The 72089-nt window shown below is 46.8% G+C and overlaps 1 protein-coding gene across 2 annotated transcripts; it reads left to right on the forward strand.

The window, feature by feature from the left end:
- The first annotated feature begins 2891 nt into the window (after positions 1-2891).
- LOC142572952 (carbohydrate sulfotransferase 4-like) lies at positions 2892-34679 on the forward strand. 2 transcript variants are annotated; one of them, XM_075682428.1, is made up of 4 exons: positions 2892-3070; positions 30299-30396; positions 30728-31260; positions 33949-34679. In XM_075682428.1, the coding sequence occupies exons 1-4, from the start codon at positions 3051-3053 to the stop codon at positions 34465-34467; spliced, it is 1170 nt and encodes a 389-aa protein (XP_075538543.1). In that variant the 5' UTR covers positions 2892-3050; the 3' UTR covers positions 34468-34679. The 2 variants fall into 2 exon arrangements, with proteins under 2 accessions (XP_075538543.1, XP_075538544.1); XM_075682429.1 differs by lacking the exon at positions 2892-3070 and adding an exon at positions 5066-5305.
- Positions 34680-72089: the final 37410 nt, after the last annotated feature.

The following is a 72089-nucleotide window of genomic DNA, read 5'->3' on the forward strand; positions in this document are numbered from 1 at the left end:
GATGATGACGAATCCACAGACTTTTTAGGAGTAGTTGATGCGGCCACCATCTCTCAACAACAGCAAGAGGACCAGGAGCTCGCGTCACTAATTGATTTCTTAGAAGGCCGCATCACAAACAAGCCCCGATTGTTCTCAAGGTAGCTGCCATCATTCTGCCTACGCAACATTGTTCTTTTTAGGAGGAACTTCACTTCAACAGGGACGAGATATCTACTAGTCGTCCCTAAAACTCTCCGCAGTAAAATTTCGCAGACCTCTCAAGGTGAAGCTACCGCAGGTCACTTAGGCTACACAAGAACATTAGCACGGATCAAAGAGAAGTATTACTGGCTACGGCTCGCAGCACAGGTGAAGCACTACGTTCGAATGTGCCTTGACTGTCAGTGACGAAAAGTGCCACCTACGAAACCTGCCTGACTATTACATCCCGTTCCAGTGCCGGAAACACCGTTTGCACAAATTGGGATGGACCTTTTTGGCCCATTCCCACTATCTGCTGCCGGAAATAAGTGGATCATAGTAGCGACTGATTACCTCACGCGATATGCTGAAACGAAGGCACTGCCTAGCAGCATAGCAGCCGAGGCCCCACAGTTCTTCATCGAAAATGACGTCCTGAGGCACGGTGCTCCAGCGGTCATCGTAACCGACAGGGGAACCGCGTTAACGGCTGACCTTTTGCGAACTGTACTCACCCTTAGTGGCACGGCACACAGAAGGACGACAGCCTATCACCCACAAAGCAATAGACTTAAGGAGCGCCTCAACAGGACTCTCGCAGACATGCTGTGCATGTATGTCGATGTGGAACACAAGAACTGGGACCAAATATTACCCAACGTAACATTTACTTATAATACGGCTCGGCAAGAAACAACAAGGATGATGCAATTCTGTCTCCGCCACGGTCGAGAAGTGACTACAATGCTGGATGCTATGCTTCCTCATGATTCCAGTGATTCCGAGACTGACGCCGCAGATCTTACAGAGCGCGCCGAAGAAGCAAGGCAGCTCGCGCGCATTCGCGTAGCTAGCCAGCCAGACCGTGATGCCCGATGTTACAATCAACACAATCGATGCGTCCTCTACAAGCCCGGCAAAAAGAGTCTGGGTTTTGGCTCCAGTACGCCGCCGAGGCCTCGCGGAGAAACTTATGCGCCGATACTTCGGACCGTACAAGGTTCTACGACGCCTTAGCGACGTCAACTAAGAAGTCATTCCTGACAGCCCCTCCTGCTCGAAGCGCCGTCAGGATCTGCCTGAGACTGTGCACGTGGTGCGCATGAAACCTTATTTTTCTGAGTGACATGGACACACTCTGGTTTGCAGGACACCGGATGCTACCCGCCGAGCATCGGGACGATGCTCCTTCTGGAAGGGGCAAATGCCGCAACGCCATCTGTGCTCAACCACGTTGACGATGAAGACGACGACCTCGTGTGCGCAAGTGAGGGCTACAGAAGAAGAAGCGTGGACTGAGCGCTTGCCCTAATTCTCTCAAATAAATACCGCTCTCAGCTCTTGTTTCCAGTGAGCCGCGACCCGGGACAATATATTAATGATATTGTCAGTGTCGTTAACACCCCAGTTCAGATTCGTCTATTTGCTTATGATTGTGTTTTGTTCAGAGAAGTTACCTGCATTACTGATCAATGTGACCTTAATTCTAACTTCGACAATGTGTTGAAATAGTGTCAACAATGGGGAATGCTTCTTAATGCAACTAAGTGTGTCTATCTCCTCATAACGGGTAAAAAAGTTCCCTCAGACTACGCTTACAATTTAGCTGCAGCACCTTTAATGAAAGCAACCTGCTATAAATATTTAGGCTTAACATTAACGAGTCACTTATCATGGAACTTGCACATAAATACCATCTGCTCTGCCGCTTTCTAGAAACTATGCCTTCTGCGCCAGAAACTCAAGACTGCTACGTCTAGTGTTAAACTACTCTGTTACTTTTCCTCAATTAGGCCAAAACTTGAGCATGCTTCCATAGTTTGGGACCCTCACACAAAAAATTACATTAAGAACCTAGACAGAATGGGAAGAAAAGCAGTACGATTTATTTACAGTAAATTTAAGGCTACTTACTCCCCCACTGCATTACGAACAGATAAAGGTATTGAACTATTACAAATTCTAAGAAAGAAAAGTTGACTAGAGTTTCTTTCAAACTTAATTAGTCATAGGATAGCCTTAGACACCGCGAAATACGTATCCCCCTTGATAAGCAGACCCACTCGACACCAATAACCTCATTCCCTAACACCTATTTTCGCAAGTACTCGCACTTTTCGGTACTTTTTTTTCCACAAACAATAGATGACTGGAATAAACTAACTGAAGCATACCCCCAGCGCCCGTGAGCTGTACATCATTTGTGGAAATTATCTTGTTATTTCGTGTATTAATTATAGTTGTAATCAAGTTAAAATTTCTCTTACTCGTCTACCTTACGACCAAACAATCTATGTGATAAACGTGTTACATACTTGTTTCATCTTGTTCTTCTTTCTATATCATCTTTGTTTTTTGCTCACGCTGCTTGAACGTCTTGTCCGCAGTATTGTATAAATAAACAAACAAATATATAAATAAATAAATAATATATTGCCACTTTTAGTAGACCACCTCATGAACTACAATTGTGTTATCTGCAACAGGCAACCCTTAAGAATTTTTGAAAATGTTGGCTGAAACACCCAATCTACTTGTACATTTCATAGTGTGTGATTTATGACCATATACTTGTAACGGATTGTTTGCGGAGTTGAAAAAACGAACCAAACGCTCCTTCGTGAAGCGTAGCTATGTCGAGAAAGACAATGTAGAGAAAGGAAATACCAAGCTGTTTGCATGCCCCGTGACATTAAGTCAAGCTCAAAGGTATGTGGCGATTCTGTGTGTACGTCAATTCTCTGAAAATTTCGAGCACCTGGAGATCATGATAACACATCGCATTTAGTAGCGCTTGGTACATGTAGGAAGTTTGCCTTCGATGAGACGGGTCTTGCTCGACGAGAGCAAAAAGTCAGCTTTCTCTGATGGAAGTTTTCTACGCTGGGTAAGTCGTTACCTCTTCCACTATGTTAACATTGCTGGAGAGCCATTTAGAACGGAATCTGGGCAAAATAACACTTATGTCGAAGTATTACTTGTCGGAAAACGTAGGTTGCTGGCGTATGGGTTATTACCAAGCCTTCAGGCCATAAAAAACGACATGAGTATATGTTGTTGCCGCGAAACCTCGTATTTACTTCAACCTAAGTGCTAGTAATAAATAATCTTCCCAGAATAAATGGCGAATAGACAACGCTGGCATTCGTTAGACAAATTTATTCCCATGAGCCCAATTGGGTATGATTTGAAGCAACAGATTTCGAGCAATAATTCATGCTCAAAGGGCCACAGTGCGGTTGCCCTATTTCTTAGCTCCCATGCTGGCGCTGCTTGGCGGAGTACTTCCATTTCCTACCGGCACTCCGAAGGGCGGCGGCAACAGCATCGTGCCGAGACACGGCAGGTTTTCGGAGTGCGCAGACGTCTCCAGCCAAGCGACACAAGAGAAGCAGGACCATCGGGTCAAAGTCGCACTCGACGGCACTTTCAAGACCTTGTTGATTTATGCGAGCAAGGCTGACGACATGCACAGCTCGGGGCCAGGATAGTTCGTCCCTAAGAGCAACGCCAGCCGCAAGGTCGACTGCGCGGGAGAGGACGCGACGACACTAACAGCGACGGCGAAATCAAGAGCCAGGTGATGGCTATTTGGATACCGCCGGTCAATTGGGAAGGCACTGTACAGAAAGCGAAGGCAAGAAAACTGAAGAGTTCTACGTACAGAATTTCCGAAGGCTACTCATCATCCACTCGGCCGGCCAGCAAGCAACCATTCGGCTTTGCATGAATACAGGACGAACATTTCAAGCTGTTTCCAGCAAGTTTAGTGTTGGCACATCGACGTACTTGTACGATCACGCTTCTCTTAATGTTCTTCCTAGCCAACCGTACCTACAGGAAATCGCCCGTGCAAAAACCACACTAACTCTGTGCGTTTCCTTTATATCATTATATGGAGGGCTTTCCCGAAACTTGGTTCTTTGGCTAACCTCACTGACACTACAGAGAGCATAATAATTGCACTGACCGAAACGTGGTTACGTCATTTCGTTAAGAACTCTGAAATATTTTCTTGTTTACAAAGATTCGATATTTGCTGGCATGGCCAGCAAATATCGCACGGCCAGCAAAAATACTTAGGTACCTGTAAGCGTTCTCCGAAATTATCCGCCGCTCTGAACACTATGAGACCCTTGGTATCGCATTTGAAGTTAAAGACGTAATAAGGATAATTGAGTATCTGAAACTAAATTGACTGGTATCAAATCCACCAATGTGGAAATACTAAAGAACACCAATGTTAAGAACACCAACTGGAATGTTGGCAAAGCCATTCCTGTGCTGAAATAAAGCCCCACGTCATAGCCCAAAACCTACATCCTTGCGTACATTACCATTGTTTTAGTTCGGAAGTAACGGAAAACATTATTTATTCACCATGTCACGAAGTTTTTACTATTTCCTCGTATATAGCAGTTCTCATTTTTATGTGACTCCCTACTAATCGACAACCATGCATCTCGCAATATTCTGGTTGTCCCAGGCGTGTCCCAAAGCACGGTTATGGGTCCCTTACTTTTTGTAATTTATAGAAATGATCTTCAAGATCACATATTCGTTTCTTCGCCGAGGAATGAAGTTTTACCTAAAGCATCAATACCAACAACGATACCACAGTGGTACAAAAGGATCTTCCTCTCATCGAACACTGGTGTGACAGGTGGTTGAAATTCCGTAACACAAAGGAAACTGCGCTTATTTGTTTTCACCATCGGCCATCTTACTCCGCATCATGCTATACAATTTGCGGTTCACAAATATACTGCTTGCCCTCATATAAATATCTTGGCGTATGCTTGTCTTATGATCGGACGTTGCGGTCACACATACTTAACATTACGAATGATGCTAATTGCACCCTTGCTTATTTGCAGGATAACTTGCGTCACATCCCATCCTCTGTAAAAAATATTTACCAAACGCTGGCACGGGCCAAGGTCTATTACGCCTGCGTGATTTGGAACCCCAACCAGATCAACCTTACAAACATGTTGGAATCAACACAGTATTGCGCTGCATTCCTATTATTAAGGCAAATGTTTTAAGTGGCTCATCCGTTGTCGGGTGTCCGGTGTTATAAAAAAACTGACCGCCTGGCGTTGCGACTCCAAAATTTATGGTAATCGAACCCACGGCCATTCGTGGGAGTGGAACCCACGATCTTTGGTGTTAATTAAGGAAAAGTTAACTAAGGCACTCGAACCCACGACCATTGGTGGGAGTCGAACCCACGAACTTTGGTGATGATTTAGGCAACGTTATTTATGGCAGTTCAACCCACGGCCATTATAACCCACGAATCGAGCACACAACCTGTGGCGGGAGTCTAAGCGAGAACATTTGGTGTTAAGGCGAACCCACGACCTTTGATGGGAGTCGCACCCGCGACCTTCGGTGTTGATTACGGCGAAGTTACCTAAGACACTTGAACCCATGACTATTGGTGGGGCTCGCAGCCGGGACTCTTGGTGTTAAGGCGTTGTTAACTAAGGTACTAGAACACACGACCATTGGTGGGAGTGGGATCCTCGACCTTTAATGCTAATTGAGGCAAAGTTTTTTAAAGCACTCGGACCCACGACCATGGTTGCGCGCGCAACCCATGACATTTGATGTTGGTTGATATGGCTACGGCTGCTCGCCGTTCAAATGGGGCGGACGCGTCTCTCTGGTGCTCTGCAAAAGTTTCATCTTATACGGGTTGACTTGGTGTTGGACCCTCCATTTTTGGCAAGGACATTCCAAACGCTGATCGACACACGTTGATTAGGGCCTCTGAACATTCTCGGGGGATGAAATTGATTTATTCACCACTTTCTGCGTGGCAGAGCTTAGGCCTCGTCGGCGGCTCCGCCACGTCGGCTACAGAACGCGACGCCAAGGCGGCGATGCCAGCTGGGACTAAATTTTAAGGAGAAGAGGTCACGATGGAAGCGACATGTCTGCATTTGCGCCTGAGAACAAGCCAAGACCATTTCATGTGTTTTGTTTTTTATTTAGTAGTATACGCAGCCGGATCAGCGCTGAGCTAACCTAGCACGAGTTCGAGGAAGGCAGCAATAGCGAGGCGACGCTTGGGGGTTATTCGTCATTGCAATGGCCCTGCAAGGGAAGGATAGTCATTCTGGCGTCCAACGGAGAAAAGAGACGATAATGGCATTGTAGAATGGTTTCAGACGGCTTATATGCATGGTCTCGCGACTGGTGCACCGGAAGTCGTCGAAGGGCGTCAACGGCTCCACAAGATAGTTTACCGGAAGCTTATCGTCGACGTTGCCATAAGAGCTCGGTAAAAAGACAGAAGCTTAGTCGAACGACCTGGAACGTAAGGCTAAATTTTGCGAACAAACGAGGGAGCCAGGGGTGCTATGCAGTATGCGCCGGGTTTGGCGAAACTCGGTATCTTCACGAGCTCTGGTGACACCCCAAGATGAAAGCACAAATGGTACCGACAGGCAGTTTATCTTCCGACAAGCTACCATTTTTATTGGTTAATGTGGATTCACTCTGGGTGGCTATCATTCCTTGGGCGTTGCCTTCTGGTGGGTCGACAAACTGGGGCTCATGTGATCATACCGTCGGTGCATGGTCGTGCCGTCTTTCACTTGTTTGTCGCTCCACCGAGTGCGTTACATGCACAAGTAAGTTATCAAACAAATGGATTTAGTACAATATTATTAGTTACTTTAACGTGGTTTAGAAACACTTTAAACTTACAAGATGTACACTGAATGTGTATTAGATTAATTTGTAATTGAGTACACTTCGCATTATACCACGAGGGAACGCTGTGGTGGCGTCATCACATCTATTCACCGGGCGAGCATGGCGGCTCGCCATGCTCGTCCATCGAAGAGGCCCAGTGTAAACAAACTCGTACAACGAGCTTGCAGTGCACGACGTAGTGATCAGGCTCGACGGTGACCACTATTTCTTGGATAGTTCCGTTCCTCCGTGAGCAATCTTTTCGTGCACCCCGAAAGAAACAACTTGTCCGGTACTGCTTATGTGAGCGCGCTGAGTTCCTCCACTCTGCCTGACTGCGAGCGTCTCGAATATTACATAGCGTGTGCAAAAGGAAGACAGCCTATATAGCTACCATGCGACAAGGAGGTGGTGCCGACGATGGATCTCGCAACCAACACAATGAAGGGGCGCCATAACGTAAAACTATTCCAAATTTTTCTGTTCCAATTCTACAATCAACCCTCCGCGATTGGTCAAAAACTATTTTGAACCACCCCCCCTTCACCTGTCTATTTTGCGACGTCACGAAAACCGCGATAGCTCCCCATATCATATGACGTGTACACACTGATTATGCATGAATTGTCCGAAAAAGACAAATTGTTATTTCTCATTCGACGCCTTTTCGTCTTTAGCCCTCGGCTATTGGTGAAGAGTTTTCGGGGTGCACCCACTTCACCTGCTTGTCACACGACGACACAAAATGGCAAAACCTCACGGCGTCAAAGCGACCTGTAGGCGTTAAAGATGCATTAATATGCTGAACAAAACTGAATTTCCTTCTGAATAGCAGCAGGCTGCCCCGTTCCAAAAGGAATAAAAGATGACTGCCGCCGATCGCTCAGGCGCTGGCTACTCGCACCTGCCGGAGAGCATGGGTTTATTTCCCTGTAATAAAATTTTTTTCATGGCCGTGTAACGTTATCGAGCACTTTCTACATGTTTACTACCTCCTTCTGTCAACACGCAAATTTCTGAGGATCCGTTTTTCTTAAGCTTCCGTTGCATACCGCCGCGATTGTCCACGAGCCACCGCAAGCTATGTAAACGAAAGCAGACCAATGGCAGACGCCCGCACCACACTCTTCATTCGATTATCGATTTTCAGTGCACTGGCTCAGCCCTATCGAGTCCCTCTCCACTTGAGCGGGCTCCTCGCCTCTTGTGAGCCAATTAGATAAGACTAGCCGCTCAGTGTAGGCAATGTTATTCGCTTTTCAAGCAAACAAACGTGACATCGTATGAACGAGGAGAGCGTTTGATCGGTCTGTTGAGACAGCCCTGCGGGTGACCGCCCGATGCTTGCGTCGGCGGTTACGCAAATTTGACGTCAGGAGACTGGAATACGAGCATGTTGGAATAGTTTTCCGTTATAGGGCCCAATGAGACATCGACAAACTGCAGATAAGTATATTTCCACTGTGTCATATTTAGCATAATAATTGTGCACGGATTAAGTCACTTTCGTAGTAACGAAGTGAATGTCCAGCAGTTAACAAAATGCATTGAAAACCAATGAGTGCCCGTGCTATTACATGCACGTGGTACCTCGAAATTATGGAAAAGACAAAGGTAACCTTCACTAACTTGGTGAGATAACATAAATTCATGAGTGACGTTCAGCCCGCAGAATCTATGGAAGAGTATCTTTATCCAGGTGAAACATCAATAGCAGGTACTGATATAAAGCAGGAAATTTATACAAAAATTTCATGCATTGAACAGCACCTGGGAGGCATTACCGAACCGTGGTCGCCCCGTTACGGATATCCTTCAAAAACGTTTAGAATCATTGCATTCTACCAGTTATGCCATATGGGACATAAACCTGGAGGTTAACAAAGAAACTTGGGAAGTGGAGGACTGTGCAGAAAGCGAGGTAACAAACATTGTTGGAGATAGCATTAAGGCAGGAAGGCAGTGGCGTAGTACACCGTGGCAACTGATATGCTAGTTGAGATTAAGAAAAAAAAATGGAATCAGCGGGCAGGCCATGCACGTCTTCAATCACTTCTTGCCCATTTACAACAGGTGATTACATAAGCGTGACAGAATGGATGTCAAGGAGAGAGAACTGCAGCCAAGGATGATAGAAAATTGCGTAATAGGACAAAAGATGATGTTTGTAGGCTAGGATGCAATTAGCTCGCATAAGACGGGATTGTAGGGAGAGGCATTTGTTTTGAAGTGAACAAAAATAGGTTTGTGGTGCTGACAGTACACTCGTGAACCTCAGCTGCTGGCGCACTAATCAACATGACAATTGGCTCTGAAAAAGACAACCCCAGTTATGAAAATAAAGCAACATTGTCCCGACTCATTGTTTTATTATGCATACTACACCAAAGGCTTCCACAGTTATTGGCGCTTAGTACCAGCAGTGCAACGAGGATTGTACTTCGTAAATAATGGTTCATATGTGGTTGATCCACTCCAACAATCCACTTTTTTTGCAGCAAAACATGCTGCTGCTGGAGGCGCTCATTCGCCTGGTGGAGGTAGGCGAGTGCCAAGCACGTGCTCTTAATAGTGTGGCAGAGGTACAGAGGGCTGCTCTGCAGCAGTAGTATCGGTGCCCTCACTGCTCTCCAGTCGCGGCCCCAGGAGACACCTTATTACGAACTATCAGTTTATTATTCAAGAGCATGAATAAAATTATTGCAGTAGACACTTTGCTTTGCATATTAGGACACTTGTAACATGCACCTGGTGTCTCTTGAAAATGGCGAAATACGTAAGACAACCTGTACCACTCTTGGACCATGTAAATGAAAAATACACTAGTGCAGCAAATATGTCATTGTGCTGTTTGTTCTTTCTATGTGCCAGAATACAATGTGATGATTAGCCACAAGATGAACGGTGTGTGTAATTCACAATGAAAATTCAGAAAACAGCAGGTGCTTCATAATGCTATCACCTATAGACTGTGCATATGAATGGAACACTCCCCGATTCAAACGTGCATTACATGCATGTTTGATACCACATATCCTTTAACAATGTCATATATTTGCATGTAATAATTTTCACACAGCTTAAGCCCTTGCATAGCTCACTTGTGATATATCCATTTCATATGCCAAATAATTGTACACTTTCTCCCTTTGTGTAGTATGAAAAGCGGCATTCTCTACAGTCGGATACAACTTCAGAAGACAGAAGAGGCCCCGCCCAGGTGACCAAAGCGCAGCAGCCGATTGCCTCCAGGTCTAAAGAAATAGTCCCTCTCCAACGAGCGTGCATACGTGCGTCCGGCAGCACGACGCCAGTCTAGAGTGCGTGCCAATTGGTGCAGGCCTGCGTTCACCTGCCGTTGAAGTGCAGATTCCGCGGCCTCCTAAAGTTGTATCCGACTATAGAATCACGTAATGCCTTGTACCAGTCGCATAGACTTTAGCAACTTGATAGCACACAATGATCAGGAACAGAAATCTATAAAGGCATCCAAGCAAAGCTGGCTGGCGACATTTCCATCATGAGGGGCTGTAAGAATGTCTCACCAAATATTCCCTTGACGTCCTCGAAAAAGAGGCGGTGTCTGACACTTCCTTAGAATAAAAAAGAAGATTACATTGAATGTTGTGCACCATGTCAAAACAAACTGAGCTTGGTTATCTGCACAGCATGTAATGAAAGCTTGTGCTTCACATAGGAAACAAACTGTTATGTACAGTACAATTGTTGAATCCGCCGTGGCACCTATTTTGTCAACAGTGTCGATATACAAATTACGCTTTTCAAAGGCCATTCATTTCCCCATTATTTTTGTATGACATTTCTTTAAATCAGTGCTTGTATTACATGAGCAGGTAGATTTGAAACCAAAGTTTTGTTTGCAAACCTTCAGACTTCCGTAATTGCGTGGCAAGACACTAGCATGGTGTCGAATAACTCACACTTCCTCGGTCCTGCACCAAAGAAGCCCAATGCTCTATTCCAAGTTGGGTCGCGCAACGATTCGACGGCACACAAGCAAGAGTTACACACACAGCAGAGCGTTCTGCTGCGTGTATTTCTCTTCTTTGTGTCCCGTCGAATCGCTGTGTAATTCAACTTCAAGCTTCTATAGCAATACACCCAGGATTCAAGCTCCCCAATGCTCTAGTTATTAGGCCACAATGGGCCGACATCTTTGAAATGTCCCAGCACAAATTAGTTTTCTAAAAAATCACCACAAGTGTTAGATTTCGTAGCACAGGTGTATGGACATGCCATATTCTTTACCACTAAACTCACAGGAATGAAAGGGGCAAGAATTAACCAGCCTTACTGCTGCCGTTACCATCATCATCATGACACCAATGGAAAGACAGTGCCACGTTTCAGTAAAGGGAGTGCCGGAGGGAAAGGCGTGACAGCGAGGCTTACAATAAAAATAGCAGTTACAAGACATGTTCAATGCCGAAATACGCTGCATGTTGGTCATCCTACTTTAGCATTGCGGCAAGCTTTTACAAGTTTGAGCATATGACATTTTGTGTAATCATTGCTCTAAAGCTCTACAAAAGGTCTTTTAGCTATAATTCTTTTTTTATCATGGCGGGTTAAAGACCCACTTTTCCTTGGCATCTGCACCACATTTCTCCCGATATGTAATTTTGTCTTGGTGGTTCATGCCATCTTCACGCACACCGAGTTCTGCAGAGCACTGGATCTGCATTGCTTTACTGCTTGAGAATTAGAGCCCCATTATGAGACGAAATTATGTGATGTGTCCATCCAGAATAATGCTGCCCCCCAAAAAACGAAACACACTGAAGCTCTGGCACATGCATCAACAGTGAACAGAGCAAACACTCTGAAGTATTTTCTTCTTGCAAGCCAGCACACTAAGATTCTCAATGCATTTTCATTTCGCCACAAATGCATAGGTACAACCGGCTTGGCGCCACGTCCGCATCTCGCACTGCAGCGAATTGTACAATGCCTTGCTGTTTCGTAGTGCGGCCGATAGATGACACATGACCAAAATTCAGCATTATGCATACTTAGTAACTTCACCAATAAAGAACCCCAAGTTCTTTACGAGATTAGCATTCAGATGGTACTTCACACAATTTGTGATATGCATTTATCTATTTATACTTAATTAAACTCTTTCTCAAGAAAGCGACCCATTTGGAAGGCACCCTGACAGACAAGTAGAACAATCGGCAAAAATTCAGCAACCAGCGAAAAAGTCAGTATCCCAGGTAGTCCCATGTGGGATGTCGCTAACACAAAATTTAAGTCGGCTACACAAAAGTGACCAATTTGGCAATATCGCGTGTCTAGACATTGCTTCAATGCTAATTACAGTAACCCTGACATTGAAGGCGCCTTAATTCCTACGTACGTTCAGTCGACACACCCGCCTACGTTCGTAATGTTCCCGCGAAGTAGGAATTATTCTTTTATATATGCCCGCTCAGTCGCAGTCTTCGGGAAAGACAGCCACCGCTTACGCACTGCCGCATCGATAAGCGCGTCAGACACATCTCTGACACAGGGGCTCACAGTAGTTTGATGGCGTCCAACGTAACGATCGGCGCCGACGCTTCCCTGAAAACTCCTAGTCTCGTAGAAACGGAGGGAACAGAGGACTCGCTCTTTGACGGTAAGCGAATGAAGCCCACCATGCTGTCTCCACAGACGAGTCTTCGCCTAGCTCGTCACACCGCGAGCGCATTGACGTCTTCGACAGGCGAAAATGACGCTGAAACTCCACGTCGGTAATGTACGTGAACGGGTCCAGACGGTAATACTGACGCTTGCTGCCGCTGGATGCAATGACACAGGCTGCTGCTTCCACCACCATGTTCCCGAGTAGAACTCGGAGGGGGTTTTGCGATGTACGAGTTTAGCACGAAGTCGCCTGTCAATCAAAACCAGAGGTGACGCCCCGCGCGAGGCATGTAACTCTTGTGCGCTCACCCACCACGGTTGGGCCACGCCCAACTTATTTTTCGGCAACAGCGACGTTGTGCCGTGCTGAGAGGCATCAACAATCTTGACCGCCGACATAAAACACGCACAAGGCACTGTCATCGGGGATGTACTGAGCACCACTACCAAAAACAAAGCGTTGACTGTCGCTGGCTTATACATATATCTTCTCGAACTGAGATGGCCCCACAACACGGTTTCATTGTCTGCATTGTGGCGACAGAGCGCACAGTAAATAATTATCGGCACGTCACTGTAGCTGCTTGCAAGGCGTCGATGCGCCGAGGGGGCCGACGATGCTGAGTAGTGCGTATCGCAGCAGTCGTTTAAGAAGGCTGCTCTGTCACCGGTGATGTATCGGAGCCACAGCGTCGCAAACACGATCAGCGTCCGAAAATCGCTCGCTTTTCTAGACACAGTGCAATGGCATTTCTTCATTACAAGCACTGCGCACTCAACAGTTCCAACACCTTCCTCCGTTCGAAGTGTCAGTTCTTAACTGCACACAAGAACCCTCACCTGCCAAAATGCGATTGCTGCGGTGTTGTTACGATATCCATCTACGATCGCTGCTCGCTCCAGCAGAGGTAATCCGCAAGCAACTTGGAGTGCACAACACACTCAAATACTGCGTACATGCGCTCAGAAGCACCTCCACCGGGCAAGCGAGGACAAGCGATGAATTGTGTCGCTGGGAAGCACGCACTTCTTCGCAATGCATCGCAGAGGCTTCGCGCACAAAAATAAACTGGCACATTTTCACTGAACTGCGTCACTACGGACCCTACAATAACGTACGGCCACTTTGCAGCGACAGCCGTAGGTGCGACTGTTTTCACAACAAATCCATGCAGGGGCGGAGCCTCGCCTCGATGACGCATCACCATTTTCTTTTTTTTTTCCTCTGCTTGGCGGCGCCGTCGGTGTGCGGCGCTTCAGTTCGCATCAGCTCACTCCACGTGAGCGAAATGTCGGCGCGCGTACTATATTCCCGGCACGCGTTTTGTTTCGCTTGTGAATGCGCGGAATGCAATGATGAGCGAGGCTCTCTCCCATGGCTACCTGAAGTCAGACGATGCGCTTTTTGAGAGGTCCTTGGCTGCCGTCAATGAGCGGTATACTGTGCGGACATCAGGAGACCTGAACAAGCCGTCTAAATGTAAGGATGTATTGACTGCTTCGTAATGTTTCGCTCAGCGTATATATTTATCATTGTAAAACGCAGTAGTAATTGTAACCAGGGGCTCAAACTGGCAGAGCGACTTGTTTTCATTTGCGGTTAGTGCGCAACACTAGACAATTGATTCATCTTGATTAGCTTTTCTGAAGATCGGGTTATATATTGTTCTGGTTAGCGGTTCAGAGTTCCCCTAGCACCGATTTAATTCGGTTTGAGCGGAGTATTGTTCTGCTTACCGCGACATTACCTGATCTTCAGAAATTCTGATAAATGTAAAAATAACTGAACTCTTATTTTTCGGTTCCAGTCATGATTACAACCGCGCATGCAAGGTAACCATGACTACAAAAAAAAAATGCAAAAATCTGCCCCTGTGCTCTTTACATATTTACTTTTAATTCAAGACAGAGCTGCGCTTGGGCGTTTGTTTGGTATGTATCTGTGCTTTTTTTAATACTGAGAAAGCAATCGTGTGCAAAACGATACACGAATTTCGGTGGGGCTGTACTATGGTGGCTAGAACGGCCACCATAGCTGTACTCCATGTCGTGACACGGCTGTCTGTGCCATCCGTGGTCCTGCTAAAAGGCACAGGCCTGATATTGAACTCTGTATATGAGAAGCTGAATCGTCAGCGTCGAGCTTTTTTGTCGTGTTATATTAAAATCCCAAGGCCCAACCAAACTGTAACATGTTGGTTTTTTGGCGCTGCTTGCAAGTTGTTACTTAAATCCATACAAGAAAGTCTGGGTAATTAATAATATTAATTATTATTATTATGGCGGAGGAGAGCCAGAATTTCTAGCCAGAGGCATGCAGATCTAAAAGTTTATTTGCTGCCCATAAACAAAAACTAACGCCAGATTATATTGCTTCTGCCATGCATAAAACTAGGCGCCGTCATTAAATCGTCTTAATTGTTTATTTTCAGCCAATGTCGGCTTCTCCACAATCCGCTGCGGATGTCATATCTCTCTGGGGAATGTGCCATTTCGAGGAAACAGTCAGTCTGCAAGTTCGGAATGGAATACGACAAGAAGACTCAGGGAGAAAAAGACCAAGTATGTTACATAGATCCACTTGCAAACACTTCAATCTCATGCAGATATCCAGCAGCCTTCCAACTCAAAGATTGTGTGCAAGCAGTGTAAAGAGGATACTTCGTGACAGCTGTTTTTAACTTATTTTCCCTTACACAATGGCCCTTTCAGGGCCCTGAGGTTGTTCCTAGTAAATGAATAGATTTAGGAAATGACCATTATGGCTGTGTACCAGGCACATAGCCGGTGGTTGGAGTGGCCCAGTTCCCCAAGAAATCTTCAGCTTTGCTGGGACGTCCTTTACCACCTCTCCCACCTGAGGCGTTCCCCCCCCCCCTCGTTCAGTAGTTGAGAGCCAAACAAAATCATGGCTTCAGGCCTGGTGTGAACTATGGGAACATGTCACTTTGGTTGTTTGTACTTACCAAAGCCGCATGATGTTACACTTGACCTGTGTGTATTTAACATGCATGTAAAAATACCAAAAATAAATATACTTTAGTTCATTTACAGGATTCACTGACCACTGACTGGCCGAAGGAGGTGTACGAGAAAAAGTGAATGAACATCCAAGGCACAAAAAAGAGGGTTTATGAGACTTTTCCCCTTTCCGTGGAATGGCTATGTAGTACGCACCATACGAACGACTAATGCACCATACATCAGGTCGCATGTTTTGGTTACATGATGGGCAAAAACTAGACAGCTCAACATTGACTGTTTCGAGTTCCACGATACTAAAGTACATGTTGAGACTAATTAAAAAATACTAGCTGATAAATGCTAAGTTTAGACGATTGCCTATTTTCTTGTGCGTTCCTATTTTCTTGTATATCCCGATTCCCATAGGGTGCCATTGAAAAAAGTTTTAAGTCTGGATAATAAAACAGCTTCCTCAAGTCACTAGTATCAGTATGTATACCTAAAACATTTCGCTGAAAGGGTAGTTCTCATAATTGCCCTTGAAAATGGTCAGTTTGCCCAGCCTCTAATACCAGTCACAACTGTTGAAGTACTCTTGGCGAAATTGCTCTACTGTGTAGGTAACCATACTTCACATTTTCAAAATAAACTCTTGGTGCACATTAAGCATTCTCTCAAATGTGCTTTATTTACAGTCGATGCATATTACAAGCGTGCTACTAAATATTTCTTGAAGTAACCACCAGACAAAAATGTAATAATATGTTCTCATATGCAATAGCTGCTGTATTAAAATCTTAAAAGGAAACTATAAAAGCAAGCACTTTCATGGAAGTACAGACGGGATGCAACTTTACCAACAGTTTTATACAGACATTGAAAGCACAAGCCTAAAAACATATTTTTATAGAATCAATAAATTGAGTCACCGACACGAAACATTAAGGCAGTATTTCTAAATATACACAGCCGTTGCCAATGTTGCAATTACATGACTATAATGGAGTCTAGTATAAAACATAGCATATTAATCTTAAAAGTTCTAAACATTCTAAAAATATTTACACATATTTACAGCTGTCCAAACACTCTGCTTAAGCCCAAGTTATGCATGGTAAAAATTGAGTTTTGTAGAGTTCGCAATTCCTTAAAAAATGAAAAAAAAAACACTGAGTAGCAATCTCTAAAGTTTTTGCCTGATCCTCTCCTAGCATCCCGAGCCAAAACTCCTGTGAAGAATCAACGAATCAATGGCAGAGTGACAGCACACTATAGGCGCCTTCTCTTTGGAAGAGGCTTCAGGGACGAGCATCCCTTTGTCGGTGAGCCCCGAATGTGAAGGCCAGAACTCTGTGACACAGATTCAGCCAACTTACGGAAGGTGACTTGCAATAAGCCCCTAGCCTCCAACAGTGTTTGAACGTCGTGGCAGCAGTAAAGGAGGGAACTGCACTTTTCAAGTTCCTCGGTTATACACTTGTGCAACTCCGAGACTGAGGGGGCTGCTGTCCCAGGAACCATAGCAGCCACAGGTTGTAAAGTCAATTGACATAAGCTTGGCTCATTGGCGAAGGGAATGTCCGGCTCTGATACTGCTGTACCAAGAGCCTGTGAAGACACTTCAGAAGGGCTGGGCTCATTGACAAGGGGAATCTCAGAAAGTGTTTCTGATTCTAGACAGCTTCCAAGTGTAAATTGCGGTCGACTGAGGTAACTCTGCCGTAGAGAGGGAAAGCGCCGCCTGTCGCTGTACTTAAAAACAACACAAAAGTGTTTGCAAGGGTACTTGGGGCTTCTAAAGTCACGGCAGGTACACGATGGCTTGGTGAAGTCGACTGTGTACACAGCATCATCACTTCTTTCAGAATGAACCGAGAACATGCCTTCAGTGGGCAGCCCTTTCATGCCTGTGTGGGTGTATTCCTCTGCGTTAACGAGCCGTCTCAGCATATGTTTAACAATCCCGTGAGGCCGGTTGTGCAGGTATGCAGGAATATTTTCGCTGTACTGTCTGTACACTGATGACTTCCTCCTTGCTGCTTCATGGAATTTCACTTCTTTGTCGGGAAGGTAGCCATGGACGACAGCTGTGATTAGGGACGTTAACGACCATTTCCAACTGGCACTTTTCACATACTGTGCCTTCAGCACCCTGTTTTGGGCCTCAATGCCGTTATTCGTGGTCAAGACAACATCACACTCAGTAAGACATGACCAATAGCTCCTTTAGAGAGAGCCACACTGATTCAAAGTACGGAATTTTTCAGTTTTCTAATACTCTGAGGCGACAAGAACTTCAAATGCCTTGTCAAACTCATCCTGATTTGAAGCACTGGCTAAGCGTTTCATGAGTCTCAGGGCCTCATCCGGACCGGATATGCTGTTTCCCTTTTTGCGCAGCCACCTTTGCCATGCTTGTAATCTATGGAACTCACAGATGGAGATTTGACTCTCTGGGAACACTTGCTTAATGACACTTATTTCTGCCTTGGTGTAATCTACCATCCAGTACTGTGGGGACCAGTTATCACACCACTGCTTGAAAACGTCTAAAGCGTCAGCGATGCAGTGGGTCATCTCAAACTGTACGGTAAATACACCAGCTGGTGTGTATACCGACGGTGTCTTCACACCAAGCACGAAAAGTGGTAAGGCATAGTCACTAGTCTTGTGTGGTGCGTCCAGGCAAACTACTGAGCCTCCATACTTTTTAAGCATGTTTCTCATTAATGTTTTCTGGAAGAACAACAACAACGTGTCCTCACACTCGCTGGCAATGCTCTCTTCCACGTTGTTCGAGTCGTTGCTACCCACGCAGCTGCCTGCAGCATACGGCCGATAGAAAATGGAGAATTTGCGTTGCTCGCCCCTGATTTTTTCAATAAGGATGCCAGCATTCTCTTGATCAGCTGTGCTGAAGCGGTCTTTCTTAAGAACAGCTTGGATGTGGTTGCTCATATCACGATGTGTTGGGAAAAAATGCCTTGCAGCTGTTATCAGGCTTTTCCTTGTTTCCAAGAAGCACGTCGTGCACGTAATAGTGAAGGCACTTTTTCACATCTGATACAGATGTAATTCCTTCCCTTGCCAACATTTGAATTCGCTCAGCAATGTTCCTGTCCATGTTTTGGCTGAAAGCTTCGATGTCCTCGAACCCACGGTTACTATGGGAACCGCAGTTGGCAATTTTAATATATATCCGCGTCTCTTTGGCCACAGTCTGCTGCTCTGCGTCAAGTGCCTCCTGCAGCTGCTTGGCCTTGTCTGCTTTCAGCCGACCCTCTTTTGTCTGGCCGCATGGCTGGGAAAGGTCCACCTAGAAAGTAGGCTTTGTTACGTATATTGAGCATACTTTATGGTTTAAAACAGTGCGACAAGATGAGAAGAAAGTGAATACGACACAGAAGACAGCGCTGAACTAACAACTGGAAATTTATTTCCACTTGTCCATTATATATATACACGTGGGAAATACCAAAATAAGCAGAGTACGAAAGATAAAAAGAGTACAACACATACAGTCTCGGCTTGGATGCCGAGACTGTATGAGTTGTACTCTTTATCTTTCGCGCTGCTCCTTTTTTTTTTGCTATTTCCCACGTGTACTAGTATATATACTGGAAATAGTGAAAATAAACTTTCTTTTGTTAGTTCAGTGCCGTCTTCTCTCTCGTCTTCACTTTGCCCTCATATTGGCACGCTGTTTTAAACCATAATGATCGTTGCTGTTTGAGCTAGTTGGTTAACTACCTCAAACAAACCTTTCATTGAGCATACGTCAACCAAGTCTAATGTGCCCCATCTTATGCCATGACAATACATTTGTCTGCACTGCGCACCAAAGGCAACAGAAAAAGCCGATGTTAGCCAGTTTTACCAGACCGTTCTTTAGCCCCGATAACGATACCATAACGATGCACAACGCGTGTTCAAGGCTGTCAGAGGGGAGAGGAGGCAGCCTTATCGGATCCCTCTACTAAAACTCCTTACTATCACCAGAAGTAGAAGCAATGATAGTGGACATTAGCTACAAATTTCTCACGAGCCACTGCTAGGGCAATGTAATGATTTTGAAAACTGCTTGTTTCGTGTCTGCTTGCAGACCTAGATGCCATGATAAAGGTGCCCAAAAAATAACCCGCAAACATTTTTTACTTGTGGTTGCATATTACGTACCTGGAACTGTGGGCACAATTCAATCCAATTCAAATTCATTGTTGCTGCACACCCTTTCTTCTTTGTGCCTTGGAGGTTCATTCGCTTCTTCTCGTATACCTCCTTCGGCCAGTCAGTGGTGAATGAAATCAAGAATATTTATTTCTGGTGTAAACCTAAAGTAACCTAACCTAAACTAAGATAAAGTAAATCATCTTTACACTGCCTGTACATAATCTTTAAATTTGAAACGCTGTGGATATCTGCATGAGACTGAAACGTTCGCAAGTGCATCACCATGTAACATACTTGGTCTTTGTTTTTCTCTCGAGTCTTTTTGTAGTATTCCGTTCCAAATATGCAGACTTTGACGGTTTCTTTGACAACCACAAATGCTACATTGTCTAGCGAGATTCTGCACCCGGAGTAGATCATGAAGAAGACGACATTGGCGGAAAACAAACAATAAAGACGATTTCATGAAGGTGCCTAGATTTATGCATGGCACAGGGCAATACCAAATCTAGTTTTGGTTTGTGTAATGTAATGGCAGCAAAGAAACTAAGATGGCTGCCGCTAGCAAGAAAATCTGGCTCTCCTTAAACGAGAATAATAATTATCACTATTATTATTAATTACCCATACTTTTTGTATGGTTTTAAAAGGTGACAACCTAAAAGCAGCACCAACATGCTACAGTTTGGTTGGGCCTTGGGATTTTAATATAATACGACAAAATGCTCGATGCTGCAGCTTCAGCTCATATACAGAGTTCAACATCAGGCCTATGCCTTGCTCTAGGCGTCCAATTCACACTTCTAGCGGGACCACGGATGGCACACACGGCCGTGTCACGACATGGAGTGCAGCCCCACCGCAAATAGTGTCTCATGTTGCCCGCGATTGCTTTTTCAATGTTCAAAAAAAGGTGCAGATGCATACAAAGCAAACGCCCAAGCGCAGCTCTGTCTTGAATTCAAAGCAAATATGTAAAAAGCACAGGGGCAGACCTTTCCTTTTTCGTATCCGTGGTTACCTTGCGTGCACGGTTGTAATCATGACTGAAAACTGAAAAATAACAGTCTTTATTTTTACGTGTATCAGAATTTCTGAAGATCGGGTCATGTCGCGGTAACCAGAACAATACTCCACTCAAACCGAATTAAATCAGTGCTAGGGGAACTCTGAACCAGTAACCAGAACAATATATAACCCGATCTTCAGAAAATCTAATAAAAATGAATCAATTGTCTAGTGTTGCGCACTAACTGCAACTGAAAACAAGTCGTTCTGCCAGGTTGACTCCCTGGTTAAAATTACTACTGCGTTTTACAATGATAAATCTACGCGCAGAGTGAAACATTAAGAAGCAGTCGATACTACTTACATTTAGACGGCTTGTTCAGATCTCTTAATGTCCGCACAGCATACCTCTCGTTGACGGCAGCCAAGGACCTCTCAAAAAGCTTAAGCTCATCGTCTGACTTCAGGTAGCCATGGGAGTACACGTCTTAATGGTGATGTAACCCTTGGAGGTACTTTTCGATCACCTTCTGTCGGTCAGGAGGCTCGCTCATAGTTGCATTCCGTGTGAAACAAAACAGTGCACGCCGCAAATATGATACGCTTGCCAACTTCTCGCTCACGTGGAGTGAGCTGATCCGAACTGAAGCGCCGCACACCGACCGCGCCGCCAAACAGAGGGGAAAAAACAGAAAATGGTGATACGTCATCGAGGCGAGGCTCCGCCCCTGCACGGATTTGTTGTGAAAACAGTCGCACCCTACAACCGTTGCTCCCGTATCTATGGCTAGTGTGTCGTTTTTAGTTGGTAAAGCGGGGGCCTTAATAGTCTCGTGAGACGCCTGCGATGAACAGCCGTGCCACCGCGCTGCGATTCCATTCCCCTAATAGACAAAGAGTGGTCATGATTGTCTTTATTGAGCATTTCACTGCAGCGCCACTAGCCGACTTATCCCCGTATGAACGCCCTCGTGCGTGCGACTCTCTTCAATGTATCGGATTCTAAGCTTTCACCTCACTGTCGCCACTCGCGGCAAGAAGTGCGAAACCTAATAATTTGCTCGATCTCAGTTTGTCACCAGAAGTTTCTAACATTTAAAATGAAAAACAGATACTTAAAGAAATAAAAACGTTTGTTCTTTTATTTTTTGTATCTTAACATATTCGTTTGAGCGCAAGTGTAGGTGCAAGAATGCGCCGCATGTGGCCTGTTCGCAATCGATGGAGGACAGAAAGATGGGGGGTGCCTCGCGCAAGCGGAGGCACGCCGTTGGCACGCCCGGGAAAGGCGTGGCAAGCGGCTCACGGCAAGTGTGCAAACAGATAGCGAGACAATCACGGTATTGTTAAGTTGCGATAATCCGTTGATAAAAATAAGTGGTGCTACCGCGTTTCGTTGTGCAGCCTTCTGCGCTTGAAACGTAGAAGCAGCGAGCCGCGCAGGGTGCGCTGATGTAGTCATACGCGGCTTTTTGTCTAGATATTTTTTGACAGTAGCTTTTGCACGTTCCACGCTATCTCCGTCCACTGACTGCAGCCGAGCGAACTCGGGTAAAACTCGGGTGAACGAGAAACTCAGCGCATCCTGCATAGCGCCCCAATAGGGAATTTTGTAATTCTCTAGCTCTCCTTAAATCAGTACCGCTGGTGAGCTTGGCCTTGAGGGTCTATGCCAATGCGATGTAAAATATGTGAAGGGCAAGGTAGTGTTCTTAGCGCGCAGAACTGGCGTCAGGGAGGCAAATTGTGTTGAAGGCATGGGTTACAAACGCGGGTGTACTTGCGATCGCAGCTGTACACGCCGCGTTAGTAAATGTTATGACGTAACTTTGCGCAGGTAATTCCTCATCACAGCTGCGTGGTCGCTCCATGGCACTCCATGAGAAGCAGCGCACATGTGATAGCGCATGTGATGAGTTATTGCGAAAAACCACTTGCGATCACTGCAATCACTGCAATCGGGCATAAGATAAAGAGGAAATATCCACGGATCCCTCCGCAGCTGTGAATGCATAGATCATATTTTGAACGCTTTGCACGCGGCCTACAGGTTAGAGAGACACAGATTCAGGTGAGAGAGCAGAGCGAGAACGTCATCTGCGTGAGAATGCTTGCATCGAGATCTGTACTCGACTTAGATGCCCTACTTTTGCACACGACTTTCTTAGCACCCAAGGCTGCCCGAGGAGTTTTTCATTGACGGCAACGAGTAAGGAGTGTCGTGGTCCGTGACGACGTGAAACGACGGTAACGGGATGACCATAAAGGTAGGCTGAGAACTTCACAAATGGCCAGACAATCATCAAGTAGTATTTCTTGATTTTTCAATTGTCCTTCTGGTCCATTGTGAGGGTCTGAATTTCTTAGGTGACACCATACATGTCATGGCCCAATTTTCACAGCGAAAGCACAGCGTCAAAGCCTACGCCACTGGCGTTCATGCATATCTGTAGGTGCCCTCGTATCCTATTTCCGGTTTACTTGAGATGTCGGAAGCGGGCATAGCCTCTGGAATGCGTAATTACATTACACTCAGGAAACTAGGCGGGTATTTCGGTGGCCGTAGTGAAAAACTCCGACAAAGGCGTAATAGTGGCTGCGGACTTGTCGGCAGAGCAACGAAAATAGCGTCAAAGATAATGAAACTCGAGACGAGTCTCAGTGATATTATTTTAAGGAATTCATCGACAGATTCAAGTAGGGTAGGTTGGGGAATACACCGTCTCTGGACACAACTTTGCACATCTCAGGAACGCTTCGACAATCTCCGTGATTACGCTGCATTAAAACAACAGTTGCCAAAGAACGTCATAAATTGTGAACCGTTGGATCACTTCTTTTGATATAATCACGAGTAACAAATACGATGGTTGCCAGTTTTTAGAATGTGTGTCTTGTCTAACTTAATACAATTTTGAACATCCTTCTGGCCAGGAAAATCAAAACCTTAAGGGGTGTATTGTAGGTGACAAGCCTGACTACATGGCAATCCGTGGTTTTGAAATACATAGTCACTTTCTGTGGCTGGCAGGTTGAAAGTTCTATAATCTCCACCGGAGTTATAACGCCCTATGCATACAATTAGTGCTCCCTTAATGTACAAACCTCACTAGTAACGCGATGGTTCACATCGTTCTGCATCAAATTTGTAGTGATCTATGCATCAGGAGTAGCAATATGGTTGGTTTCTGCATATGTGTTTCAGCTGTATTTCGCTGTTCCTCCTTAGTTTCTACCGCCAACGCGAATATTGCCTCTCTGGCGCTAAATATGCTTTCAATTTACCAACACGCCCAACAAATGGCAATGCTCTCTTCTCCGCCAGAATTTGTCTGTTTAGGCCGCAGCCAGAGTTTGCTGCAAAGCCTCTTCCTAAAAGAAATACATTTATTGTGGCCTCGGCAAATTGCTAGCTATTCGTCCCCCTCCTGTACTCACTCTCCTCTTTCTTGTCGTACTTGCAGTGATTTTTTATCGAGAGGAGTTTCGTTTTTTATAAACCTTCTTTGCTGCCCCCATAAAGAACAACATATTTGTTCCCTGTGGACTCCCCAAATGTTGATGCCATAAGCATTGCAGAAGATTCCTGAGCAACTGCGACTTAGTCTGCGAGTTACTGCGAGCAACTGCGACTTAGCAACTGCGACTTACTCCGGCGTTCGTGCTGGCTTTCTCTTCTCGTCCGTGTTCAATTGTGCGCTGGAACGATGTTTCATAATGCGACTTAGTCGTTGTAGTCGTCAATATCTCTTGCAGCGGCGTGGACAAACTAGTTTTAACGTGGCGCGTTTCCTACAGTTAAGGTCTGCTTCCACTACCACCAGATCGCGTACTTTTTATAAGAAATTGGAAAGGACTTCGGGGGGGGGGGGGGTGGACACCTCCTGAACATATGGTTTCGCCTTTTCTTCTAGAAAACATCCTTCAAAATTATTTTTTTTTCTATGAGCGTAATCGGAAGTGCTTGTTTATTTGACACATATTATTGCACAACTGTTTTTCTTTTGTTTTAGATTATGCTGTCATTCCTTCAACTCTCAAGCTAAATTTAACTTTAGCGCTGATAACAACTGCTTCGTAGTTCACGGTACTGCACCTTTCCGCGTGTGACAACTCCAGCTCAATCACGTTTTCCATTTCAATGTGAGGTCTTAGTATAATGCCTATGTTTTAGAGCAATTCCCTCTGTCAGCCAAACAGCTTGCCGAGAGGTTGACTTCTAAAACTTGTCACAGATGTCAGATATATGCTTGGTCGCTTTGTTACGAAGTAAGCTCTGTCTCTGCGACAGCTTAAAAGACTGAATATTGTGTCCATTAATTTGTTAAAAGTCTCCGAGTCACACAAATGACGAAGTACGATTTGTGCTGAATTGAAGATCCCTTCTTCAAACCAGGGACCGCAGAGTAATTATGTCACACACAACAATTAACTTGTCGGTGCTTGTGCGTCCACTCAGGAAAACCTCCTGTTCTTATTGAACTACGTTCTTTGGCTCCCAGTCAACGGAAGATTATTGCGGCGGACGGAGAAGTAAGGTCCGCTCAGTTTTTTCACTTCGCAATCCATTTTTCCTAATTGGTGGTAATCTATTGGCACGCAAATTGTTTATATTTACAACTTATTACTATGTACAAGGTTAGAACAGCCCCATACAGCGCCTAGGAATGCAAGTCACTCACAGGCCTCTGGCAACTTCGTCGCTGTTGTTGTCGTCTGACCGACAGTAGCAGCCCCTTCACTGTGTCGCGGCACTACCCCCTCCCTCCGGGCGAGAGAGCCGACCCGGCTCTTGTTAGGACAGACCAGAGAGGCCCGTAGACAGCCGCGTAGACGGCGCTGTCTCGACGAATGGCTCAATTTTCTATGTAACCTTGGTGATTTGAGGTAACACGCTGCAAGCATGGTCGTATCGGGATCATAACTGTTCGGAGAGACAGACATGGCGGAACGGAGACAACAGTAGCACGAGGGAACCTGGGGAGTAACAAACGCCTGTGTGAAGATGGTCATACACGTCTTCTTGGGAAGCCTGGGACACTGCGAGTCTTTCATGACCGATCTGGCGAGCTGCATCGGCGCACACTATGGCATTGCGAACGTACGCAGTGGATGCGCTTAGAGAAGCGGGAAGTAAAATATTGAGAGGCAGAGGGGGTTTGCGTCGACAGAGGATATAAAATGGTGAGTAGCCAGTACTACCATGCTTAGACAATTTGTAGGCGAAAGTAACGTGCCGCAAATTAACGTCCGAATCACGGTCGTCAGCGGAAGCGTACATTTAAAGCATATCGGTGATAGTTTTGTTCAGGCGCTCTGTGAGTCCACTCGTTTGGGTGTGATAACCGGTTGTGAGCTTGTGGCAGGCAGAGCATGAACGAAGGATGCCCTCGATGACGCGAGGCACAAAGTATCAGCTTTGATCGGTCAGGAGCTGTCGAGGAGCACCATGATGTAAGAATGAAGTCATAAAGAAGAATGTCGACAACATCCGTAGCGCAGCTTGTTGGCAAGAAACGGGTAATGGCCTATCGCGCAGCGTACTCGGTCGCGACGTTGACGCAGTACTTCCGCGATGTCGAATTTGCAAGAAGGATGTCTGCAGATGTCATTCTTTTTTTTCAAAATCATCACCTAGCGGCGCAACGGCTGTGGGAGAGCCTGAACCACTCCGAGGGCCGTCGAAATCTAACACCGAAATATCGCATTCCTCCATCAACGACACGGTGACAACCGTGATACCGGAAGGTAACGCATGGGTACACAGTCCAGAGTTGAAAAGAGACACGCAGGCTTTGTTTCCGCGTACGGTGACCATAGTGCGCGGGAAGACGGCAGAGTACGTCAGGACCAGATCGAGAACAGGGGAAACAGCGTATTCACCATCGCGTACCGGAGGAGAGGGACTTAACGGGACGTACGTTGCGGCTTGTGGTGGCAGACTGAGGAACTCTACCGAACATAAGCGGTTGGGAGTGTAGGATATTTCGTGGGCGTCAAAATGGAGTTCCAGTTAAATAACACCTTTCTAGAAGTATATAAGGGCTGATGGCGTCTAGAGAAAATCTAGGCCAATGACAACGTCATGAGGACACTGCGCAGTACGGCAAACAAAAGAGTGGTCTGATGGCTAGCAATATATACTCGGGTGGTAGGAATCCACGGTCTTGTAGGACCGTGAAGGAGTAAACCTGCAGTGTGGTATGGAGGCATCGGAAGCCTGTGGATCAGATCAAGGAGAAAAGCGTCGAATGTGGCCTTTAGAACGGCGTCAAGATACAGCGTTCTAGTTTGAAGGCAACGACCAGCGACTGTGGCATTGACGTGCAATGTGTTCAACACGAGAAGTGTTAAAACATATGGGTAGGTGGCTTGCCATCCTCCAGTCAGCTACGTTTTGCAGCGTGGAAAGTGGACCTGGTTGTAAGTGGCATTGGCAGAAGTACCATCGGCTGCACGGTTAGACCAGGCTGCAGATTGTAAACCCAGGTTTGTAAACTCGTTGCAGACGACTACTTGTATGAGAGACACGGTGGGCAGGTTCGCTGATTGAACGTCTGGAAGAACAGCCATAGGAACTATTGCTTCTTGTTAGCGGCGAGCAATGCGAGTTACATCTTCCGACGTTGTTGTAGACAGCGTAGAGAATGGCTTGTTCTCCCATGATGATGTGACGACGGTGTAAGCAGCCGAAGGAAATGGCGGGTGATGCGGCGACTCTTCGCTTGTTCGAAGCGCTGGCACTCCTTAACTATGGCGTCCATCCTCGCACATTCCTTGAGGTGCAGTAGATGAAACGCATCATCGGCTATTCCTTTCAAACTGCGCGAAAGCTGGTAAGATTCATACATATACATGACGGCTCCATCCTGTCGAAGAGTACTACTGCAGCTGTCGTCTTTCCATCGAAAGGTACCGCTATCAAGTTGAAAACATCTCACCCGACAACGTTGACGGCAGCATAACTAGCAGCGCTCCAGGCCTCACTTCACTTTATTGATGATGAACCAAGACACAAATAGTCCGATTTTCTGCGACTCGAAGACGGCACAACATGGTTTATGATCAGCGTTAGGACGCGGTCCGCATGACGAGTTGGCATTTGAAATCGCATAGGCCATACACCCCCTAAGAAACTACGTCAAATAATTTTTCAGTGGCTACCAATTCACTGTGGCATATTTAGCAATGAACGTGCCAATCAAACTGCTCGTTCAGATATTGTAGGAGACAACGGCTTATCTTTCCCGCTGTCTAAGACAGATGCTCCTAGGATGATCCGCCTACTTGCACAACAAAGCACTAGATCAGAGTAGAATGAACCACATTTTATGCACGTCTGTTTATACATCCGGGATTCGCACTTAAGAATTTGTGGCCAGCGGGAAAAACGGGGCAGGGGACATACGAAAGACGAGGACAATTGCTTACTGCCAACTGAAATTGTATGCCTTATACAATGTTTTATGTAGAAAACACAGAGCAAAAGCGACATAAAACATACATATGCAAAATAATGAAACAAAGAATAAAGATAAAAAATAAATAAATATTATGCTATCACCGGTGAGCGGGTTGGTGTACGTGTAGTGTTTCCGGCCCCACACAAGCTTTGTTCGGTATCAAAAAGAGGCACCCCTATCAAGAAACAAAAACCCAGTGTGAAGTCAAGCACTGCAACCGTTACATGGATTGTGTGCAGGGGGACAGAGTCCCCTTGAAGCGTGCCGCCTGCTACGCAGGTCACGCAGGCAGGTATCTGAACGATCGTCTGCGTGAGCATGCGAATAATATTATGAATAGAAGGGAAGGTTTTTAGCCCTGCATTACAGCGCATGCGGATGTACCCCTCTGTTTGGAAAAACAAAAAAACCTTCACAGACAGGGTCGACCGAAAGTGCATCATCGTTGAGTCGGCTAGCATTGCACGTGAAGTATTCCCATACATAAATAGGCCATCCCTGGCCTTATTAAGAAGCTAGTTGGCATTCTTAGGCGATGGCAAAGCGAACAGTGAGAGTGATGGTACCTTTAGAATGTTTTTTCTATTTTTATTTCTTTATTGTTTGTTTTTTATTTTACATATATTATGCTTATGTCGTTTTCCCTTTGTTTTTTCTATGTAACACCTTGTATCAGACAATACAGCTTCACTTGGCAGTAAGCGCTCGCCCTCGTTTTTCCTCTGTCTCCTGGACTACATTGCGCTGCGCCGCACAGTCTAAATTGGAAAACCAACTAGCCCAAACCATCACCCTTCCAAACTTGAGCCTCCGACTTCCACCAAACTTCCCGAAAGCGATGCGACCCTTTTGTGTAGGCCATGGTTGGGCGTCGCATTTACCAATGCCTATGCTTTGCGCATAGGGGTGGCCGACACTGGAGCGTGTGTTCATTGTCAGTTCCCGCTGTACAGGTCTCAGAGAGAATCGCTTTCCGTCATGCTGAACAAGTTGTACGACCCGCCTCTGTCCCAAGAAAGAATTTTGAAACATCAACGCGACTTGACATCACAAGGACGTGCAAGCAGCACTGGGCTTCTCGAGATGGACATGGCTCTGAGAACGGATGTGATTGGAACGCCTTTTCTCTTGCCTGTATTTCTATTCTTCTTCCTTCTTTTTCTTTCTTGCTCCCTTCTTTTTCTTCTCGCTTTTTGTCCTCTTTACAACTCCTATATCCCCCACTCCAGTGCAGGGCAGCGAAGCGAAAACGCGCGTCTGGTTAACCTCCCTGCCTTTCCTTTCTCTCTCTCTCTCTTATAGGATTCGGTTACTTTTGAGTCAAATTTTCGAAAAAGGCCCAGCACGACCTATATGTGGGAAACGTACGGTTCAGTGGCCGTCTGCACGCGGGATCCCAACTACTTTTTAGCGGCCTGCTGACGACCAAATGGTCTGGCGAACAACTCAGGCAGCTTCGCCTTGCAAGCGTCCATGCTTGTAAGATCTTCTTCATGCGTGTGGGGCCAAATGCGTGCCCTTCTTTTAAGGCAGAATATCACGTTGACTAACGTGAGCGTGGGGTCCCAGCTGCAGTGGTCGCTTCCGCGCTCGTGTGTGCAGATCCAGTCTTCTACATCTAAACCGTCCGTGCCAGAGAAGGTTCCCGTGTCTCGTTTTTCAAAATGTATCACTTGAGCCTGTGGCTGCTGCGCCGCCGTCAGTACGTAGTTTATCGCAGAGCGACGAACAGGGAGCGTGCACGCAGGTGAAGGCATACACCTTACTTCTACCAAAAATGTTGTTACGAACAGAGCGTGTATTCACAAATTACTCCTATATGCAAGGTTACAACATCCACAAGGGGCAGCGACGAAAGCAAAACTCTCGCATGCCTCTGGCCACGTCGCCGCTGTCGCCGTCCTTGGACTGACGGTAGTAGCCCCTTCGCTGTGTCGTGGAAATTTAAAATGAAAAATCTGGGTCTTCTTGCAACGTAAGGATGACTAATGGTGATGACACTTGCCGGTTCGGACCATGTGTGCCTTGTCTACTTCAATACAGTTTTCGAAACAGGACGCTAGCGACAACTTCAGAAGTCCAAGCACACGATGGTCAATGTGAGCTCAGTGGTCAGTGCCTGATAAATCACTCTGTTTTTTTTTTCCTTGCAGAGCCTCAATGCGAAAAAAAATATGTTTCGCTTTACTATTAGCCAGCTTATTCCTCCTGAGCTGCAGCGTATTATATTCATGGAGAGCTTTGCAGCTACGTAAGTAATACGAGAACTCGGTATATTATCACTTTATGGCGAAAACACAGCCCGATGAGTGTGCTCTCATGATTACAGTCGAAAACCACTGTACCGACCTACAATTGAATCGACTTCTGAAGCCATATGTCCTATCGACTCTTTGCTAACTCACGCCTATCATAGAATCATAGAAACAATAATGCGGTGAAATGAGCCAAAGCTATGGTAAGCGCAATGTCTAGAAAAACATGTAGTTGAGAATGAAAACGTCATATATATCAGGTCAATGCGCTCGCATCTTCCTGTTGCTTTGCGTGAGAATGTAAGACTTCCTTTCTTCTTTTGGCAGATTTCCCACGAAGAAGTTTCCTCACGGAAGGTGTACGTACAACAGAATCTCCCGTCGTGGTCAACGAACATACAAGGTTGTCAGCGGATACCAGTGATTCTTCTTTAGAAAGACTTCTCCCCGCTGCGTTTAGAGCGGCGCTCGAAAGATATCCCGTGGTCGCTGCAGTGGATCTGAAAATAAAGGTGATCGTCGCCTATTACCGGTCTGGGTCATCCTTTGTTGGCGAATTGCTGTCTTCAGCGCCACGGACATTTTTCCACTTTGAGCCTCTTATGCCGTTCACTGTGAGCGGCAGCATACGACCAGGAAGACAGAGCCACGCTTTCCGTCTGATAGACGACCTTGTCAGGTGCCGCTTCGAGCCGCTCTACACAGTGTGGCTGGAGAACACCCCTTACTACAAGTTCAACCACTTCCTGGCCGACCTCTGCGAAGGTGGAGAGTCTTGCTCCTCCCCGAGTCACCTCTCTGCTCTCTGTTCAAGAGCCGAAACGCAAGTTTTCAAGTTCACCAGACTGCGCGTCAGTCAGGTCAGAGTTTTCACATCCCAGATATTTATTTATTTATTTATTTGCTTATTTATTTATACAGTAATACCAGCCTTCGTCAGGCCTAGGCAGAATGGGCAATACGGGTGAAATAATTCAATCAAAACATTTAGCACACGAACGCAAGAACAATCATGATGTCATTGTTTATTATAATCGGCCACCTATTCGTGTCAACTGCAGTACTAAGAGCTCTCCTAGGGATCCACAATTACCCTAGTCTTGCGATAGCTAATTCCAAGTTATGCCAACAAATTTTCTAATTTCATCACTCCACCTGGTTATGTAACTCTAATACACCAACGTAAATCTAATAGGCAACTTTACCTTTAGTAGACCTGCTCTAGCGATACTTGTGCTTCCGAGCTTCGTTTTTGCTCTTAATGTCAGTTAAGAGAGGGAGATCGCTTAAAACTCTTAAAGAAGATCGAAGCAATCTCTGAAGGAGCAGTCGTAGCTTTTTGCAGCAAGAACACGAGCTCGTGTCTCGAGCCAAAATGATGGCAGTGCCCGCAGATACCCACCATCTCTTGTACTACAATTCTTCGGCGGCTAAAATGACCCATTCTGGTGACTTAAGGTAATGCCATAATGAGAGGATCATGACAGCCCTTTTGACGGCTGATGTGAACCGTCTCGCAGTCACGACAGCGTTTGCCCGAAGTTGAGGTCACCGGTTAGACCACATAGTTCACGGGCGCTGTAAGCTCAATGAATCGCTACGGAGCCAGATATTTCGGAGGAGGCTCTGGAGCGAGTTCTGAAGAGTGGAATGGCAGCCGAAGCGAGAAAGTAGAATCAATGGCGAACGTCTCTGCAGGCTGAGCGTAGTCGCGACGATCTTTTTGGATGCCTTCGGTATGGGTCGTGAATGAGGGAGCTAGTTGACGGCACTATTCTGCATGTTGAGAATTATCTGAACGGCGTAAATTTACGGACGTCGTGCTGATACCGAACAATGGTGGCCAAAGTAGAGGATGTTTCTCGTCCTTCGAAAAAAATAAATACGTGAGAAACACGTGGTGTTTTGAGTGGCGGTGTTATGCGCGTACGCGAGAAAACGGAAGATTTCTTCCCAATTGAAATATTCGGATGCGTCGTATAGTGTGAGCAAGCCACCGAGAATGCCCTTCAACCGCTCCGTTAGACCACATTTCTATGGGTGATACACCGCTAATGATGCAGTCAATGGAGCCGCACGCTGCCAGTCGCTCATTAATAACGTCAGAGAGGAGGTCAACGCCTAACTCTGGGAGAGGTTCTCGCGGTGGGCCGTATAGTTCCATGAAAGGCCGTAGGTTGAATGCGGTGACTTGCGAGCAGCGGTGCCATGATGTGCAGCAGTTTCAGTGTATTTTTCAGGTACTTTACTGTGAAAAGGGTGGCTTGCTGCGAAAAGCAGTGTAGTATTCACATTGACATTGTTATGGGGCTTTATTCTAGCTTCGCCTGCATGCTGCCAGATTTACGTTCGGGACCCCAAAACATTCATAGCGACGCGTGTCAAAATTTAATACCGTTACTTTCTCCCGTAGTAAACTGTACATATATATTCTCGGTGTGTCGAAAGATAAAAATACGCTTCATGTCTCCACCATATGTGTATATATTTCTTTTGCATAAAGGAGTGGAGCTTGTTCGTCGAAAAACACTTCGAAAGCCTACCAAGACCGGTACTAGCTGGAGGGTCCTGAGTATTTGCTTTGCAAGTCTTAGTTTTTCCGTTAAAGGCTAAATGTTCCTGGAAGTTCCACAGAGCTAAAACGGAAGTGTTTTGAAAACTGCTTGTTTAAACAAGAAATGTGCGTATACCCCGGCTTCGCGCAGCCACTGGAAATTAAAGAAAGGTGACGCAGTGATTCTGTCACATCAAATTGGGTGCGTTAGGTTACCACGCACCTAACTCCAAAGTTACGCACTCGAGTGCGCTCGGGGAGTGCGCTGTGGAGCGTAGCTTCACGACGATTTTAAAAGACTGCGCCCGGGAACACCAACGCGTCACATGACCAATGTTATGTCGCTTGCGTATCCGCTATTGCGTTTCTCGTGCTTCCTGAAGATGACACCGCTTGCAACCTGCCACAATTCTTGATCGACGATGTCGATCTCGAGGAATTTTACGTGGGGCGACAGAGGCAGCAACAGCGGTTGAGGTTTGTGATGCAATGCGTTCGCACTGCTACCAGAGGTACCGCACTACGCGAATTGTTTCTGCTCCGCGGTATGTAGACTGTAGGAATTCATTGCACATTGTAGTGGGACAGAAATTATAATGATTAGATGCGCTCAGAATTACGTACTAAACGAAATGTGTGGCCAACCAGTCACGAAGAAAAACTACTAGAATGCGCGTCAACGAGTACGACCGGAGATCACACAGGCATTTGCACGAAGCACCACTGCGAATGAGAAACCAAAGAGCGCGTGGAACGCGACAACTGCGCATTGAAGGGGTGAAAGTGCGAGGTCGGCGAAAATATGTCACCATGCCGGAAGCCGTAGCACGCGCGAGCTCGCGCACACCGGAAGTCGCTTTCGGCGGTTAAGTATGTTAAGTTTACTTGGAGTGCGGTCTGCCGACGAGAGCGCACTCGAGCTCTTTAACTTGAGGCGCCCATTGTAAAAGCAACGTTTGTTCACGTATAGCTTACGTAGCTTTATTTGTCGCAGGTGGGATCTTGGATTGAGCGAAACCCGGACATTGCGCAGTCTGTTCGCGTGATCCACCTGGTGCGAGACCCGCGGGCCATCTACTCTTCTAGAAGAGGTCTTCGCTGGTGCACAGACTACAAGCCCTGCGACAGCGCGGCCGCCTTGTGCGACCAGATGCGATCAGACTTGGATGCATTCGGGGAGCTGACCCGTCGACTACAGATAAACAGAACCTACCAGATACGTTTCGAAGACCTCGCCGCGGACCCCCTAAACGAGACGATGCGCGTGTTCGGGAGCTTAGGTCTAAACTATGCACCATCCGTTTCGAAATACATTGAAGCCCACACGGCAGCAGCTGCAGCGGAAATGAGGAACGCTCACTCGACGAAGAGAAACTCGAAAGCGGTTGTGCACATGTGGAAGCAGAAGTTGTCAATGCGGAAGATACGGGAAATAGAAACGACGTGCGCTGGTGTTCTTCAAAGGCTTGGCTACGCGAGCGGGCCGACAAGCGAGAAAGGTGCAAAAGCCTAACGAAACAGGGCTGATTTCGCCACCCCAAACTTTCGACACATTCGCCAAACTTTGCTGTCAATACTATCGAAAGTGTATTCTGATATTTAAACCACAATGTGCGAGCCCAAACTGCCACTACGTCCTCTGGCCAGTGGTAATGGCGTCAGTGCAAGAGAGTGGCCAAAGTGCTACGCGCGCAATGTCTCTTCGCAATGTAATAAAGGTCTAAGAAGCTATGCTTTGATCTGTAACGCGTTCGATATACACTGCAGGGACGGTCGCAGAAATACACATTAAGCATGTGCAATACGGGCAGTGATGCGCCAACGACGCACTAAGGTAAGCATTGTACGAGCGCAAATAAACCAGGTGTTTCTTTTGATACAAACTATTAAAAAAAGCTCACATCCAGGCACTTGTTTTCGCTCACAGGCTACGCGGTTTAGTGGACACTAGCAGCAAAAGATCTCAGCAATAATTTTGATAATTGACTAAAATATGCTACTTAAATTAGGGCACCTGCTCTAATTAAAAGTAGACGCCGAGGAGAATTAATGTATTGTCTGCTGAGCACAAATCTTTAGGCTAACACTACTTTCCAGATATGCGACTTTTAAATTCCTTGCTATAACACCGGCGTCCCATTTCAGTGTTTCCCAAAAGTGTGCCTCTAATATTTCGGGAGGGCCGTAGCTGATACTTCGAATCAGTTTTGAGGCGATTTCGGAAACGAATATCCCGAAAGTCCTCGTATTTCTGTTGAGACCATGTGGACTTTATTATTCACTCCTTCTCGGTTTCAATTTCGCACTTACATGTGCCCGGAGGTTAGTTAATAGAAGTTGTATGATTAGCACACTGAGTCATGAGACAAAATTGCCGTCAAGGTACTTCTTACTGCTAATGACCCTTAGCCACGTAGTCTTTCTGCAAAAATAGCAGGGGCCTATATATGCATGGTAATTTTTTAGTAGAAAATGTTCCGCATAAAAAGAAACACCTGACGTAAGCGGCATGCGTGACGCAGGGCTGGGAGAATGTTCGGCACCTGTAGCCACAGCGGCACCAACTTTTAGTTTGCGGGAGAGCGGGGAGCTCAGTATTTCTTGGTATAAGTTTGCACATTGTAATAAACAGTGGTGTGTGTGTGTGTGTGTGTGTGTGTGTGTGTGTGTGTGTGTGTGTGTGTGTGTGTGTGTGTGTGTGTGTGTGTGTGTGTGTGTGTGTGTGTGTGTGTGTGTGTGTGTGTGTGTGTGTGTGTGTGTGTGTGTGTGTGTGTGCTTTGAGCTTTCGTTCTCGTTACTTAGCTGGCTCTGGTCTTGCAAACTATCGCATTACAAACCGTGTGGACGTGCAAACAATATCGGTTAGCTTGGGTGCGAGCAGAGGAATAGCCTTGAAGGGGCAAGAAATTCTAAATAAAATATATATTTTGATGCAAACTTTACAATACTGCATTGAAGAATTGTGTGTAATTGCGAAATAATGGGGACTCGATAAGCCAGAAGACGAAGTAAACTTGAGAATTAAGTGGAAGAGGTACATTGGAAGCGGTGAACGGAGTTGTTGCTGAGGAAACTCGGGCTGACCACTATTTGTCATCTCTGGCTTCGGGAAATGACAATAAATAGGCAGCTGCATTTCATTTGAAAAGGTGCGAAATTCATTATGGAAATAATCAGTGTATACGCCTTGAAGGGTGTGAAATTGCGAAATAATAGTGACTCGATAAGCCAGAAGACGAAGTAAACTTGAGAATTAAGTGGAAGAGGTACATTGGAAGCGGTGAACGGAGTTGTTGCTGAGGAAACTCGGGCTGACCACTTTTTGTCATCTCTGGCTTCGGGAAATGACACTAAATAGGCAGCTGCATTTCATTTGAAACGGTGCGAAATTCATTATGGAAATAATCAGTGCATACGCCTTGAACGGGACTCCCTCCACTAGCTTTTGAAAAAATCTGAGACGATTTCTAAGGTTTTGTAAGTTCCCAGTTATTATTCTTGCGTAGGCCTGTCCATTTTCTTTTGCATCTATCATTCCATCTATATAAATTCTTAAGCTTAGTTCTTGCTTTTTTCTACAAGCGAGGCTTTTGTACTTGCGTTAGCTAAACTTGTATAAGCTGGAATAATTGATAGCGCATTTTTTCCTCCGCTGCTCCCCTCGGTATTGTTTGATATTGGGGGTATGATACATAAATACGAAAAAAATGGCAACGTTGCCTAGCTCGCGTGGTCATCTCTGCATTGTTTTGACATTGGCTGCACACCACGATGCGGAGCAATGTAGGCACTCAGCGGAATATATCTTATTATCAATTTACCTGAGGGTAGGAGCGATATGCCCTGCCATTTCACCGGCAATTAAAATCCACAATGCTCCTCACTATACCTCATTCGCGGCCTTCCGCGGGAGTGCGGGCTCACTAAGCGAGGTAACGAGAACTTGTCGATAGTTTTAAGCGAGCAATGTGTCGCGTCGATTAGTGCTCGCCGCCGGTGCCATTCCACCTACCCCAATAAGCTTTGTCTCTGTGCTAGTCAGGGTTGAGGCAATTACATTCTGTGCTCACTGCGAGCCTTGCAGTGGCCGCATCTATTGGCAAAGTCAGGCCGCAACGCCAGCAATTTCGCCCTGCGGCGCACCGAGCATGGCCTGTGGTAGAGAGGTGATCAGCGGTGCGCAAAATGTCTCGGCAACCGAGCGTGTTTTCGCTTGACGCAGGTGCAAGATCACCGCTCTCTGTCACTCTGCAGTGGAGAATGTCGGTTGGAGATAGTCCCTTGTCTAACGTGCCGCTGCTGCCGAAGGCCATAGAAAAGAGAAAAAAAAAGAACGATAGTAGGGAGTGGGCACATCCTGAAGCCTAGTTTTGAAAATTTGTGCGCGCGAAACGCGCTTCTCGAAACCTAGGGAAACCGATGCGTTAGCGAATAGGGCAGATTAATGTTACGCAGCTGAAAGCGACGCGCATAACTTTGTTTGTGTTGATTATATACAACGCCTAACATCGTGCAACGCCTCAGTTAATGCGTTCGCAGCTCTCTTCTCATTGAGAACGTTTGTTTATGCAATTTACTGTTTAAAACCTCTGACGAAATGCAAAACCATGCAGCGACGCGCACCGCGAGAATGGGCGTAAGCGAAGCTTCGGTGAGTCGACAAAACTTGTGTGGCGTGTCTTTGTAAAATACACGGCGCTTGTAGTAAAGGCTTCGCTTCTTAAGCAAGACAGCAGACTCGTGCGACCTTCTGAAATCACAATCCAATTTGTAGGAAAACTAGCCGTTTCTTTCGAGAATCTGCATTACCACTTTCGACTACCAGAAGTGAAATCAAAAACTTTATATGAGTGGGTTCTTTGAAGCCTTGCCCGCACATAAAACTCTCGAGCCCTTGAGAAGTACTAGTTCATCAAAGCCATTTACTTCACGAACACATTCGCCATATTTACCCCCCCTGCTCTCATATATTTCTACTACTGCCATGTTTTATTGATGTTGAAGAAAACAGTATAGCAAAACTGTCAATCAAAAACCAGCTTTCTTTTGGCCAATCTGTGTCCACAAAAGCAAGTGCACACATAGTAAAATAATATCGGCGAGCACAGTCGCCGATCGTCAAAATCTCACCGCCGAGCCAAACGCGTCATCTTTTATACATGACAGTAAAGTTTCGTTCGTTCTCTGTCCTCGCTTCACCGTTGGAACTTGAAGCTTCTCGGACGATGATCGGCAGTTGTTGATCAAACGCAGGCAGGAAGCGATGATATCAGATGTACAAGAAATATTTATACGTAAACTTTTCTATATAGATGGCAGGCAAAACAAATACATTACATATTTGAATAATTGAGAAACAAAGTCTCACTCTTCGACTGTCTCAATGACTGTTAGAGCCCAGACTCGTTTTAACGTACATAGCACGGAGGCTCACTGATCTAACAGCAATCCTGATCTCCCCCAAGTCTAACGTACATGGTACGGAGCCTCACTGATCTATCAGTAATCCTGATTTCAGCCAAGTCTAAGGGACAGTACGTCGTCCCGATTTTTATAGCCCAAATATGCAAAGGAAACAAGGCGGTAGGGCCGTTGGCCCGTCCCACAAGTTCAGTTGCCAGTCAGAGTCAACCGTTTGTTAAGCCACAACCCCCAGGGATGGGCTTACTCTATAAAAATAAACATATTGGAAAACAAAGCTCTTTTCCTTCTTCCCTAAAACTCCGTTGCCCTCTCATTTCTCCGTAGTTAGTGACGGGCTCAGCAAAACACGCTTGGCCCGAACAAGTTATCGCTAGGCCGCCTCAAATCCCAAGGGCGTCTCTAGGCCGCAAATGTCTCGGAAGCAGGGGCATCGATACTACTTAGTGCGGCCGAACTCAAAGTTTGTCCGTGTGGGAGACTGATGGCCCTCCGTGTCCTTCAAACTTATTGTCTGCAAGACAAAGTTCTCCGAGTGCGTGTTTCCAAGACGCCGCCGTCCGAATGCACTCTTCACGTATGCACCGCATCCGTACAGCGTGCACTGTAAGCTGGCCTTCGACACCACACAGGCAGTCGCACCCAACAACAAGGCTGGCGATTGCGTTCCGGACGCGTAGAAGAATAGGTCCCTGCTCAGTACATGCGGCACGGGGTTAGAAGAATAGGTCCCTGCTCAGTTCATGCGGCCCGGGGTTAGAAGAATAGGTCCCTGCTCTGTACATGCGGCACGGGGTAAAAGTTGCTAAGCCCTTCTTAACATCGGCGGCGCCTCCAATTATTCAGGTACTCGGGAGCCAGACCCACAATACAGTGTACAGCGGTCCCTTTCAAGGCTGGTCTGTGTGGACTCGTGTGACCGTCGGCGGACTGCCAACACCGTGCGCACAATACCGACTTCCCGGAATCGGCACTCGCCCTCCTGGCGCCTGCCGCGACGCGTCACCCAACACCGCGCGGTGCTTGTGACCCCACATAACACAGCAACTGTTGCCCCGCTGACATGGGGGGAAGTGAACCCCGTCTCTATACACAAAGCACGGGGCCGATTCATGATACTTAAGAACACGAACAATCAGAGCGACCTTACACGTCCCTTCTATAGAGCATACTGGGCTCACAATGTGCCCAGTTATACTACAAGAGCCAAAGGGCGCTGTATCCTAGAATTTAGGCTCTGAAGGTTCCGTCAAATAAAATTGACATACGCTGCCCAACACGGGTGCTGCGGAGCCACGTAAGGAACAGGAAAATGAACTGAAAGGACCGCGAAAAAAAAACTATTTTCTCACAGCGGTAAAAAAAAGGGCGCAAGCTCAACACATTCATGGCAGTGGGCATGCAAAAGAAATACTCATGTATGTACAGGAACACCTTCCAACGCACTGCACGGCACAACAGCAGAAAAGTGACATATGCAGGTTATATACATAGTATGTCCACAGTCTTATAACCCTCACACACATGGACGACAACAATCACAGAAAGTTCCATCAAGGCTGAACTGTCCCACGCACACGTCCTTCGGGTGAACGGGAACATTCGCGCCTGTCCCAGCTGGCATTGCTGTTTCTGTCTATCCTTTCTTTTCTGCTCTTTACTCGATTGGCTCCCATGAACGATTCGAGAGCCTTGATAATGCATCAGCATTGGCGTTACATGTTCCTTTCCGGTGACGCACCGTTACATTGTAGCGCTGTAGTGAAAGCGCCCATCTTGCTAACTTGGCCCCCTGTGGGGTGCTGGTTGTCAAATATGACAATGGGTTATGATCAGAGACAACATTCACCACTGCTCCGAAAAGCCAGTAGTCAAATTTCTTGAGTGCCCAAATAATAGCAAAGGCTTCTCTCTCTATAGTCGACCAGCGCGCCTGTGTCTGGTTAAAGCGATGGCTAGCAAAAGCGATCGGCTTTTCTGTTCCGTCCGCTGACATTTGAGCTAAACAGGCACCAGCCGCCGTCGCCGACGCATCAGTGAATAGCCAGAACGGCTGATGAGGCTGAGGAGTGTTCATGGCGACAGCCTGACAGAGAGCTAATTTCAGACATTCGAACGCGCACTGCGCTTCTTCCGACCATGGAATTGAATTAGGAACCCCTCTGCTTGTCAAAACTGTAAGCGGGCTAGCCACGTCGGCGTAGTTTGAGACATAGTCCCGATAATATCCGCAAAGCCCCAACAGACTTCGCAACTCCTTCTTTGTGTGAGGTGGCACAAGGTCTTCTATGGCAGCTATCTTTTTTGCCCGATCTGTGTCAAAGAGGAGTACTTGGTCCCCGACATTAAATTCTTTAGTCCGTGCCCTCCTATTGTAAACTTCAGCATATTTGCTCTGGCACTCGGTGCTTGTCAACTCAGCTACACTCGCGGCTAGTTCTAGTTGCTCCCGCTGCTGCTGCAAATACTTGGCAGGTTTCTCTCTCAGAGTTGAGGGCACCGCGATTTCACCCGTCCAAGTTTGCTGCAATATTGATAGGGGCCCATTTGGGTTTCTACCGTACAATATCCTGAACGGCGCCACCCCGGTGGAAATCATACGGCACTTCGTGATACGCCCACAGAACAAATGGGATCAGCTTGTCCCACTTTCTTCGGTCCCGTTCCCTTGCATGATACAACTTATTTTTGAGGACTGTGTTCCATCTCTCAACCGCTCCGTTGCTCTCAGGGTGTTCCGCAGTGGAGAACCTAGGTGGACAGCCAAGTTTTTCTAACATTAACTATGTCAGTTGAGATTTAAAGTTAGTACCTTGGTCTGAACAGATCGTTTCCGGCACTCCAGTACGACTGAAAATTTCCAGTAAAGCCTCGCATGTGGCCCTCGCTGTCAGGGATCGGAGCGGCACTACCTCATTGCGCGTTTCTTTTGGTAGGACCAGTTGTCTGACTTTGCCTCCCGCTAAGGAATCCCAATGGTACAAAAGTCCGTCTGACACGAGCATGCCAGCTTTGCCGTTTCTCGCATCATACCAGGCCTTTTTCAGGCTTTCATCGGCAAGCTGAGCAGCTCGAAATTCCTCCCGCTGATTGGGCACCCCAGTGACATCTTGTATCAAACTATTCTCTTGCAATACAGGGATTTTGTCTGTCGTTTCTTCACAACTTATACCACAGTCTGGCTCAGTGTTATCGACTATTTCGACTGATCGAACTCCAACGGAATTGGCTACCCGCGGTATACTTTCTCGTCCAACCTCGCCTTTTTCCTAAGCCTGTAGTAGTTCCCAATCTTCCTTTGACAACAGGCAGTCAACCCCCTTTGCAAGTTCGTCTGTAACCGCGCACACCAGATCGATCCTCTGCGGTTGTATCACAGCCCCCGGGCGATGCATGCCTACGGGCAGCGTAGCTAGGTTAGCTCGAATGGTCTTTCCGAATGCCGACTCGAGTCTTACTGTTCTCGATGGCTCCTGTACACCGACGGGCAACATACTTTTACGGACGACCGTTATCTCACTACCTGTGTGCAACACAGTTTCGGTTGCTATATCCCCGCACATGATAGGGATAAGGTCCAGCTTTAACCTCCCTGAACTAACATTTTGAGCTACGACTTGTACTCTAGCGCTTAGCACCCTTTCTTGCTCTGGTGGAGGTTCTTCACTTACAACAACAACCTTTTGTACCCTTTGTTTTTGCACAGTCGGCGCCTTCCCCTGCTGTTCTTTATTTGAAGCTTTTGGGCAGTCTCTGGCTAGGTGACCCTGTGCATGACACACGTGGCATTTTAAATTTGTCCTCTGCGGGCTAGCTAGTTTTGCGTGCTGCAGCAGTGAGGCTGTTGCGGCTGGCTTAGTTGTTCGTCCTTTCCCTTTAGCTTGCTCGAAAGTCTCGAGCACTTTCGCCACCTCCACTGGCTTAAACCAATCTTCGCCCTCCCGCAAAAGAACATATTCAAGGGCTTCTGAGCTTAGACTGGCTTTCATACGGTCAGCGACCATAAGCTCCGTCATAGCTTCTTTGGTGTTTGCATTTCGAGATTGAAGGTAATAGGCCAAATAAGTTCTCGCGCGGGACGCGAACTGAGCCCAAGATTCCTCCTTTCGTTTAGATGCCTTTTCAAACCTCTCCAAGTATTTAGCTGGCGTGAGCTTAAGTTCATCTAATACCGCCTTCTTTACAGTCTCATAATCTGTACATTCCTCGTCATTGAGGCCACGCAACAGATAACGAACCTGCTCGGCCAGCGCAGGCATGATCAAATGTACACGGCTGTGTTCTGGTACTTGAAAAGGTGAAAATAACTTTTCAACCTCATCAAACCATATCGGAACGTCAGCGTCACACGGCAACCGGTATGCCTTAAGCACTTTAGCACATTGCGCTATTCCATCCCTGCTGGCACGGCGGAGATCGCTTCCTTCCGACACCGAAGGCGGCCTGCCCGACTGCTCAAGCTCCACTCTCCGTAGAGCAATGCGCTCGTACTCTAGCTGTAGGCGCACCTTTTCCAGCTCCAGCTCCAGGCGTCTCCCCGCTATGGCCACTGGATCTGTCGTGCTCGGAGCCTGCGAAGCGCCTTGCGTCTCACTATCCATTTCAGTATCCGACGTCTCGGACTCGGTCTCTCCGACGCGTTGCAATTCCTGCCGTCTCTGACCCTCTCTTTGTTCAGCTGCCGTATCAATGTTGACGTTAGCCTCAATCGAATTTGCTGTTCTGCGCGTGAACACCATTAACCTCACTGAACAACAGCCATGCCAACCTAGACAAAATGCAAGGAATCCCGCTCACCCTTTGCTGCTGGGGGCGCCGCCTGACGTCCTCGTCCAGATGAATTGCAACCCTTGCGGAATTGGCTGGTGGCCCTCTGATGCCTTGCGCCTGGCTCGCTGCTCGTTGCTCGTTGTGGGGCTTGCCGATCCTGTCGGCTGCGCCAGCAAAGCTTCGTTCGTTCTCTGTCCTCGCTTCACCGTTGGAACTTGAAGCTTCTCGGACGATGATCGGCAGTTGTTGATCAAACGCAGGCAGGAAGCGATGATATCAGATGTACAAGAAATATTTATACGTAAACTTTTCTATATACAGGGCAGGCAAAAGAAATACATTACAAATTTGAACAATTGAGAAACAAAGTCTCACTCTTCGACTGTCTCAATGCCTGTTAGAGCCCAGACTCGTTTTAACGTACATAGCACGGAGGCTCACTGATCTATCAGTAATCCTGATTTCAGCCAAGTCTAAGGGACAGTACGTCGTCCCAATTTTTATAGCCCAAATATGCAAAGGAAACAAGGCGGTAGGGCCGTTGGCCCGTCCCACAAGTTCAGTTGCCAATCAGAGTCAACCGTTTGTTAAGCCACAACCCCCAGGGATGGGCTTACTCTATAAAAATAAACATATTGGAAAACAAAGCTATTTTCCTTCTTCCCTAAAACTCCGTTGCCCTCTCATTTCTCCGTAGTTAGTGACGGGCTCAGCAAAACACGCCTGGCCCGAACAAGTTATCGCTAGGCCGCTTCAAATACCAAGGGCGTCTCTAGGCCGCAAATGTCTCGGAAGCAGGGGCATCGATACCACGTAGTGCGGCCGTACTCAAAGTTTGTCCGTGTGGGAGACTGATGGCCCTCCTTGTCCTTCAAACTTATTGTCTTCAAGACAAAGTTCTCCGAGTGCGTGTTTCCAAGACGCCTCCGTCCGAATGCCCTCTTCACGTGTGCACCGCATCCTTACAGCATGCACTGTAAGCTGGCTTTCGACACCACACAGGCCGTCGCACCCAACAACAAGGCTGGCGATTGCGTTCCGGATGCGTAGAATAATAGGTCCCTGCTCAGTTCATGCGGCACGGGGTTAGAAGAATAGGTCCCTGCTCACTTCATGCGGCCCGGGGTTAGAAGAATAGGTCCCTGCTCAGTACATGCGGCACGGGGTCAAAGTTGCTAAGCCCTTCTTAACCTCGGCGGCGCCTCCGATTAGTCAGGTACTCGGGAGCCAGACCCACAATACCGTGTACAGCGGTCCCTTTCAAGGCTGGTCTGTGTGGACTCGTGTGACCGTCGGCGGACTGCCAACACCGTGCGCACCATACCGACTTCCCGGAATCGGCACTCGCCCTCCTGGCGCCTGCCGCGACGCGTCACCCAGCACCGCGCGGTGCCTGTGACCCCACATAACACAGAAACTGTTGCCCCGCTGATATGGGGAGAAGTGAACCCCCTCTCTATACACAAAGCACGTGGCCGATTCGTGACACTTAAGAACACGAACAATCAGAGCGACCTAACAATGACCCTTCTTCAAAGGTTCTAGCATAAACGCTGGTGCCTGCGTGCCTTCCGCAAAGTACTGCACAATTCGTGTTTCGTATACAATGTGATCATCATCAATACAATTATGAACAGCAGGTTGCCATTATCCCTCAAGAAAAAACTCTATAACATCTGTGTCTTACCAGTACTCACCTACGGGTCAGAAATCTGGAAGCTTACGAAAAGAGTTCTACTTAAATTGAGGATAACGGAACCAACTATGGAAAGAAGAATGATGGGTGTAACGATAAGGGATAAGAAAAGAGCACGTTGGGTGAGGGAATAAACGCGAGTTAATTGCATCTTAGTGTAAATCAAGAAAAAGAAATGGGCATGGACAGGATATGTAATGAGCAGGCAAGATCACCGATGGTCATTAAGGGTTATGGACTGGATTCCAAGGGAAGGGAAGCGTAGCAGGGGCAAGTTAGGTGGGCGGATGAGATTAAGAAGATTGCAGGGACAACATGGCCACAATTAGGACATGACCGGGGTAGTTGGAGAAGTATGGGAGAGGCCTTTGCCCTGCAGTGGGCGTAACCAGGCTGATGATGATGATGATAATGATGATGATGATGATGATGATGATACACTCTGATTACACAAGGTGTGATGAGAACGTACACTACAGATAGAATGAACGATAACATTCGAGTAAGTCCCCAATAATGTAACCACGTCTTGTGGTAAGCGATAACTTTAAGTTGTCAGCGGGTGAAATGCTGTCACCGAGAAAACGATAAATAAGTACACGTGCCACTATATATTTCTGGGCAACAGAATAAATTCTGCATTGTTCTTAACAGCCACTTATAACGCTCCCCATTGCATTATTAAGTGGTTTTCTGCTAAGGATGTAATTCGAGCTTCACTGATGCGTTATCCACACTCTTGCCGTCATTTTCACGAATTTAAACAAGTTGTCAAGTTTAGATTACTGAGCACACCGAGGAAAGCTACTACGAATCACGCATAATGCATAAATAACAAAACGAACAAGATTTTTCTAATTTTTTGCCACGCTTCTAAGGAGGCAAGTAATATTCAAGTTTGGACAAACATTAAACATAACATGATCCCAATTTCGGCCTCCTATGATATTTTTGTAGCCTAGACTTCTCTCGGGACACCGGAAAACAGTTAACAGCCATGTGATATTTTCTAACATATGTTTAAGGACTTTTTAACAAGTGCTTTATTTCATCAAAACACATTTAATTTCGCAGACAGATTAACTGTGTAGTTCGCTTCACTGCTGATAAAATATATCTCAGTGGCGTTTGGCAGTTCTGCCAGGCCAGCGGGCTAAATATTGCGCCACTCGTAAAACCCAGGCACAATGCTATGGAGCACTTGCTATCGTAATTTATTGCAAAGGTTGAAAAAAAAAACACGCAACATAAGCTTTCCCCGCGCGTCCCCTATAACCTGGCCCTTATTCTCATTAAACATAAACAAGGTGCCTAATGGAGTCCATCGAAGGCGCCAGGGTAACTTACTACAAGACTTCTACACAGCATAAGTATGCCGCGATAACGTGGCTTCGCCAATTACTTGCAAAGCTTCAAATTAGGCAAAGAATATTAAAATTTTGCTACAGTTAATGCTCATGATGCCCATATTTGCAACAAACCTAAACTTGGTGTAAAACAGTGCTACGGGGATGTTGGGACAATAAGACTGTATTTACAATGTATATACAAGCAGAGTCAATGGGGTTGGAATGGCTGACTAGTAACAGCACGCAGCAGCCAGTGTCTCGCGACGTTCTTTTCTCGCTCTCTTCTTCAATCCTTCCGCAACAGAACCCCGGGTGATGAGCGATGAAGAGCGTGTAAAGTACGGATTCAGTCGCGAAATGTGCAGGACGTCAACAGGCGGTGGACTTGAGGATGGATGAAACTGTAACGGCGCGATCTCGTAATTGACGTAGTTAACTTGAAGTAGGACTTCATAACGCCATGTGTAGCGAGAGAGAAGCTTCTGCCTGCGAGAGCCCGACGACATGGCGAACAAAGCAGCAACCAAGCACCTTGCGCCAACTTAACGTCGCGATGGCACCGGTCGTAACGCTCTTTTTGCAGATGCTGCGAATCGAATACGTGAGATAGGGGGACTTGACGCGCCATGTGAGCGCGATCGATGACTTCCCGAGCGTACTCAGTGGCAAAGCAGGGCACAGAAGGTAGGATGGTGTCAAAGGGCAAAGTGGGGTCGCGACCATACAAAAGATAAAAGGGTGAATAACCTGCGGTGTCATGTCGGAACGACTTATACGCGAATGTCACGTAGGCCAGCGTGGCGTCCCAGTGGCTGCGATCATTGGAAACGTACATCGACAGCATCTCTGTCAGTGTTCGGTTGAGATGCTCCGTAGGATCGTTCGTTTGTGGGCGGTAGGCGGTGGACAGCTTGTGCTCAGCGGCACAAGAGCGGAGGAGGTCTTCCACAACACGAGGCAAGAACGAGGGGCCGCGGTCTGTAAGTAACTGTCGAAGTGCACCGTGCTTGAAAATGACGTCGTGAAGGAGAAAATTGGCTAGGTCAGTTGCGAAACTAGTCGGCAACGTCTTTGTTTTCGCGTAGTGTGTCGCGTAATCAGTGGCGACATCGATCCTCTTATTCCCTCTAGTCGTTGTCGGAAAAGGGCCAAGCAGGTCAAGGGTACGCGAAATAATGGCTCGAAGGGAACTACAATTGGATTGAGCCAGCTGACAGGTGGCAGGGGAGGGTTCTTCCGACGCTGACCGAATTCACAAGTTGCGACATAACGACGCACATAGTGGTACACTCCAAAGTGTCCCGCCTCCAAACTCCAATGTATCCCGCCGTCAGTGCATCGTTAACTTGTTGGACAACTCGCAAATGACGAGGAGGAACAAGGAGCAACCCAGGGCCGTCAGTGTTGATATTGAGGCGGTAGAGAATGCCGTCATGCAAGCACGAACATGCGGCACGTGCCGTCGATGCTGCCAGATTGCACTCCGCCGATGATGGGCTGTAAAGATGCGTTGCGTCGTTGTTCAACGCGCATGTCGGTCATGTGAGTCAAAGCGATCACGCTGGTCACAAGATCATGCGCAACAGGATCGGGCGGATCCACGGAGTGAGACGAGAGGCAGTCAGCGTCCTTGTGGAGACGTCCAGACTTATCATCATCATCAGCCTGGTTACGCGCACCCCAGGGCAAAGGCCTCTCCCACACCTCTCCAACTACCCCGGTCATTTACTAACAGTGGCCATATTGTCCCTGCAAACAACTTAATCTCATCCGCCCACCTATTTTTCTGCCGCACCTGCTACGCTTCTCTACCTTTGGAATCCAGTCCGTAACCCTTAAAGACCATCGGTTATCTTCCCTCCTCAATACATGTCCTGAGCATGCCCATTTCTTTTTCTTGATTTCAACTATAGTTGTTGTCAACTTATCATCATCATCATCATCATCAGCCTAGTTACGCCCACTGCAGGGCAAAGGCCTCTCCCACACTTCTGCAACTACCCCGGTCATGTACTAATTGTGGCCATGTTGTCCCTGCAAACATCTTAACGTCATCCGCCCACCTAACTTTCTGCCGCGCCCTGCTACGCTTCTCTTCCCTTGGAATCCAGTCCGTAACCCTTAATGACCATCGGTTATCTTCCCTCCTCATTACATGTCCGGCCCATGCCCATTTCTTTTTCTTGATTTCAACTAAGATGTCATTTACCCGCATTTGTTGCCTCACCCAATCTGCTTTTTTCTTATCCCTTAAAATTACACCCATCATTCTTCTTTCCATAGCTCGTTGCGTCGTCCTCAATTTCAGCAGAACCCTTTTCGTAAGCCTCCAGGTTTCTGCCCCATATGTGAGTACTGGTAACACACAGCTGTTATACACTTTCCTTTTGAGGGATAATGGCAACCTGCTGTTCATGATTTGAGAATGCCTGCCAAACGCACCCCCAGCCCATTCTTATTCTTCTGGTTATTTCAGTCGCATGATCCGGACCCGTGGTCACTACCTGCCCTAAGTAGATGTATTCCCTTACCACTTCCAGTGTGTCGCTACCTATCGTAAACTGCTGTTCTATTCCGAGACTGTTAAACATTACTTTAGTTTTCTGCAGAATAATTTTCTGATCCACCCTTCTGCTTTGCCTCTCCAGGTCAGTGAGCATGCATTGCAATTGGTCCCCTGAGTTATTAAGCAAGGCAATATCATCAGCGAATCGCAAGTTGCTAAGGTATTCTCCATCAAATTTAATCCCCAATTCTTCCCACTCCAGGTCGCTGAACACCTCCTGTAAACATGCTGTCAATAGCATTGGAGAGATCGTATCTCCTTGACTGGCACCTTTCTTTATTGGGATTTTGTTGCTTTCTTTGTGGAGGACTACGGTGGCTGTGGGGCCGCTATAGATATCTTCCAGTATTTTAACATATGGCTCATCTAGACCCTGATTCCGTAATGCCTCCATGACTGCTGAGGTTTCGACTGAATCAAACGCTTTCTCGTAATCAATGAAAGCTATATATAAGGGTTGGTTATATTCTGCACATTTCTCTATCACTTGATTGATAGTGTGAATATGGTCTATTGTTGAGTAGCCTTTACGGAATCCTGCCTGGTCCTTTGGTTGACAGAAGTCTAAGGTGTTCCTGATCCTATTTGCGATTACCTTAGTAAATACTTTGTAGGCAACGGACAGTAAGCTGATCGGTCTATAATTTTTCAAGTCTTTGCTGTCCCATTTCTTATGGATTAGGATTATGTTAGCGTTCTTCCAAGATTCCGGTACGCTCGAGGTTATGAGGCATTGCGTATACAGGGTGGCCAGTTTCTCTAGAACAATCTGACCACCATCCTTCGACAAATCTGCTGTTACCTGATCCTCCCCAGCTGCCTTCCCCCTTTGCATAGCTCCTAAGGCTTTCTTTACTTCTTCTGGCGTTACCTGTGGGATTTCGAATTCCTCTAGGCTATTCTCTCTTCCCCTATCGTCGTTGGTGCCACTGGTACTGTATAAATATCTATAGAACTCCTCAGCCACTTGAACTATCTCATCCATATTAGTAACGATATTGCCGGCTTTGTCTCTCAACACACACATCTGATTCTTGCCTATTCCTAGTTTCTTCTTCACTGTTTTTAGGCTTACTCCGTTCCTGAGAGTCTGTTCAATTCTATCCATATTATACTTCCTGATGTCCGCTGTCTTACGCTTGTTGATTACCTTGGAAAGTTCTGCCAGTTCTACTCTAGCTGTAGGGTTATAGGCTTTCATACATTGGCGTTTCTTGATCGGATCTTTCGTCTCCTGCGATAGCTTACTGGTTTCCTGTCTAACGGCGTTACCACCGACTTCTATTGGGCACTCATTAATGATCCCATGAGATTGTCGTTCATTGCTTCAACACTAAGGTCCTCTTCCTGAGTTAAAGCCGTATACCTGTTCTGTAGCTTGATCCGGAATTCCTCTAGTTTCCCTCTTACCGCTAACTCATTGATTGGCTTCATGTGTACCAGTTTCTTCCGCTCCCTCCTCAAGTCTAGGCTAATTCGAGTTCTTACCATCCTATGGTCACTGCAGCGTACCTTGCCGAGCAGGTCTACATCTTGTATGATGCCAGGGTTCGCGCAGAGTATGAAGTCGATTTCATTTCTAGTCTCACCATTCGGGCTCCTCCACGTCCACTTTCGGCTAACCCGCTTGCGGAAAAAGGTATTCATTATCCGCATAATATTCTGTTCTGCAAACTCTACGAATAACTCTTCTCTGCTATTCCTAGAGCCTATGCCATATTCCCCCACTGACTTGTCTCCAGCCTGCTTCTTGCCTACCCTGGCATTGAAGTCGCCCATCAGTATAGTGTATTTTGATTTGACTTTACCCATCGCCGATTCCACGCCTTCATAAAAGCTTTCGACCTCCTGGTCATCATGACTGCATGTAGGGGCATAGACTTGTACCACCTTAAATTTGTACCTCTTATTAAGTTTCACAACAAGACCTGCCACCCTCTCGTTAATGTTATAGAATTCCTGTATGTTACCAGCTATTTCCTTATTAATAAGGAATCCGACTCCTAGTTCTCGTCTCTCCGCTAAGCCCCAGTAGCACAGTACGTGCCCGCTTTTTAGCACTGTATATGCTTCTTTTGTCCTCCTAACCTCGCTGAGCCCTATTATATCCCATTTACTGCCCTCTAATTCCTCCAATAACACTGCTAGACTCGCCTCACTAGATAACGTCCTAACGTTAAACGTTTCCAGGTTCAGATTCCAATGGCGGCCTGTCCGGAGCCAGGTATTCTTAGCACCCTCTGCCGCCGTGGTCAGTTGCTTCGCAGCTACTGGGGACTGAGGGCCGGGGTTTAGTTGACAAGAAATGAAAATTCGTGCAGCTGCAAAGCCCAGCGACTGAGCCGTCCTGTCAGGTCCCGGAAGGAAGACAGCCAGTAGAGGGCGTGGTGGTCTGTAACGACCAAAAAAGTGTGGCCGTAAAAATATGGCCGGAACTTGGCGACAGCCCAAACTAAAGTCAGGCACTCTCGTTCGCTGATGGAGTAATTTCTCTCAACAGGTGACAGCAGGCGTCTGGCGTAAGCTGTCACGCATTCGGTACCATTCTGCTGTTGGGCGAAAACAGCACCGCTGCCGTTGCCGCTTCCGTCAGTGTGGACTTCGATCGGTGCAGATGGATCAAAGTGGGCAAGTATGGGAGGGTTGGTCACAAACCCGATGAGAGTGGCGAACGCGTGAGCTTTCTCAGGGTGTGTTCTTCTTTATAAGATCTGTCAAAGACCGAGAAACATGGGCGAAGTTTTTTATGAAACGGCGAAAGTAAGAACACAGGCCGACGAAGCAGCCCACGTCAGGAGCAGAACGTGGCACAGGGAAACTGTGTACGGCGCGAAACATTGCTGATATGGTTGGACACCGGATGCGCCAACGAGGTGTCGCAACACGGTAATCTGACGGCGCCCGAAATGACAGTTCGTGGAGCTCAGTCGGAGGCCGGCTTTTCGGAAGACCACAAGAATGGCAGCGAGTCGGGTAAGGTGACTTCCGACCATGGGAGCAAAATAATAACGTCGTCAAGATTACAGAGACAGGTGGTCCATTGGGTCCATTTGTAGCCTCGCAGAAGAGAGTCCATCATACGTGTAGGCGAGTCGGGGTCAGGCAATGAACAACTTTATTGGAAGAATGAAGGGGATATATATACAAAGTAGCATCGCAGTGGGTCTTGTTCAGTTCATGCATATAAGCGTTACGTTGCACTTATTCAGCCTTGCTACATCTTCCTTTTGCATGGAAACTAAGACATGGTTACCCTGTGCGTTGTTGAGGGTACCGACAGGGCTCGCGTCGAAGTCTGGTGCTTCTCCGTAGTTCTTGAGGGGGCTCTGTGGAAGATATGTCTTCGGGCACGAGGCTCGCTTCCGGTTGTGGGTCCATCAGGCGGAGGTGCTCTCGTGTGCGCCGAAGTTCCCAACCGTCTTCAGTCTTGACGATCGTCGAGCAGTGTTCATCGGCTGGTCGGAGAAAGACGGTGGGAGACCAGGTCCGCTGGTTTGTATCGTACACTGTGACCTGCTGACCTGGAATCACAGGCGGCAAATTCCTGGTGTCAGGATTGTAGTAGGTCCTCTGTCGTTGGCGTATTTCTTGAAGGCGGCCATGGACCACGTCAGGTGGAATTGTCCGTGGTTCCAAGTTTCTTGTAGGTATTGGTAGAAGCGTCCTAGTCTGGCGTCCCATCATCCTCTGCACGGGGGACTGGAGCACATCATCACGTGCGGTATTGCGCCATTCATGTAATGCCATTTGAAACACGGGCATTTTGAAGGAACACTTTAAAAACCTTCTTTGCTTCCTGAACCGCTCTCTCCGTCATGTCGTTGGAAGGCGGATGATAGGGGCTTGAAGTGATGTGATCAACACCCAAGGTATTGAGAAAGTCCTTAAAGTCACGGCTGTTAAAAGGCGAATCATTGTCAGTGTACCATTTCCTGGGCAAGCCATGGACCGAGAAAATTTGAGAACACCACGTGTTAAGAGAGCTTGCAGTTGTTGTACTAAACTCTCGAATTTCAAAGAAAGAGGACTAAAATTCGACAGTAAGGGCGAACTCGTGGCCTTCAAAGGAGAACAAGTCCATGCCGCCAACTTCCCATGGTAGTGACCGTACATCATGACTCTGGAGTGCCAATTTAGGGTTCTGATGCTGATGCTTTTGGCACACTTTACAGGCTTTGCAGAACTGCTCGATGTTGCTCGAAATATTGGGCCAGAACATCACGTTCCTTGCTATCGCCTTCATTTTATCCACTCCCACGTGCGCCGCGTGAAGAAGACTCATCATTTCCCATATCTTTGATTGCGGTCCAATGGCCTTGTTGCTTCAATACACGAGGCCGTCCTGTGCATACATATCGTCCCGGTACGCCCAGTATGACCTAAGTGGCTCCGGGACTTCTTGCTTGTGAAGCGCCCACGTTGTATTCGCGTACTCCCGTAGCTTTGCGAGGGTGTCGTCATCATTAGTTGCTGCTAGTAAATCTTGCACGGAGAGTTGAGAGAATGAAACACATTGAAGAACTTTGACTTGAAACTGCTCGTTTTCTTCCAGGAATCTTTTACTAGGAAACCTTGATAAGGCGTCAGCGAGGAACAGCTCTTTGCCAGGCTGGTACGTCACATTGATAGGAGAACGCTGTAGAGTTAGGCGCATGCGTTGCAGACGTAGCGGGCACTGGTATAGCGGCTTTCTGAATACCGCCACTAAGGGGCGGTGGTCAGTTTCAACAGTTACTGCATGCTGTCCAAATATGTAGTCATGAAATTTGGTGCATCCATGAACAATAGCTAAAGTTTCTTTTTCGATTTGAGCGTATCAGGTCTGTGCCTCTTTGAGTTTCCGTGAGGAAAAGGCAACGGGCTGCGCATCCTGTATAAGCACAGCGCCTACCCCTAGCTAGCTTGCATCAACTGATAGCGTTACGGGTTGGCTTGGGTCAAAATAGCGGAGCACAGGTGCTTGAATCAGGGCCTCGCGCAATCTGCGAAAGCTTTCTTGCTGTTTTTCCGTCCGAACCCATGCAATGTCTTTTCGCAACAAAGTTCGTAGTGGTGCTGTTACTACACACATGTTAGGGATAAAGCGCTGTACAAAATTCATAGTGCCCAAAAACACTTGAAGTTCCTTACAGTTTCTTGGTGTTGGCATTTCCAGAATGTCTTGAACACGTTGGGCGTCCACACGCAGGCCTTCGGCCCTGAGCACGTGTCCCAGGTAGCTCACCTCTCGCTGCAAAAAGAAGCATTTATTCAAATTTAGTCGAAGATTCTGTTCACGGGAGCACGTTAGAAAAAGCTGTAGATTGTGATCGTGCTCTTGCTTAGTCTAGCCCCAGAGAAGAATGTCATCCATTACTACTGCGACATTTGGCAGACCTTCTAGGACGCGGTGCATCGCTGCCTGAAATATCTCCGGAGCAGAGGCAATGCCAAAAGGCATGCGCAAGAACCGGTAGCGTCCGTATGGTGTACTCATTGTACAATGTTTGGAACTTGAGTAGTCTAGCTTTATCTGCCAATACCCTGATGCTGCGTCAAGGTTTAAAAAACGGACGCGCCAGCAGGCATTGGCACAACGTCTTCTAGAGTAGGCATAGGATAGTTTTCCCGTAACAACGCCTTGTTCAGCGTTATAGGGTCTTGGCAGATCCGCACTTTATATTTCTTAATGACTGTGACCATGTAAGTCGACCGTCCCGTCGGGCCCTTTACCTTTGCTATCACGCCTTGTTCTTCCATTCATTGACTTTGTGTTGAAGGGCCACTGGAACTCTCCTGGCTGGCACGACGACTCCTATGGCTCCTGGCTTTAGCTTCATTGTATACTCCACGCCTTTCAGCTGTCCCAGTCCACTGAAAACTTCTGCAAAAATTTGTGCTACCAGATATAACTCTTCGACGTTTTGCACTCAACAACGCAACGACGTTTTGCACGCAACAAAGAAACCCGAGGCGTTCCGCAACTGATCCGCTCAGAGTCACGGGCACGTTTTGTTCGTCTACGAAAAACGACTATTCGTGCACTCTGCTGTTTGCTGATAGTCGCAGCCGAATTTTTCCTCTCGCAGTAGTGTTATGGCCGAAAAAAACCGGTCAATGTAGCGTGGCAGATTTGCTGGGGCGTTTTCGGCAGCAGTTTAGCATCCTTGCTTGAAATTACGCAGCAGTTAGCACCTGTGACTAGCTTGCTCGTGAACTTGCTGCCTTCAATGTCAACTGCTGCATTCCAATGATCTGCCGCTTCGACTACACTAATAGTCAGGGCTTGCAAAAAGAAATCGTCTTCTTCCACTTTGTGCTTCGAGGAGGCGTTTTTAACGCCTGTGGTTTGTCGTCGCACCGACAATCTACATGCTTAGCAAAGTAATTACGCGCACCACACTTTTTGCATGTTTTTCCTTCAGCCGGGCATATTTTGCCACGGTGAGTGGTATGGCCACAATTACAGCACAGTTTCGTTTCTGTGGTGACTGCTTGAATTACTGCGGCACGTACTGCTTCTGCGCCTTCACTGATTTCTTTAAATTGCTCTTTTCCCAGTTCCTGGGCCCGGCAAATTTCAATGTTCTGAATGTATTACGGGTTCTCGGAAATAAGCCTTCTTGTAAGCTTTTGTTTCGCAGTCCCAGAATGATTCGGCTACGGAGCAAACGCTCTTCTAGGTCCCCGAACTCGTAGTTGAAACACTCCCCTTGCTTTTGGTCTCTTGATCCGAAACGAAATTCATTAAACGTCAAATTTGTCACTGGTTTGTCGAATTCTTCAAATTTCTGAAGCAAAATGTCGATGTTCCTATCCGCTTCATTTTCGAATTTGAAGGCGCTGTAAGCGTTCCTGCCCTCCTCTCAAACTGTTACAAGTAACGTTGCTGCTTGGACTTCCTTGGGCTGCTTGCTTAGCTGGATAGCCATGGAGAACAATGTGCAAGTTTCCAGTTTTACAATTTTCCAATTTCCAAGTTTTCCGTCCAAGTCATGCGGCTGATGACGGGTCCAGTTGTTTCGGCGGGGTAAGCAGCGTTGATGGGGCCGACATAGCGATTGTGAACCGCTGCCACCATGTGGACGAGTTGGGTAGGGCAATAAACAACTTTATTGGAAGAATGAACGGGATGTGTATACAAAGTAGTACCGCAGTGGGTCATGCGCAGTTCATACATATAAGCGTGACGTCGCACTAATTAAGCCTTGTTACAATACGCTCAAATGTCGCAGGAGCATTGCATAGGCGAAATGCCATGACTTTGAACTGATATAAAGCATCCGGCGTGATGAAGGCCGTCTTCTCGAGGTCCATTTCATCAACAAAAATCTGCCAGTAGCCGGATCGAAGATCGATGGACGAGAAGTATTTAGTTCCGTGCAAACAATGCAAGGCGTCATCGATGCGTTGTAGTGGGTAGTCGTCTTCTCGGGGGAAGTTGTTTAAATGGCAATAGTCGACGCAAAAACGCCACGTACCATCTTTTCTTTTTTCACAAAGACGACAGACGAAACCCAAGGGCTGGCTGATGGCTCGATGAACCCTTTGCGGAGCATTTTGTCCGCTACTGATTGGATGGGTCGGCGTTCAGCATGCGATACACGATAAGGGCCGCGACGAATAAGATTTGTGTCTCCAGTGTTGATACGGCGGTGAACAACAGATGTTTGTCCTAAAGGCTTGTCGCCGAGGACAGGTGCAATAACCTTCGCCAAGTCATCCTTTAGGTAACCAGAGCTGTGAGCTGCAATTGGTGCTAAGAAACCGCTCTCCACAATCAGACTTTCAATGTCAAATTTGGAAGTATTAGAAACGCTTGCCAAGAAAATGCCAGCTGGAAACACTTGAGGGCATAGGCTGACGTTCAGAAGCGGAAGAACGACGCTGTCATTAGTAATCGTCACCAGCTCATGCGGAAGAGCAATGTTCCAGTTTAAAAGCACGTCGATGATGAGGCAAAGGACATATTCACCGTCAGGAATCTGTGGCTGTGCGGTCAAAGCGACATAAGTTACTGGCTCAGGTGACAGACGCACATCTTGAAGCGAACACAAGTGCGGTGGAGCGGTGCTCGGAGCATCGGCGACTTGAGGCAGTTCCAACTTATGAACGCCGGTTGTGCAGTCGATGAGAGCGGAATGATGGGATAAAAAGTCCAATCCAAAAATTATGTCGTGAGGGCAGTTGTCGACCATAGCAAAGAGAACAGAACTAGGGCGGCTGGCTACACTTATACGCGCAGTACAGATTCCAAATACAACCTGCACGCCGCCGTCGGCCACACGAAGCACTGGAGCAGCCGCTGGGGTGAGGACCTTCTTTAAACTTCTACGTAGGCTAGCACTCATCACAGATACGCCGGCTCTAGTGTCAACGAATGCTTGGAGAGGTAAGCCGTCTATTTTATCGTCACTTACACTTCTCTTTGTGGGCACAGAGAGAGGATTTGCTGCAGTAGTGAGCAATGCAAGACCATCTCCGTGGGCTGCATTTCTTAGTTTTCCGAAAGGGTGCGGCCAAAAGCCACATGGGACGAAAGGCGGCGTGGCTGCGGCGAACGGGAAGATGGGCGACGTGTTTGTGGTGAACGTGACTGGTGTCCGCGCGGCGATGGTGTGCGACTGTACCACGAGTTCCTAGCAGAGTTGTCGGCGCTGTTAGGCTCGGCGGTGGGCGAAACATTGTTGACATTTCCATTAAAACCGCTCAGGTTAGTCGGCATGTGAGGGGTTGACGGCCGCGAGTTCCGACAGTATCTGTCGACATGACCGATGCGGCGACAGGTGAAACTTATCGGCTGGTCGTCGGCGGTTTTCCGCTTAGTCTGGTTGCGATAACGCGGAGAGAGAACATCGGGGTGGAACGAAAATAGTAGAAAGGCGTTCGTTGGCTCTGGGGTTGGTGACAGCCCAGACAGAATTTAGGCCAAACTTTTTCAAGTTCCCGTCGAACGATGGCTTGCACGAGGGCAACTGAAAATGGGGTAGTATAAGGGTTACGCGAACAGAAGGTTGCGGGCGCCATCACGTCCAGTTCACGTCGAACGATTCGCACCACGTCCTCTGATGGCGACGCATGCGGCTGTGCGGGCTCATATTCACACGTCGATGTTGCTGCAGTATTGGAAAGTCTGGTGAATGGGTCCAGGCCGTGTCTGCTTTCGGCCTGCTCGAATTGTCGGCACTCGTTGATAATAGCATAAACTGTACAGCAGCTTTTGCACATAAACAGACTAAAGGCGTTGTCAGCAATTCCTTTGAGCACATGGCCTACCTTGTCACCTACTGTCATGTCGTGATTGGCTTTACGACAAAGCGCCAGCAGCTCCTTGATATACGAAACAAAGGACTCTGTGGGGGATTCGGCCCGAGAGGCCAGTTCCTGATTTGCGGCAACGTTACGGCCGGCGGGTTTGCTGAACTTCTGTTTACATGGTTAACTTCTGTTTACATTAGTCCCTGCTGGCCAGCTCCTCTTCGTGGTTCTCGAACCACACCTTTGCGGCGTCTCAGGTAGAACAACAGGTTAGCTAGCATAAGCATAAGGTCCCATCTGTTGATTCAATTCACGCGTTCGTACATAGCCACCCACTCTTCAACGTCGGCGCCATCAGTCCCGCAGAAACTTCCGGGATCGTTACGTTGCACAAACACAACCGAAGAGGACAGCGACGTAGCGTGCGATGGTGACGTTGGAAGTGTCAACGACATTGATCCTGAGTGCTAACCGTCATTCATGATGAGGACGGCGATGCGACGTCCACTGCGGAGCTCCCTTTCCAGCCGTAGTACCCCGCACCTCCCGCCAATATATTAGTGGGATGGTGGGAGTATAAGACTGTATTTACAATGTATATAAAAGCAGAGTCAATGGGGTTGGAATAGCTGACTAGTAACAACACGCAGCAGCCAGCGTCTCGCGATCTTCTTCTTTTCCTCTCTCTCTCTTCTTTCATAATTCCGTAACAATATTGTCCCTTCAGATCTCCAGGAAACCTAGCCACTGACGGCCTTGTGCCATTTTGGAACATTTGCGCAAAAGCACCGACCAAGGTCAGACAAAGAATTTCGGCTATACGCTAGACGTTGTTACGTTCCCTCAAGGGGCCGTCCTGCCGCAATAATTTTTATAATTGATCCATTGTTAACCGAGATAGAAATATTTGAAGTGTCGCCAACCCGCGATTTCAGAACGCGAACTTCCCTGCCAGCGTAGGCACTCTTGCCACCTGCTGCGCCTGGTGGTGGTGGTAACAGCTTTATTGAGACTCTGCTCAGTTATGATCTGGCAGGCCCGAGTCCTAGAATGGCCCCTCACGAGGAGCGACCCTTTCGGCCCAGGCTGGCCTCCGTAACCAAAATTCTTTCGCTGTATTTTGTGATACGGGAGCCGCAGGACCGCGTGACAGGGCAGCGAATTTTTTGCTGTTTTTTTCCTCGCGTTTTTTGCCGCGTCGAGCTCTTCCCGCGACCGTCTGGCGCACGTGCCCACCAGCTCTTGCATTTGTTTCGCTTCGCTCTGTGCACGATCGTGCGCGGTGTGCTCGGGAACACCCGTATTGTTGTCCGGCTCTTGTTGCAAAATGGATCCCTCAGTGCGCACACGTTTAGAGACTTGGCCCACCACAGCGATCTTGTCGCGACACACCGGGTCGTTGTACCGCTGAAACAGCCATCAGACTAGCAGTACGATACGTCAGTGCCACACGAACACTTAGGCGGACGTGAGCGGATGAAAGAGTATGATCGCACGCAAGAACATGGTAGTCAATGACACAGTTCCGTCCTCTGAGTATGCGACTGCATGACATGGTGAAGAAGCAGGCGAAACTGATGTACCTTTCTCTTGGTACAGTACGAAGTAAAACAATGACACGCAGGCATTCCGTTTGCATGTTTTACAATTTCTCTAAGCATTACTTCGTCCAGAGACCAGAGATCCAGAGACCGAAGAAATAGCTGATGTTGCCGTCAATAATTCTTGAGGCGTAATTGTGAGTGACGTCACAGCACTGCCATTTTCGTAGCGAACTTGTACGACTGACGTCGGCTCTACGGCTGGCAGCCCGGTGCCAGCGAGAAGGCGGTCGTACGTCCTTTGCTTTTAAACTTCAGCTATTTCCGCGACGCGTAGCGGCGTGATACGCTGCAGACACGATCGTTACCCCACATAGTTTGCACTGCACTTGTCAGCTCAAAATGACCAGATTTTAAAAGAGGTCCTCTAAGATTTTTTCTTTTCCTTTAGTTTACAAGTGGCGTGTTTGATCAACGCACAATTTACCTCCCATTATAATTTGCTAATTACAGTGGTACCCTACCATGTATGTTTGCTCTTGGTGGAATTCCTTGCTATGCCACCTCTGCGCGCTTAATTTTGCTCCGCTCATAAAAGACACTCAGAACGCTCATAAAGCACGCTAGTCTATAATTTATTACAAAGGCCGAATTTAGCCCACACTGTGTAACTCCGTGTTTGTTATTGGCGATATTGTGCGTCGTAGTTTCACTAAATGTACAGGCGCTCAAATGTAGGGTTCCCTGGGGACACTGGAAAAGATACCGTGAAAACGCCGTAAGGTTCTTTCAAGAACTTGCTAAAGAAATTTATTTAAAAAGGCTTTACTTACTCCAGAAGCATTGGACTTCGCACAAAGATTTGTCGCATTATTCCACATATTTTGCTTCAGATTGATTTTGGTGGTAAATGTGGTTAAGCCATGGCAACGGGCTGAATTTCATGATGGTCGAGAAACTCTTGTATAACGCTTCTAAGTACTCACATACGTAAGTTATTGCTTACGCCACAATTAACCCAAAGATTCCTAACTTTGCGTACACATAACCCAGGACGTGGTCTTTTTTCGCCAAACATAAACTACATGTAGCGTAATGTTTTTCTGAGACAAAAGAAAGAAGAATGGTGTACAATGTCCATATAGGCTCATTAGCTGAAGGAATTTTTTCGAAAGTTGTATTTGATCTTATGCGTTTAACCGTACGGCGTACCTAATCACTACGCGTTTTACTTCGCGTACGGATTTGCCATAACCTTCCCACGATGTTTCCTAAATATTGTCGTGGTGTCATCTGTAGTTAAGGCTGGACAGCTGGCTGAGTTTGGCATCGCTCGTAAAAAAAAGAACACTCCTACCACGTCGGAACACTTGCACACGTAACATTCTGCGAAGACTGCAATTATTTTCCGCACTTCAAATTATGAATGGGAATTACTTAAAACGGGCTCCTTATTATGGCCAAATATAAAAGAGGTACTTTTGGTTATTTTACCGAGCACACCAGGTAAACGAACTACGAACGTCGTGTGGCGCGTAAAAATAAAGGGGATACGAGAGTTTGGTGGTGGTGGTGATAAACTTTACTGAAAGGGGAAAGGGGGGAGGTGGCTAAGGGATCGGGCTCAAGTAAGGCCCTGGGCCTACTTGACCTTCTCCGCCCACTCCACCAGTACAAGCTGTCAGTCGACATAGCCCCTATAGTTGTCCCAATAGATTTTTCAGTTTCACAGTGAAAACTGGGAGTATTGCTTTAGTTGCTCGCCTGAGAGGCTATTCCAATATATATTTTGGTTCGCATGTCCTAAATGTTCCAATTGCTATAGGCAGCGCTAGCGCTGTTTGTTGGAACAAAGGTTAATTACGCTTCGCGGTTTGCTTTGCCGGCCAAACTGGAATATCTTGAGAAAATTAAAATTCGAGTACATTTCTTTAAAAAGAAGAAAAGATTCGGGAGCTGCGATGCAAAGACAATTTAATTCTACAGCTTCTGTAAATATTCTTTGTTGTTTTAGAGTGAAGTATAATTGTGAAAACATAGTTATGAATTTATTCCTTATTGAGCGCTATTAGAGAAAAGCGGAATAAGCGCTTCAAAATGGCTAAATAATACGAAACACTACTAAAAAGAGCAAAAATATTCGTTGAGAAATTAAGGATAATTTCTATTTTGAAGATGCTCTTTAAGATTAGTTTCTTTCAAGAACTAATGAAGTCGATCGTAAGATGTTTTTTTCCTATGTGGGGTGAAATTTGTTCCTGACATCGTTATGAATGTCCGCAATAAAGTACTCGGTTGTTCTGGTGAAAACCACTAACAGACGTTTCAGTACTCACTTTAGTTTTCACGAAGAAATTAGGATCACTCAAACTGTAATGCTCCCATGAAATAAGGCTCCCAATCTTTTTATTCTCAAAATTATACCTGAAGCAACACGCTCAACTGATCCTCATTCATACGAACTCGCTGAAATCATAACGAGAACAACTGCGAAAGTGTGAAGCATTAGGTCAACCATTGAAGATAGTCTTTTCAAGATACCAAAATAAGGTGAAAGCAAAGTGACGATCTAGCCTTAATGTAAACAACTGGTAGTTTCAGAACTTGCACATTATAACTTTTTCCAATGGCACTCTTCAAAAGGAATATTTATAAGATTGCCTAACTGCCCACATTAGTCGCTGCGACGTTTTCAACAGTGCCGCACAATTTCCTTGAAAATCCTAGCCTTCCTCCAGAGTTGATTATTCGTTACATAATGGTTGGGGCTCTGGAAGAGTAAACCTGTAGCAGCCTTGACACAGAGGTTTTCCTCGGGGAAGTCTAAACAGCCCTGAATGCAAGCGTTGAAAGAAGAATACTCACGTTCATGAGGAACGTCTACCAGCCGCAGCAGTTAAGCGGCTATGGGGTTGTGCAGTGAAGCACAAGTTCGCGAGATCAAACTACGGCCGCATTGTGATGGGGGCGAAATGTAAAATGAAAAAGAAAAACAGACACTCTTGCGTTGAGAAAACGTTAAAGATTCCCAGGTAGTCAAAAATAATGTGGGGTCCCCCTATACGGCGTGCCTAATAATCAAATCGTGGTGCTGGCACGTAAACCGCCAGAATTCAATTGAGCTTAGTGCTGAACCTCTTGCCGTGCAAAATATAAATGGTCTACACGAGCAGGTGAAACCCAACTGGCGCTGCTCACCGCCTATGCGTGTCACTTGTCCTCAATTTTTTTTTGCGTTTACGCGCCTGAAAGACGTCCACCATGACTCAAATGCTACTAGACCGCAAACAAGCCATTATTCACACAAGTGAACGTGTCAGTTAACAAAGTATTCAAGAAATTATCAGATCTTTCCTAGAAAATACATTTCCATCTTTGCAGCTTTCACTAAACAGTCGACATCGTCTACTTTGATGGAACGTAATTTCTGCGCGAAATCTGTTGCAAAGAGCAAGTGTGCGTGAATAATTTACTCTCTTCTCGCTGAATCCAGAACAAAATGGTATTCGCTGGCCGAAGTGAGTCGGAAGAAATAAGTATTAGGAAGTAACGCAGAACGAATGCAGGGAGATGAATGGAAACAATTGCAGTTCGTTCTTTCCTTGTTCTTTCCGACATTGTTCGATCGGATCGTTCGCCTTGTGCCACAGGCCTCGTACAGCTAAGTGTGGCACAGGCATCAGGAAAACAGGCCCGCGCATGCGTCGTGCATGCATGCGATGCGGCATTCACACACAGATCTTCTCGCAGCGGCGTTCGAAATCCTCCTTGGCGGAGTCCAGGAGTCGCTGGTCGCGAATGAGGTCGAAGGTCGTGAGTGCCAGTGCCTTGCCCACCTCCAGGGCTGTTTCCTGCGATTCCCTGGTGCCAGCCGCGCGGCAATATTCGGCCGTGTGGTTAGTGGCGGCCGACTCGATGCGGTAGCCTGGGTGAATGGCGGGTATCGCATGGGACACATTGCCAATGTCCGACGTTGCACCAGACAACACCGGTCGGCAGTCACGCGCGTCCTCGAAGACCATTCCTACGGCAAACAATCGATACGGAATGAGGTGAGTATGCTGTACGTCATAAAGCACACAACAAATATTGTCGAGAAATAACGCTCACACGTTGAAAACACTATGCTGATTATCAATTAATGTACTCCTTACGACTGAGCGACCGTTAAGCTTTTTCACATGGCAATGATAGACATACATAGCTAGCTGGGAAAACGTAATGAAAGGCACGTCACAATTGCTTTCTTTTGTTTATTAGTGAAGGATTGGCGCAACAGGGATATATTTTTGACTATTTTATATATCTTCTGGGCAACTTCACGTTGACACGGTTGCTGAATCAAAAGTTCTATCAGATACAAAAAATATGGTCACCCACTAACCACATTTAAAAAATAATATAGATGGGACATGTTACCAAAGGAATCGCAAGCTATCTTTTTGCTTCCTTTTAACTTCGCTTTTTCCATGCTCACGTATCACAGCATAGTGATCATATTGATTAGTGCATTTAAGCGGAGCCTTAGTGATTAGAACGCTGGACTGGCACTCGCAATTCAGCATCATATGCGGCATTTATATTATTGTGACAACTGTAATTGGGTGAAATTTTATTTTACTCTGTGGTCGAATCAATAGATAGGGGTTATTCAAAATGCATAGTGATACGTTAACACCGGCCACGTACGCCATCGAAGGCGTACGTAGTTGCAAAGTGCCATGTTGTTTAACGCGCAGCAATCGTGGCCGTGTGGCCAATAGAGAATCTAAAAGGGAATAGTCACCTTGATAGCCCCCGAATAACAGTGTGCCCCTCCTCCCAGACAAAAGACATGCCCGCAGATTTTTCTGAACCCTTGCATGTCCGTCAGAACGGCATTTTCACGAAACGCTCTGCTTTCAAATCGAAATCTTCGCTAAGTGTCTTTTTCATACGACGTGCGCTAAAAACCGGACGTGAGCATAAAATAAAAATTGCTCGCTTGCTCTCAAATCTTTTGTTGACGCCTCCAAAACACTTTTACATTGCATTACAACCACCAAGACTAATTTCATCCGCAAGGCTACACGTCTCATGTGAGCACCGGTACACTCACTCAAGTCCGGGATAACATCGTGCACATAACCATTACTTCTTCATTTCAATAGCAACCACAACAAAACGTATAGGTGGCTCTCAAAAGCTGCGTTAGCCCTCACAGACTTACATGGCCTGCTGGGCCGCATAAAACAGCCGCATACCTGAAAAACCGCTTATGTGCAGCATTGCCCGAAATGGCGCCAGAAATGTTCGTCACAGCACGTCATGATTCCTTCTCCCCCCCCCCCTCTTTCCCGTCCCCATCAAAGCCACCACCGTCGTCGCCACCACCGATATCGCCTCACCTCCGCCTCCCTTCCAGAACCAGCAACATTGATAGCCTCTGCAATGGCTAAGGTCGCGTCACTGTTGGCACCCCTACCATCCCCTCTTCTCTTTCTTTCCAGCGCTGCAGCGTAGAGAGCGAAGGCGAGAAGCCAGTCTAAACGCGTGAAGATTCCCCTCTTTGTGCACATCCGATGCACACGCGGAAATGTGCAGATCCCTCGCATTGTTTGAATCGACGTTATGCAGATTATTTTACATATACCTAAATATGCAACATTGCTTGGGGTTCGCCAGCCGTTAACCAGGTGAACTTAAGTGCTTTTGTAATTTCAGTAATATCTGTGGGTTACAAGCGTACGAGTGTGTGACGACAGGAGCATGACAATGATCACGTCGAAGGCAATTATAGGACAGCAAACGCATCATCTCTGCGCATGATAGCTGGTCGTAGTGGATAGGCGTAAGCAAAAAAAAAAAAACACGGATTGTGATGGCATCAACAACTACGTGTAATATCTCCGTCACCGCCTAACACAGGACATGATGAACCCTAGCCCCTTAAGCAATAGCTGGTGGTGGTGGTGGTGAATTGTAGCAACAGGCTGCCTTAGCCTGGCGATCAAGGACGGCAATTGCTCCCCCTGACCGTCTCTTACAATACCGCTGATGGGTTTCACCATATATCCATCAAACCGTCTTTCTTAAGAATTCGATAAGGAGACGTGAAGTTTCTCTGACACCCCTGTAAGCAAGCAAAAATGCAATGGCGCCTACAAACGTAAGGCCGAGGCTACAAGCGCTCAGCACAGTGAAGCGAACAGTGCATACATTCATTTAAATCACCAGTTGAGCAAACAGAAGGGCATAAGTTTTAATAATGAACAAGATCAAAACAAGCATCCGAGCCAGAATTAAAGTATTGCATACCGCTCAGCAAATGTAGTGGTGGTTTTACAACTGCTTCGCTAAAATTAACCTTAACTCCTTAACATTGATAATAACACCAGGCTTCGGGGAGATGAGCAAGTGGCACAGTGCGTAGGCATTCTTAAACAACTAGCACAGGAGTTGTTTCTGCGTGAATTTTTTCATAATGTTTCTGATCGCGGTGCTCCCGTAGCAGATCACCACTTCTAATTTCAGATGGTTTGGAACCTGAACCGAAAACTTCAGCGAGAGATTTCGACACGAGGAATGGTGAGATTGTAGGCTTATACCTAAGGAGCGAAGAGACAGCCGACCAGAATCGATGCCAGAATAGAGCTGCGAGCCGTAGCTTCACGTGCCATGGCCAGGCGCCATCTTTATTCTCTTATGCGGGCGCCCGCTATCCGGGTTCTAGGCACCGCGCAAAGGAGGGCGCTAGAACACCATTCTCACCGTCTATTCAGGCTTGTCAGAGTGGATGACGTGAAACCGCGGACATTTTGTGTTCCGTTGCCAAAACATTGAAAAACATCGTCGACATGCCATCGTCTCTGAGTAAGATCAGGGGGTTTAGGGAAGCAGCGCTCCATAACTAAACATGTGCTTTCGGGAAGCGAAGCTATCCGCCTGCCAACGTGCCCAACACGGCGAGGTTACAGGAGTTTCTGCAAGGGAAGCCCTGCCAGCGCCAGTTATACATCGCTATTATAACCAAATAGAGCATAACCAAAACTGGTTAGCCGCACAAGGTTAAAACTTGCCGCGCAGAAAATCAGAAGAAGAAGCAAGACTACAAGGTACGAAGGAGTGAAAGTGAGAGAGAATGACGAAGATTGGAGAAGAGGCCAGGAAAAGGCGTCTACCGATTTCCTCCGGGTGGGTCAGTCTGGAGGTGCCGTCTATGTGAAGCAGAGACGAAACAGGTGTCCTGCCTCTGCTGGGAAACCTTAAAAGTCCGAACACGCGGTATCGACTCAACCTCCAGGATACCCCTTTCCCTAGACAAGGCTAAGCCGTGCACGGCTACAGGCAGGAGGTTCCAACCTTCGTGTGCTCGGGTACGTGGTCTCGCCACACACCAAACGCCTGATGGCGTTTGGTGTGTGGTCCATGGTGGCCGCGGTATCTACGCTACATAGCGTATCGCTGCTACAGGCAATTGCAATGCGTATGCGCAGCGTTTCTGTTGTGCGGCACAGGGTGTGAGTGCAGCTCGCGCTTATGTGCTCCAGTCTGGCCGTGCTACGTGCTCGGCTTTGTCCTGCACCAGCTTGACCGACGGATTGCATGGTGACATCTATGTCGCGCATTATGACGCGCTATATATAGCTCAGGCATATAACCAGTAGTGCCCAGGATTGAGCACGCGCAGGGAAGCATGCGTGAGGTCTGACATTAAAGTGACACTAAAGACAGATACTAAGTCGGCGTGGGCTGTCTAAATACCATTCCAGAAAACTCAAACTTACCCATTTCGAAGCGTTAATTATAGATCAATACGAAACGAAGTCTGCCAATGCTTCTAACCGGGAGTGTTGTTAGAGGTCAGTTGAGCGTCTTGAACCAGCCGAAATTAGCGGAACCTGATGGCTACGACACTGATAAGTGGGGTGGCCAAAGTTTAATTCCTGCGTGGGCGGCCATAATCGAGCGTCAGTAGACGATAATGCGCTTCTTCTGGAAGTACGTAATTACTATCGAAATTCGAAAACAGATTTTCGCCTACTTCAGCCTGTTATTGAATTTCCTGACTATATATACACAGCAGTAGTAGAAAAAAAGAGCACCGATCCAAACACCCTTCTTGATTGTTGTCACCTATTGGCCAATAGCAGCCGCATTGGGGAATATGCTATATTACGAAATAAACTATCCAGAAAATAGGGAGGACCAGGCTTCGGCTTAAAAGAGAGGATTTCAGAAAAAAGTAACTTCGCCCTCTGTTGCGAGCTTCACCCATCGTGCACGAGTGCCAAATCTGGCTGAGGCGTTCACAGCAGCGTATGCTATCTTCAAGCTGTTTTTCAGCATGGCCGAGAAGTCTGTCAGGCAGCCTTGAAGACGTGACAATTCAAGAATGTAATTACCAATACACGGCTGTTCAATTCAAATAGTATTTATATAGCCAATACATTTCAATTTCGATTGATATAACGCACATAAAATAGCGCTAGCTAATCTTCACGTCATGGCGGAAACAAACTTCCTTCACGTCAGTCGGCCTTACTCCAGACCTAAGTTTCGTAGCGGGCAGGCATGCAGGACTGATGCCCGGAAATTGTATGTACAGAGCTTGTACTAGATTTTGAGGTTTACAGTAAATAATAATAATTGAAACTAATTCCAGATCGAGCTTTATATTCACCAAACCTACTTCAATAGGCGCGTTAACGCCACTGGGCATACCTTGCGCCTCCGCATGCTTCTGGAAGAGTCTCAGCATGGGTTCATTGAGGTTCATGTGCTTGGAGAAGATTTCCTTTTCAGTGATGCGCATTTCACAGCCCGTGGCCTTGGCGGATGCTTCCATGCAGGCCTCCAGCTCACGACGCACCTTTAGAAGCCTCTCGCTGCTCGGCGCCCTCACGCAGAAGTGCAGCTGGCTGCGACGAACCTCCAGGTTTGGTGTCGCCTCAGTGCGTAGCATAACCCCTGTTGTAAAGATGGAGGCTCACTTCAGCGAACGGTTTCCAGCCGCAATAGCTAGAACATCCACTTTACGTACGAACGAGAAGGGGCTGAGAAAGAGAGAGAGAGAGATGAATGTAATTACAAAAATGGCAAGAAAATCAGCGGGATGCGCGCGCCGGCTCTGGCTTGCTACTGTCCGCGGGGAAAAGGCGACAGATGTGAAATTGAGTGTTGGTGATATTGCTCTATAGCCCTATAATATAGCTTACAACCTTACGGGTGTTTACTTGTCACACGGGTAATACCCGTACCGTTAGGGCCTTACAAATTGTATCGAGTGCATGCGACGACAAAACATGCAGTTGAAAACTATGTAGTCATTCTGATAGCCTTGGGCGCACAGAAATATCCGGCCAGAGAATTTCGCAGGCATAGGTACGAAACATTATTTATTCCACTTTTTACGTCGCCTGTCACAGTTTTCATAATTTTTACTCGCAAGAAAAAGTCGGCAAACAAGATGCCATCTATGCTTCCTAACCAATACTCTGCTCTTACCCTAGTAAACGTAAGGGTGTTAGGCATGCGACAACCGAACATGCTTTATACACTGATAAAGGTGTAAAAAAGTTGACAGTGTAGTTTTTTCTAAATTGCCGCCCCGCAGTAAACATGGGCAACGAAACAAAACTAACACTCTTTACAGTCCTTGCGGAATACGCAGTAGCAGCCCTGGAAACTGTGGTACAATCTACCAGCAACGCGCCAAAGGATCCGTCGTAGTTCTGTCATTCCTGCAGTCTTCTTCAAACTTACCTAGAGGCTGCTAGTATATCTAATGCTGACTGCGAAGGAATGGGCGACATAGAAGATGTCATTTGAACCTGAAAGCGCTTTTGTCCTGAAAGCATGGGAGGCATGTGTGTACAGCATGGGAATCAAACGATTTCTTCAGGGAAGGTCAGTGGATGGTTTAATAGGAAGTGCCGCACATTATTCTGGCATTTCCATGAAAGAAAATCCTACTTCACAAATTCTGACATCTTTGGCATGCGAAGAGACCTTTAGAGGGACAAAGTGCCAGAACTTGGCAAGGCTAACCCCGCCAGTAGAACTGTCCTAACAACCACCACTACCACCACTAAGTTCAGATTTCGTTCGCACTACGGTCTGCTAGTGGAAGTATCGTCAAAGCTTCCTTGCAGTGATGGCGTTTGGATGTCAAGGAGGCTCTTGGCTTAAGTTCATGTGCATAAAAAATGTTGCAATTACTTATTGAGGTGCAATTTATGATATAATAAAGAAATTTAGGGCAAAAGCAAGGGTATTTAGTGCACACAGCCAACAGCAGCCTAAGCCGCCTATAAGAGAGCAAGGGCATGGTTATATATATATATATATATATATATCCAACGGAAATTGTGGAAAACCCGCATATGCTGCGTAGTTTGCAGAATTAGTGTGGTTATGAAGTCAGTTGTGTATCGCCGCATTCTCTACAAAATGAGCATGTGCGTTAACCCCAGTTGCAGAAATTATTTTTCGGTCATAATATCATCGATTCATCTCCTCACGTGCCCCCATGAGATAAGGTGCATTACCGACTGGCGGTTGTTGAGAATCTTATTCATTCTCCTGCTAACACCTTGCAGAATTAATTCAAACTCAACTACCATGACCTTTCTTTAAATGATTGTGCGTTTTAAAGATAAAACACGTAAACGTTTTTTCATCATTGAAGAAACGCTTTTTACTATATTATTGCTTAGAATATTACCAAATACAGTAACCGACCATTGAAGTAACCGCAGTATTACGCAAAATTAAGGACACCTGTATCTACTATTGTAAACGACACTCTACAAATATCAGGATCCTTTAAACAGAATATTTCCGCGACCTCCACGTAGGCAACCGAAGCAACAACGGATGGTACGTTTTAAATGAATTTAGTTATGCGACCAATGTATAGCGTATGGGCACTTTCAATGCTGAAATATTCAATACCAGTTGCCACTCCAAAATATCGAATACGGGTGTCATCCATAGCGTGCATGTAATAATGATGCCAGCAGGTTTCCGACGTGCAGCGAAAGCGATGCTTACGGGGATGGTTTTAGGCGCAAGCGTACCAGGATAAGCATGGCGAAGTGGCTATTGTTTTGCTTGGGCCCTGTATAACGGAAAACCATTCCAATCTATTCTTATTTTGGTCTCGTGATGACAAATTTATCGAATCGCCAACGGAAGCATCGTGCGATGACCCAGAACATTCTTGGAAAGTTGTGGGTCATCGTTTATTGGGCACCTTTGCAGGCTTTCAGAAAGAATAGCATTGCCATCTTGACAGATTTTTCTGACCCAATTGCCTGAGAAGAGGCGAGGAGCAGGCCGGAGGGGAGAGGGCTTCGGTGGGGACGAGCTAGCACATCGAAAGTAGATAACTGGATGAGGAGGATGGTGGCGGCTTATGCGATTGCCCGCTTCCCCTTCCTTAGCTTGCGGTGGCTGCTCGAAAATCACGGCGGCTTGTAACGGAACGATAAAATGGCTACTAAAACTTATACGCAGCGAAGAAGTGTTGGCAGAGTTAGGCCGTAAATGGGCCGAAAGGGCTGACCAACGTTATCCTTCCAACCATAAATATTCATTCTACGCAAATAAATTCATGTTCCCCCGCAGCCATCAGTGGACATTATCCATGTGATTGGTAGGCAGACAAGCTCTATTCCTTTCGTAATGGTGCAGTTTCCTGCTATTAAAAAAGCAGTTTTGTTCGGTATATCCGTGCATTTTGAATGCATATACTTTGGTGTAGTGAGTTTTCGCAGTTATGTGATGTCAAGTGACAGGCGTGCAAATTGGGCGCAGACCGAAAACATTTCGCTGATAGCGGAGGGTTAATGGGAACGAAGTTGTATAGTCATAAATAATTATTTTAATTTGGTTTGGTCTAATCGTGCATAGTCAGAGCGTACACGTTATATCACACGGGGAGTTTTCGAGGCTTTCGTGACGTCGCATGACAGACAGGCGAAGTGGGCGTGGCACGTAAAATTTTTTTACAAGAGTGATCAGAATTATGTAGACTGTGATGTTCTGTTATTCGGCAGTCTGAAAGCATTGCACGCTGCACCGTCATTGGCCTCACCATGCATTTTGCACTCAGGGTCCAGGCGAGCCCGCAATAGAGACACGCCTGAGTAGGCGAGCACGGCGGCGTCCAAAGCACTTGACTGCACGCCCTCCTTTCCTGAAGGGCTCTCGAAGACAACGGTGACCTGCACATGGAGGGTAGACCTTAAAGTAGCACTGAAACACTTTTCTAAGTATCCTGAAAATTACACGAATAGTAAATTACGTTACTTTCCTGATGTACTCACGCGAAAAAAGAATTTGACGCATTTATCGGACTAATGAGTGGCTTTCTCTTTTCATTTGCACAGGCACACTGTATGCTAAACAGGGGACGCAAGAGAGCAATGACCATGTGGCCTCACCCAGATTTCAACGTACGTCTTGGCAGCGAGATCACAAAGAGGCGGCTCATGGTGGTACCTCGTGGCAGGCCGCGGTATCTACGCTAGGGTTTCATCTCGGAGACCACGAACTGTAGACGCAGCAACG

This window comes from Dermacentor variabilis, chromosome 2 (assembly GCF_050947875.1).
Source record: "Dermacentor variabilis isolate Ectoservices chromosome 2, ASM5094787v1, whole genome shotgun sequence".
Lineage (NCBI taxonomy): Eukaryota > Metazoa > Arthropoda > Arachnida > Ixodida > Ixodidae > Dermacentor > Dermacentor variabilis.

Coding starts and splice junctions, on each gene's coding strand:
- LOC142572952 (XM_075682428.1), top strand. CDS start 3,051: ATGGAAGTTTTCTACGCTGG. Junction 3,071..30,298: donor ATGGAAGTTTTCTACGCTGG/GTAAGTCGTTAC, acceptor TTTTCCTTGCAG/AGCCTCAATGCGAAAAAAAA. Junction 31,261..33,948: donor CCAGACTGCGCGTCAGTCAG/GTCAGAGTTTTC, acceptor TATTTGTCGCAG/GTGGGATCTTGGATTGAGCG.